General features: G+C 42.0%; 4 protein-coding genes across 4 annotated transcripts in view; 3 read left to right on the forward strand and 1 right to left on the reverse strand.

Annotated features, from left to right (window-relative positions):
• The window catches only part of ccdc85ca (coiled-coil domain containing 85C, a), a 26,659-nt gene extending 14,793 nt beyond the window's left edge, over window positions 1–11,866 (forward strand). The window contains exons 3-6 of the mRNA XM_080041932.1: window positions 2,565–2,644; window positions 5,807–5,899; window positions 6,667–6,765; window positions 8,455–11,866. Coding sequence (XP_079898058.1) covers window positions 2,565–2,644; window positions 5,807–5,899; window positions 6,667–6,765; window positions 8,455–8,544 — 362 coding nt within the window. The 3' untranslated portion in view covers window positions 8,545–11,866. The remainder of the gene's footprint in view (window positions 1–2,564; window positions 2,645–5,806; window positions 5,900–6,666; window positions 6,766–8,454) is intronic.
• A 1,144-nt stretch (window positions 11,867–13,010) lies between these two features.
• On the reverse strand, window positions 13,011–22,914 carry LOC307262017 (cyclin-K-like; the record flags this gene model as incomplete). Its single annotated transcript, XM_080042747.1, has 11 exons — window positions 13,011–14,660; window positions 14,979–15,044; window positions 15,154–15,184; window positions 17,638–17,807; window positions 18,661–18,830; window positions 19,301–19,358; window positions 19,869–19,974; window positions 21,043–21,174; window positions 21,567–21,648; window positions 22,036–22,424; window positions 22,894–22,914. 11 exons carry the CDS (start codon window positions 22,912–22,914, stop codon window positions 14,122–14,124), a joined length of 1,764 nt encoding a protein of 587 aa, XP_079898873.1. The 3' UTR covers window positions 13,011–14,121.
• setd3 (SET domain containing 3, actin histidine methyltransferase) lies at window positions 22,764–48,345 on the forward strand. The gene is made up of 13 exons (XM_080042390.1): window positions 22,764–22,834; window positions 26,347–26,473; window positions 27,198–27,290; window positions 27,435–27,583; window positions 28,107–28,179; window positions 30,055–30,311; window positions 35,849–35,907; window positions 38,113–38,227; window positions 38,596–38,670; window positions 40,773–40,939; window positions 42,622–42,707; window positions 44,782–44,942; window positions 45,815–48,345. The coding sequence occupies exons 2-13, from the start codon at window positions 26,368–26,370 to the stop codon at window positions 46,292–46,294; spliced, it is 1,821 nt and encodes a 606-aa protein (XP_079898516.1). The 5' UTR covers window positions 22,764–22,834; window positions 26,347–26,367; the 3' UTR covers window positions 46,295–48,345.
• A 21,405-nt stretch (window positions 48,346–69,750) lies between these two features.
• bcl11ba (BCL11 transcription factor B a) overlaps window positions 69,751–72,089 on the forward strand; it is a 40,317-nt gene continuing 37,978 nt past the window's right edge. Inside the window, exon 1 of the mRNA XM_080041949.1 lies at window positions 69,751–70,664. Coding sequence (XP_079898075.1) covers window positions 70,610–70,664 — 55 coding nt within the window. The 5' untranslated portion in view covers window positions 69,751–70,609. The remainder of the gene's footprint in view (window positions 70,665–72,089) is intronic.

The raw sequence follows: 72,089 nt of genomic DNA on the forward strand, positions 1-72,089 counted from the left end.
TAGACCCTTCACCTCCAAAACAGAGTGAATGCTGGTGTTCTAATCCCCATACTTCTCTACTATTTAGTATACCAGAAAAAGATTTAGGATGTCCCAATACATGCTCGTCAATCGTAGTATGCTGAAAATACATAAACGCCCCACTAACTCCAATAGCGTTTTGCAGTATTTGTCTTTATTCTTGACATTTCTTGACATAATGAAAAAGATAATCTGTGCAGGGTCGGAGGTTCGATCCCCCGCCTACCCGCCACATGTCGAAGTGTCCCTGGGCAAGACACTGAACCCCACATTGCTCCCGATGGTTCAGAGGGCGCCTTGCATGGCAGCTACTGTCATCGGTGTATGAGTGTGTGTATGAATGTGGTAAGAAATGTAAAGCGCCGCTTTTGGGGCTGAGGAAAATCGTCTAAAAAGCACTATATAAATCAAGTCCATTTACAATTTAGTTTGAAGTTGTCCTCAAGCAAAACACTGAATGCTCCATAGCTCCAGGAACAGCTGCTGAGAGGTCAACAGTGGGAGGCTGTGGTTGTTTTGGACAGCTGTTACTAAGGATAGGTAGAAGGTTGTTCATAGTAATAATCAAATGTGCGTGGTGCTATGCTATTGAGATTCTTCAAAATGTGTGTGAAGGGAATGGAAGGACGGAGTGGTGTGTGCTGGATGTGTGCTGCTGACATCCTTGTAATTCAAGGATGTCCTCTGTCTTTCACTTTGTTTGGTCAGCATCGTCTCTTCTTGTTCCCTATGAGTGTGTGTTATTGTGAGTGAGTGTGTGTGTGTGTGCGTGTGTGCGTGTGTGTGTGTGTGTGTGTGTGAGAGAGAGAGAGAGAGAGAGAGAGAGAGAGAGAGAGAGAGAGAGAGAGAGAGAGAGAGAGAGAGAGAGAGAGAGATATTTGCCCTGAGGTCAGCAGCACTGTGTGTACCAGTGACTTTGGCTGCATCACCCTGGTCAGTACGTTATGGCTTGCTGAACTTTACAATAGTGTAGTGTGTGTGTGTGTTCAAGGTCTATTGTTCATAGGGGTAAAACACACACCATGACATACTGTGTGGCCAGTCCACTGCAGAGTGTATTGAGGTCAGAGGAGCATGTCAGAATCTTATATAGAATTTTATATCCTATCTATGGTCAGAATTAGAAAATGCTTCGTTTTAGATCATGGCTGTGTTTGAAAAAGCTCTACTAACGTCCTACTACTCATACATACTTGCAGTTGTGTATGCAAGTTTGTGTAGGCGAGAAATGCCCGGATAAGTACTTCCGTGGAAGGTTACTTTTCCTACTCGACCGCCCCACAATGCAATGCATCCTTTCAATTGACATGGATTTTTTTATTTTTATTCTTAATTGCTTCTATACTTCAGTGTAAACGGTCCGACGAACCTCGCACAATCCATCGTTAAGTAGACAGCATGTAGTATATACATGTTGAGTATGTATGAATGTGTGAATCTAACTGCCAGTTAAATTGAAAGTTATCTGGGGATGTGCTTGTTACAGGTGGAGTGGAGGTAGCCTATGGGCTGCGTTCCAAATCGCATACTATTTCTTTTTTCTATTCTACATACAATACAATACATCTGACCATAAAAATGATCTAGTTAGCATGCAGTTGGCTTACAATTGGAAGATACTTTTACTTATTTATTTCATCATAACATTGCGCCTTGATCTCGCCTCTTGCTTTTATATCCCTCGCATCCCCATATTCTTTTTCATACGGAGTCTCCGTTGATGTGACGTCACTTCCGGTGCGCACTGGATTGTGGATCAGAATCGCCCCAAATAGCATGCTGATTTCAACACTAAAAATCTCGGCGGGATGTAGTAGTCATCCGGGTATTTCTAAACATACTGAATACGACCACAATAACTTTTTACTACCTTACTAGATAGCACAAAGTATGGATATTGGAACGCAGGGATAGTGCTAAGTTAGGTTGGTTACGGAGGGGCCGTGGCTTATCCCCTTATGACGTCATACAGGGAGAGAAATTTGACTGGGGTTTTTGAACACAGGTTTTTCAGCAAGGTGGAGGTGGAGAAAAAGAGATACGGTTGTTTTTTCTCGTACTTTGGGAGTCTCTAGTCACACTGGGGAGCCATATTAAAGGAATACTTTACCCATACAGAACCGGCGTTCTATCATTATAAAATCACTATTATATTATAATGGATGAGGTTTTTCTTCACTCAGCCTTCCCTCAGTCTTCCCTTGGGCCCAGCTGTCCTGTTAATCCTAACCCTACATTTTACCATGTGTGACGTCACACATGGGAAAATGTAGGGTTAGACAGTGAGACCATAAAACACTCTTTCTGCCTTTTCTCGGGCTAGGATGAATCGATTTCTAAAATGTTTGCACATTTATACACCACATAGGATCTCAGAGTTCAATACACCTTCATATTTCCACCTGTGAAGTAGGTCTTAATGTTGAAAAAAAAACATGAAAATGTGCATTTTGCAATAATAGGTGACCTTTCAAACATGTCATTATGTCAGTGGGAGATGTGGGTTCACGTCTGACTCTTTCTCTTGTATTGTCTCCCTCCAGATGCTCCAGCCGGCTACATCAGACAGCTGGAGACCAAGGTCAGGATGCTGGAGGAGGAAAACAAGCAGCTGCTGTCAGAGGTAACTACCAGCCAGTGTATATCCCTTTACACTATACAGACCACATCAGTGTGTTTCACTAACTCTGGATGCAGACAAGGCAACTGTGGGTAACACTGGAAGATGCTGCTGCAGTGCTGTACTGTATTTAACTCTATATGGGATCTTGAGTAAATTTGTGATCCGTTTTATAGTTTTTGGACATCAATATTGTCGAGGTGCGTATTAATTAAAAGAGGGCAGTGAAAGTCAGATTGTTGCCATGTACAGCTTGCTTCAGTATCCGTATAAACAAAATGGCTTTATTCAACTAATGACCAGTATTACAACCTCATATAACCCCTTTTATCCAATCAATACATAACCTTTTGTTTGACAGTGTGTCGCAATTATTTACTTCTACACCTCACAAGTAAATAAATATCTTTTATTTTTCATTGTGTGTTCACTGACGCGATACTGCTCAGGATTAGTTCCATTTATTGGCTTTTTTTCCCACAAGAGTTTGGCAAGAAGAACCATACCACTCTCATCTCTGTCCCTTAAATACAGCTCTTGAAAAAATGAAGAGACCAGTCTGGATTTTTCTTCAATCTTCATCTCTACAGAACTTATTGAAAATGCTCTTAATGACAAAAAATGTATTGGAATTTGGTAGAAATGTTGTCAGTAGTTTATATTATGAAACCAAAATGTTCATTCTACTCAAACAAATGCCTATAAACAGTAAAACGAGAGACACTGAGCATTTTGAGTGGTCTCTTAATTTTTTCCAGAGCTGTATGTAGCTCCAGCCAGATAGTCAGATAGCTTAGCTCAGCATTAAAACTGGGAGCAGCTAGCCCGGGTCCAAAGGTAACAAAAACCACCTATATACACGTCTAATTTCCTGGCAACCTTCCTCGTAAAACTACAACCTGTTGTGTTTCGCACTTCATTCTCCCTGCGTTCCAATACCCATACTTCCGTACTATTTAGTATGCCAGAAAAAGATTTAGGATGTCCCAATTCATGCACGTCAATTGTCGTATGCTGAAGATATATAAATGCCCCACTAACTCCGATAGCATTTTGGAGTATTCGTCTTTATTCTTGACATTTCTCGACATAATGAAAAAAAAACTTCATTATCTGATTTTCTTTTCTCTCCCGTGGCCCTAAAACTGTTCTGTACTTTAGTATGTAGTGTAGTTAAAAGAAAGAGTATGTGATTTGGAACGCAGGGTCTGTTTCCCTTTTCCCTTTATTTAGTCTTGATGCTATGCTAAGCTAACCGGTTACAGAACAAAACATTATAAAGTTATTGATTTTTCTCATATATTTTCTCATGATAATCTCATGATAATTCCCAGAATGTTGTACTGTTCCTTTAAACAATGCTGACTTTTTTCCTTTCCTAACCCATCTCAAACCACGGGTTGCTGGGTCAACTTCTGATGAAAGAAACAGCAGTGAGTTAATAATAGTATAGGGTGACACAATCCTTCCCTGTGCTTTACTGACAGTGGCTCACATCAACGGAACATCTAGTCCCATAATTGAATCTTGCGTAAATGCTTGTGGGAATGGGTAATGCATGAGACATTGGCGGGGTGTGTGTGTGTGTGTGTGTGTGTGTGTGTGTGTGTGTGTAACTAGCAGCGTTTATCGTTTTAGTAATGTGATTTCCAGTCATGTCAATTCCACTCTCTGTCCAGTTTATGTACAGTATGAAGTTAGCTTGCATCTTCAAATCTCCAGGAACGTTGAAAATGCTTCTGAAACAGTCTCATCTTTCCTCTGATGATCATATGACCTGTAACAGCAAACTAGACCATCAGTGAAAACAAAGCTACTTTAGTTACTAATGCCTTTGTACGGGTAAGATTTTCCTGAGAACTTACACAAATAATTAGGACAGACAGACCGGAAAAAAGCTTTGTTTATGAACCGTACTAAATCGAAGATGACTTTGCTTAACCATCGACATATTACTACTATTAATCTGACACTTAAAAATACATTACCTCATCGCAACACATCTACGGCCGCTTTTCAAAGACACATTCACTCGCTTCCAAAATAAAAATACACGCACAGCCGGCATGCGCTAGCAAAGACCTTTAGGACAGCATGCAGGGGCTGGTTTCGTAAAAAATAACTATTGCTTTGTCCAAAGGGGGGGCGCTAGAAACAACAGAAACTGAAAGCTCCTCGTAGCTCCTCCAAGTGTAGCCTGGCACCGCCTGCCTACTTACTTTCGCTCAATTTTCATTTTCCTTCAGTAGTCATTCTGGGCCTGCGGTATATTAGTGGGTTTTCTCCGGCCAGATTATTGGCGGTCCAATCAGTGAACAGAGGGAGTGACTGAGAACAATGACGTGCGCCAGTTTCAGTTGAAGTCAGAAGCCGGAGCACCAAACGTTATGTGATTGGTTGGCAGATCCAGAGTGGCACTGGGCAGATCCAATTGTTTTGAAATTCAACAGACAGCCGCCTTCAAGTGAGTTAACGTTTGTCAATTGAGCGATTCCAGACCTTCTGTACAAATGAAAAGAAGTACGATGGTCTGATAGGACCAGGCTACTCCAAGTGTGTGGGACTGAACCAAACATTGATTACCTCATTGAAACGATGGTACACAGCAGACAACATTGGCAGAGTAAGTGCTTTCACTGGCTCACTATCATTGCTGACAGCTGCACCTGCCACCGGAACACTCTAAGGAAAAATGTGATCCAGGGATATCCTATCTCACCTATTGATAAGTCTATCTGACTGGCTGATTGATCCTCTCCTGCTTTACTGCAAACACAGCAGGTCTACAGCACCTCCTGTCACCATGGGAACACACACCTGAGTGCCACCTCTCATTGGCTCTGGTCTTATTCCGCTTCCTGTCTAATACAGTTGCCTCCTATCTTTTTCCTTTGAAGCTGGAGTAAACCATTCTGGGGAACACTTTTTGTCAAAATCAGTGAATATCTCCTCACGATCAGCTACCTGTCCGTGCTGTTTGTGTGTGTGTGTGTGTGTGTGTGTGTGTGTGTGTGTGTGTGTGATTTTTTTAAACAAGCGCTCTCCATAATGGCTGACTTCAATTTGAACTGCTGTGTGTTGCTATGGTACTGTATATTGCTTTACTGTACGCTGACTGGGTGATAACATGGATTGTGATCAGAGGGTGTCTGCCTGTCTCCCCAGGGTGCAGCCCGGACCCCCAGCACTGACCCCTCCCCCACTGGACACTACCTCCCTCTGGGGCAGAAACCAGAAGCTGTGGTCCACGCAATGAAGGTATAGGCCACACACACACACACACACACACACACACACACACACACACACACACACACACACACACACACACACACACACACACACACACACACACATACATCACTGTCAAGTATTTTATTTACCAGGTCACTCAAACAAAAAAAGAAGAAGGTCCATATAATAAAGCTATTCAAGAAGCATAACGTCTGTATTGTTTTGTACTGGCTAAGTGCTGGCATTTATCTTATTTATATTATGTTGTTACTTTCAATTTAGTGTGTATTGTATATCGTTGTTGTTATTGTTCAACAAAAATCACTTTGTGATTTCATATCTGTGAACGGTGCTATATAAGTAAACTTTTACTTACTTAGTTACTAAGTGCTAGATGCTGCGTCCACGGACTGTACATTTAAGTTGCCCATTTAGTATACATTTGATAAATTCACATCAATGTCTTGAATGCTCAGACTATATAAGAGTACTAGTGCCATGAGGTGGAAGTTGTACAGTTTGGATGTGTTTGTATTTCATTTGTATTTACATGCAGCGTGTGATTCTCCTAGGCTCTGTTATAGTTAATTACCATTATTTACTATCTATGTTAATTACAGCAGATGCCCCCTAGTGGCTAAGTAGTGTAAGCCAAAGGTTTACCTAGAAATAATCTAGTTACATGATTTATGCAATCCATTGAAATATATGTTGCTTGTGTGCGTGTGTGTGTGTGTGTGTGTGTGCATGTGTGTGTGTGTGTGTGTGTGTGTGTGTGTGTGTGTGTGTAGGTGCTTGAGGTGCACGAGAAGCTGGACAGGCAGAGCTCACAGGAATATGATGAAGATCTCAGTGACAAAGAGAAGGCCATCGTCAGAGAGATGTGCAATGTAAGTCTATTTTTTAAAACCATTCTTTTTATATAGCTTCATCCAAAACACAAACCCACCGGCACGCAATCCTACAGGTCGGCCTATACACTTTATGACCACACACTTGTCCAGCAAATGGACTCATGGGTAAAATTGTATTAAAACACAAATGATGCATCTCTGTCTGTCTATCGTAATAAAGTAAGGCGGGTAATACCTCATTGTTGACGAGACGTCCTCTAAGCTAGACTATGATACCTTACTTTGTATTTCCACTTTATTCTCGACATTCTCAACTCCTTTATTCTATAAGTGCATATGAGGGATAATGAATCTGTGGGTGTATGTGTGTGTGTGTGTATGTATGTGTGTGTGTGACTGTGTGTGTGTGTGTGTGTGTTTGTGTGTGTGATCACTGCACTTGTGATGGTCCAGTGCATTCAACCCTATAGCACGGAGAAACAAAAGACACCATTCATAACACAGACACCCTAACCCATCTCTCTCTCTCTCTCTCTCTCACGCGCACGCACGCACACACGCACGCACACACACACACACACACACACACACACACACAGCATTTATTATTATTACTATGATAAATTAAAGTGTTTTTTAATGTTTGGCAAGAGACAGTGCACCAAAACAAAACAGCTTCAATTTCAAAGATCAGAATCAGAAACACTATTTATCGCCGAGGGGAAAATTTGGTGTTTGTTACAGTAGCTCCAATTTAGAATAAAAGTATATATAGAAAAGAATAAGTATATTAGTGTAAAATAATATGTGCTTAATGCCACTACAAATAGCCACCCTTCTTCTATTGCTACTCTTCTTCCCCGTAAAAGGTTTTTGGGGAGTTGCTCTGAATCCAGACTCTAAAGGACATAGTGTTCTACAGATTGTAAAGGCCCTTGAAGCAATTGTGTGATTCATGAGTACTGTATCGTGCTAAGTTAGGTTTTGGAAATGAGGGGGTGTGGCTTCCCCACTTATGATGTCATAAGGGGAGAGAAATCTGACAGGGGTTTTTGCACACAACGTTAAAAACTGTTTATTTTGCATTTGCATAATAGACAGACTCTAAAGGACATAGTGTTCTACAGATTGTAAAGCCCCTTGAAGCAATTGTGTGATTCATGAGTACTGCATGTCTCCAGTAGAAAGTTGAGGACATTTTATTTATATATTATACCTTGTGAAAAGTTACGGTTGTTGTCATCCTGTTTCTTTCTACCCTTCTTTTGATTCACTATACTCTGTCACAATTGTTATTTTATAAAAAAAATTCACTTGTTCTTTGTATTTTGTGTTCTTTTGTCTTACCTTAGTTAGTCAGTTCTGTTTGTTCTGCGATGCATTTTCTATTTATTTTTTAAGATATTTTTTTTTCATTTTTATGCTTTATTGATAGTGTAGAGACAGAGTTGAAATGGGGCAGAGAGGGGAGTGACATGCAGAGAAAGACCGCGGGCTGGAATCGAACCCGGGTCTGCTGCTGGCCGAGGCCCATGGGGGGGACGCCCTACCAACTGAGCTAAGGGCGCCCCCAGCTGCGATGCATTTTTAACCAATGTATGATCATGTGTTATATTAATTTGCAATGTCCCCTTCTTTAATAAACTGAATTGAATTGACAAGGTGTTAGGTCTTAGCTGACCAGACAAGTGCCTGACCCTGTTGTTGTTGTTGTGTCCCCGTCAGGTGGTGTGGAGAAAGCTGGGCGATGCTGCCGGCTCCAAGCCTTCCATCCGACAGCAGCTCTCAGGAACCCATTTCAAAGGCCCTGTATAGTTACTAGACAGCAAGTCAGACACTATAGTGGTCCCAGCAATTAACCTGCACCACTAGTTTGGAACGAAAAACTTTTTCCATTTCACATGTAGCCTCCTCCGGGCCTGAACTAAGCTGCCTCATAATGGACCGACAGCTTAATACTGAAAGGCCGACCACTGGACAACTTTGGTGCAGATGGACAAAACAGCCGATTCCATAAACCATTTAAAACCCGGATTTCTTTTTGTTTGTTTTCTCTGAAGTGGAATATGTGCGAAACCCAATGCGAAGCCTGGTTGCCCGCACTCAAACGCCAGCTGCTGCAGTCACCATGTGTGTAAATGACATCGGTTTTTAGCAAAACACAACCAGAGAAAAGAGCTCACTTAATAATAGGCCTTATAATATCGATCCGGAATAGTCTTTGAATGACCATTGATATAAGGTGAAACTTCATATTGAAAACATACATGTGCCCTGTGCGTTAGTGTTTCCTTTTCATTTCAGTGGCGAGTTAGCAGAAGTTAGACGTGAAAACTTGAATTCAGTTTCCTAGAGATTGGAGGATGTGACAATAATTGATCATGTTGTTTACAGTGTGAACGCACAATAAGAATTTAGAAGTCTGTTTAGGACTGTTGAGTTGACAGAAGGGTTTTGTCGATTAGCCTGGTGGAAGGATGACTGTCAAGTGCATGTTAGCTTATTAAGTTTACCCGTCTTCTTTTCATACCCATATAATAAACAGCAGACTGACAGGTGTATGCATGTAACACTGCTGGCTGTCGTTTCATGCCTCCTGTACTGTATATAAATGTAGTCAAAGTTAAAATTGGACCACTGAAAACAGACAGCTAATGGAAATTCCTGTTTTGAGGAAGGCCACATCCAGATAGTTGTACAGTATAAAGTACATGTGTTTTGGGGGTAACTGGCTAGCAGGATCTTAACAACACTGTTAGCCTTAACACGCTAACACCATGACTTCTCTGTTCCAACTAGTATCAGACATAAGGTTTAGGGGTATAGTGTCTATCAACAGTTCTATCAAAAATGTAAATCTCTATAAGAACAACAATATCGGTTTTAAAGGTCACATATTCTGCAAAAAAATAAAAAACTTTATATTTCTCACAGTGCCATTGCTGAATCTCCTCTTTTCAGCCTCTGTCTGAAACACTCTATCTTTAAGCCCCGCCTTCTAAAAAGCCCAGTCTGCTCTGATTGGCCCTGAATCTAACTGCCAGTTTGAATCTAGCTGACGGTTAGTTCCAGCTGTATCTGGGGGTGTGGCTTATCACAGGTGGAGGTAGTGCTAAGTTAGGTTGGTAAATGAGGGGGTGTGGCTTCCCCACTTGTGATGTCATAAGGGGAGAGAAATCTGACAGGGTTTTTTGCACACAACGTTAAAAACTGTTTACTTTGCATTTGCATAATAGGTGACATTTAAATGGTGTGTCCAAAACTAGCCAAAAAACTATGTCCGGCATTTTTTTCAGGGTTATTCCGCAAACCTGGCAACCCAACAATGAGGCCAAGTCAGATGATTCTGCAATGTTGAATACACACTCCCTGGTTGCGTTCCGAATCGCATACTTTCTACTATATAGTATGTAGAAAAAAGATTTAGGATGTCCCGATTCGTGTGGCCAGATTTAGGATGGTTAGAATACCCGGATGGTCTACTTCATGCGGCCAAGATTGTTAGTGTTGAAAAGTGCATCCTATTTGGGCGATTCTGACCCACAAGCCAGTGCGCACGTGAAGTGACGTAACATCGACGAAGCCTATAGGTCCATGTTATGAAAACAAACGGGGATGCGACGGATATAAAAGCAAGAGGCAAGATCAAGGCGCAATGTTATGATGAAATAAGAGAGAAAAGTATGTCCCAATAGTATGTCTACTGCATCCTAACTAGATTCTTTTTATCGTCGGATGTAGTATGTAGAATAGAAAAAAGAAAGAGTATGCGATTCGGAACGCAACCCCTGTGTTCCAATACCCATACTTCCTTACTATTTAGTATGCCAGAAAAAGATTAAGGATGTCCCACTACATGCACTATGTAGTATGCTGAAAATACATATATGCCCCAATAACTCCAATAGCATTTTGGAGTATTCGTCTTTATTCTCGACATTTCTCAATATAATGAAAAAAAATCTTCCTTATCTGATTTTTTTTCTCTCCTGTGGCCCTAAAACTTTTCTGTACTTAAGTATGCAGTGTAGTAAAAAGAAAGAGTATGTGATTTGGAACGCAGGGAAGAAAGCTTAGACCTTGTTGGTAGGTGACTCAGGCCCTATTGATGAAACATGGACGTTTCCATACTGTCATGGTGCTAAGATAGGCGAATACACCCCAACATGTGTTTGGTACTGAAAACCAATCGGACTGTGAGTTAGATTAATATTTTATTCCCACCAAAAAAGATCACATGATAATAATAAGTAGCCCAAGAAGATCAATGTGTCAAGCCTAGTGAATAAGCATTGATACGACAATGTTCTAAAACATGTAATGATATTGTTCATTTCTATATTTTCCTATTTCAAGGAGACTTTGATGATGTCAGGCGATTCATCCCTACCGTTATGGTAGCTTTACTGTGGCCATTCTGAGTGTGCATTACAAAAGAGAAGCAGAATACTATACTATCTATGGCAGAATACAATTCATTCTCTTTTTCATACATTTTTGGTCCTCCAGCCCTGCAGCAGTGCTGAGTTCTACCTACTTGGGTCAGAATTAGGTCTCTTCACAGCTAGAATACACTATTAGCTTTATTAGAGAAAAAAAATCACAATAATGTTCCCATATGCTGTACAGCCATGTATTAAACTTTATGTAGAAGTCATAAATGAAGGGGAATTTACCCATAGGAAAGGTGAAAGCATTGACAGAGACGTAACGTGTGCACCATGTGTGCTGACTTTCTCTTATTAAAGCAGTTATGCCGTCTTTATGTCCTGTTTTATTACATACTAGTGCATTTATTGATTGTGGCAGCGTTTAAAAGTGGGAATGTCGTGGGTTATATGTCGTCGCCTAATTTAGCACCCGCTTGTTTTATTGAAAAATGTGTTTAAAAAAAATCTGAATATTTTTTTATGCCTACATTCATGCCCTGCTTATTGTGTCATGAGGTATTGTCTCAGACCTTTAGTGATGGAATGTTCCTCTGCCAACAGTGGATCTTTACAGAAAGACCAGTGCTGTTTGTAAATACATATTTCCCATATAGGTTACCAGGGAGTAGCTTGTCTTTATATTTTTGCATAAACTGAAAATGTATTTTAGCACTGCAGTATGTGATAGTGACCTGAACACAATTAAAAATGCCTCTTTTTAGGTGATTTTGAAATAAATGAATAAAAATACATATAGGACACTTTTCTTGGTAACCCTGTGCTGTTGTCAGTGACTTTGTGGCGTTTCAATGCAGAGCATGTGTGGAGATAGAGTCAAAGCTTGAATGATCCATCCGTAGCACTGAGTTCCAAATCACATACTTTTTCTTTTTACCATACTACATACTAAAGCATGCTGGTTTCCATACTGCTAAATGCAATTGGATGTAGTAAGGCATCTGGGGTTAGTGTGGTTCATTTCAGAACCTAACAGAGGGCATTATGTGTACACTATGAATGACTCATGATTACTATACTAGAATATCATTTATTTCATACCCTGTCCGCTTAAACCACAAGCAAAAAGCTGCAGGATAGATCAATGAACTTTTGGAAAATGACCATGCCATGTGGACAAAATCGAACTAAAGACTATACTGCCTCCTGGTGGCACAGAGGTAAAACTACAGCAAATATGAAATGACTTAACAGTCAAGAGTATCCATACTTAGGTAATAATTCCAAGGAACTTGACAAAACAAAATAAAATATCTCACAATGGCTAAAAGGCAAACCTCATAAATAAAAACCGTTTTGTCTCATAATTTCAGCATAGCTAAATAAATGTGTTGTCAATGGTAGAGGACCAGTGTCTCCATGACCAGTGTAGGAATAACGAAATTGAAAAATATAAATTATAATTAAGTAAAAGTACATGTATATCCACATATTTAACATGTGATAAATACACCTACCTATATGATTACCTATTGGGAGGCTGATCATCATTAACTTTGTTGTTGTGATGACCAATAAATGACCAGCAATAGTCAGCCCTCCAACTGAACTCAGTCATTTGTAACACTTGAACACTGTACATTGGAATAATGTGGAAACCATTGAGCAGTGAGCAGCCAAATCATAATATATGAAACTTATGAGCACATTTTTAATTTAAACAAGTAGATTCTATCCCACTCAAAGTGGTGGTCCAACAAGAGCGAATCCTCGACAATTCCAGGATCACTTAATACCGTAAGACAATAAAAAAATCGTATCAATAATAACTTGTTTATATAATGAACAGAGTTAAATACCATCTCTTCTTTTCGTAGTGGTTTATTACGTTCATAAAGTAAAAAATAAAATAAAAAATACAGTGAACATCCAAAGCATTTAAAAAAAAGGTGTGCTTGTGTATTCACCATACTTTACATACAAGCCTATGTAAAGCTCTTTACAAATACAAACTAATTAAAAAAACGCTATGACAGACCAGCTCAATCAAAGAGGAAAAAATGAGGAAACCCATTTGTGTCCGATTGAACAGAACCACTTTTTGATTGTTCTTAAATGCAATCATTTTCCAGAGAAAAACACCTGTTTTAAAAGCTGCCTTTTCATAATGCTAGTGTTCTCTTTAAAACAGGCTCACTGCCACTCAATATGTGCTATTAAACATGACCGGGGCTGTGGCTAATTACTGAAAATAGGACATGACAGTAATCCGAGCAGATGATAAAAACGGACACAAAGTGTTGTGCGTTAAAAGAAGAGACCTAAGGATGACATTCATTTTACAATCCTCCCGTGTCTCTGTCGGAGTATTTTTCAGTGGAACAAGCAGAGAAATTGGCACAAAATAAGCTGCGTTTTTCCTTTACAGCTCTGCACCATCATGTCACGATTTCACTATTTAAAAGTTCCCTCACACTAGGCCATCTGTACTGTGCCCTAGTACGTTTGCTCCCTAAAGTCTAGTATATTTGACTGGTGCGAGTGCTCTCTTCTTCGGCTCCTCATAGGGAAGCTAATGAGCCGACACGAGCATAGACGGCGTTCCTGACGTCAATTTAACCGCGAACCAATACGTCCATTTGCGCAGACAGACATTCAAAAACACACAAAAAAATGCTGCTGAACGGTACACGTTGATCCGATGTGGAAGTGGAATGTTGCTGCTAATATGGCCGGATTAAAATAGTCAAAAAAACAATGGGATACATTACGCTCCAAAATCCCTAACCAACGCGCATATATAGACGTGGTGTTGTATGGCAAAAGGCAATCGTGCCATGGCCCGGATCTTTAGGAGCAGTGTGAGTACAGGCCAGAAGAGGAGTGGGGAAGGGGGGCTATCGTGCTTGTCCACGGTACGGGGCAGCTCGGCCTAGTGTGAGTTCGGCCTTAAATACACCTGAACATTTTGAAACCTTTTTCCCCCCCCCCATCTCTTTGCTGCTCATCTCATCCACGTGCCCCGACTCAGCCCGCCGACAGGAGGCATCCCGGGCGGCATCTGAGGAGGGGGGTGAAGCTGGTTGTGTTGGCCGCTGGTCGGCAGCGGTGGATAACCGGCGTTTAGACCAGGAGCCATCCCCATGACTGAGGTGGGAGGAGGGGCTAACATGTAGCTGTAGGCGGAGAGCGGCGGAGGGGTGTGATAGGCTGCGGTAGCCGGGGGGTAGTGGTGGTGGTTGAGATGGTGGGGGTAAGGGGGCTGCTGCTGGTGGTGGTGGTAACCCAGCGGAGGAGGGTGGGCCAAGGCCTGGGGGGGGACGGCCGGGTACAAGGAGCCCTCCGTGGTGGTCATTAGGGACTGCAGCGTCTGGTAGCCCTCGCTGGACAGCAGGGAGCTGGTGGTGGGGATGGGCAGGGGCAGCTCCTTGGGAGGGGGAGGGGGAGGAGGAGGGCAGTGGGGCAGAGGGGGAGGAGGGGGTTTAGAGGACAGGAGGTCAGGGGCAGGGAGGTAGGAGGAGGATGGAGGGGGTTTGGTATGCTCTGTGGTGAGAGAGAGAGAGAGAGGAAGTGAAGAGAAGTAGAATTAGTGCTGTTCCTGGTACAGTCATATGTCGTATCCCTTTAATACGTTAGAAGAGGAATACTATATATTTAATATATGGTTTTGTATATGAGAAGTACTGAGAAGGCCGGAATAAATTGACCACCTCTGAACACATGACATTGGTGAAAAGCTAACATTAGAATATAGAATGAATACATATTACTATTGAAGTCAAGCTCTCAGTCATTTCATCTCATTTTTCTTGTGTTCTTATGACAGTGTGAGGACAGCTGATTGAGTGCAGAGACACCCACCTGGGTTAATGGAGGCTGGAGGAGGAGGAGGGGGCGGAGGGGGAGGAGGCTCTAGATTTGGGACTTCTGGAAAACAAACAAAGAAACAACACAACGAAGAAATGAATATAGAAAAACAAAATGAAGGTGACACAATTTAGATTGACAGTGTGTTTGGGAACAGAGTGTTACTTACTAGCAGGCTTGCTCTCATCTTTGGGAGAGGGCTAAAAAGAAGAAGAGACAACAAGTATCAGTCAGCGACAGAGTAATACAACTAGAAATAGCGCCTGGTGAAAGTGCAGTGGTGGAGGACAATGATTTAAATAAAGGTAAAGCTCCTACCAAGCCAGGGTTCAACATAACTTTTTTTTCCTACTGGCCCGCCGGGCCAGTGGATCTGAGTTTTACTGGCCCCTTGTATATTTTCACTGGCCCTGCACACACTTTTTTTTTCTTCATAATTTAGTGTCAATAATTATAATACCTGTATTAGAAAAATAAAGAAAGATAACCAGATCTAAAGGGAATATCTATACTGTAACAGTATAGATATTCCCTTTAGATTTGGTTATTTTTATTTTAGTTAATTATATGAAATGTTGATATTGCTCATACACATAATATAAAACCAGGCAAACATATTGAATTAGAAGCCTACAACTGAAAGTATGTTGAAAGAGTCGGCCAGTATTTTAAAGTCCAGTAGTTTGATTTTATGATTTTTGATTGTTTTTATTCTTGAATTTGGGCAGTTTAATGAATAGTTCACCTGCAGAAGTCATGTTCAAACATAAAAAAAAAATAAGAGATGAAGGTCTGATCATTCTTTGTGGTGTGGTAGGCTGTTTTTTACTTTCTCTATATGCATTAGGGATGTGAATGTGTCGACCGAATGACCGGTTTTCCACTTGCGCTCAAGTTGACTTTAAAAATAGAATAGAAATACGAAAATCAGGGGGTTATGCCGTTTTTTTAATGGGATATTTCACCGTGTATGTGAGTTCACGTCTGGTCGTGAGCGCGCTGCAGGAGTGTCACTTCTCCATGAAGTGTCAGCTTCACATAAGAGTCCGGTGTGGGACCATTTTTTCAAACTATTGATAAAAAACAATGCAGTGCAAAATATGCAGCATAAGTTAAACGCTCGTCTGAGACTATGACGTTAAATCACCTTAGAAACACACAATGCGTTCGTCCGATCACAGCAGCGTTTCACCGTGTGATCTCGCCAGCGAGTGAGCCGCCGCGCAGATGAACTGTGGTTTGTGGCTAAAATAATAACCGGGGATATTCTCCCCGTTAGCGATTTCAATGGGAAAGACTTCCGCGATTTGATTGAATGTCTCGAGCCTGAAAACACAGTGCCAAACTGCGCGACTATAGGAACTGTACAGTGAGCGGAGTCCCTCCGTTCGTTTCTGTCTACAACCGACACAATCACCGGAGACGCATTCACAGCGTTTAAATAACGCCTCTCATTTGTATTACCATTGGGGCTTGTATGCAAATACTGTAACATTACGGTGGCAGATAAAGGAAAAGCGCAGTTATCACTTTCTGCACCTCAACCTCTGCTGTGGGAAGAAAGAAAGGGGGCAAAGCAAGTCGATTGATTTGTCGACTCGCAGGCGGACGGTAGGCAGCTCTGCCAACGGAGCGAGAGTGCACCCGCTTCTTGCTCCACCTGTCAAAACGCCCACGCATCGGTTGTCCATTAAAAAATATATTTAATATTAGGTTTATTATATTGAGTCTTAAATAAACACTGCTTTCATTACGACTCTCAACGCGCATTTCAATGAACCATGATAGTCTACAAAAAAGGTAGTCTACAAAAAGATACTGAACTGTGATTGGCCAGTCACTGGCCCGGGCGGGACAGTGACTGGCCAATCAACTTGCCCTGCATATGATTTTACTGGCCCCGGGCCATCGGGCTATACGTTATGTCGAACCCTGCAAGCTACAATATGGTACAGGGTCACTGTGACCTGACAGAATGTAGGGAGTACTAACCTTTGACTTACAAATTGTATTCAGTTCACCCTCAAGTACAAGTGTAAGTTTGTGCTCAATTTGAGAAAAAAAATCCCTCAATGCTTTCTTTAAATATTGTGCTCCAGAGATTTGGAGTCTGTGACCTTTGACCTCCAACACGTAATCAGTTTATCCTTGAATCAAGAGTGGACATTTGTGCAAAGTTTGAAGAAACTCACTCAAAGTGTTATTGAGATATTCCCTGCGTTCCGAATCGCATACTCTTTCTTTTTTCTATTCTACACATCCGACGATAAAAAGAATCTAGTTAGGATGCAGTAGGCATACTATTGGGACATATTTTTACTCTTTTATTTCATCATAACATTGCGCCTTGATCTTGCCTCTTGCTTTTATATCCGGCGCATCCCCGTTTTGTTTTCATATGGAGGCTTCGTCGATGTGACGTCACTTCACGTGCGCACTGGATTGTGGGTCAGAATCGCCCAAATAGGATGCACTTTTCAACACTAACAATCTTGGCCAGATGAAGTAGGACATCCGGGTACTTCTAACCATCCTAAATAGAAAGTATGCGATTCGGAACACAGGGATTGTGTTTACAAGAATGGCAAAACACAATGCCTCTGCATAAAACACACGCTAATCTGGTTTGCTGGACCATTGTTCCCCCCCTCACCTGTGCTGGTCTGGGGGGTCTGGGGCTGCTGGTCGGGGAAGCCTTCTTGGCCTGTGGTGGTGGTGGGGCGGAGGGGGACAGGATGGACAGGGCTGGAGGGTTTTCCCCCGATCCATCAGGGATCTGCTGCTTGGCCTGAGAGTACAGGTCCAGGATCTGGTGGCAGATATCTGTATGGTGGAGTAAGAAGAATAGAGGATGATGATGATGATGATGATGATGATGATGATGATGATGATTGAGGATTTTTTTAAAGTGCCCAACCCTCATGGCTTTATAAGACACCAATATTTAGTTACAGCATTTCAAACAATTCATGACAATGTAACCTGCGTTACAAAGAATACAGATTATTTTACCGCTTGGTTTTATATAAAATATAACGCCTTCTTTCTCAGGCTTGATCAAGAAATTTAACTCTGAGCCCAACTCAGGTATTTTTTATATGCATCTATTCTATGCTCATTGCTAACCAAAAGAAATGAGCATAAATTGAAGACATTTTAGTAAAAAAGGACATCCCTTAAATCCTCTTGAAAAGAGAAAGAAAATATAAAATCAAAATGACCCAGGTCACTCAACAAACAGACCCTGTCATCATGCCTGTATCATTAAACGTGCCTGTCTCCAGAGTTAAAAGGTAGCGTTCCCTGGAAGTAACTGCGCACACAGCAATACTTTGTCCTTTGTTTAGATTAAAATGTATTTATCTACTGTATATACATTACTATACTAAATTAAACAACGTAGGGAAGAACGGGGTTGGTAGGCACACTTTTTACTCTAGTGTGAATTGCTCATCACCAAAAAGTATTTCAATAGTCATTCCTGCATTAAATTGAAGGTTAAGGTGTCGGCTTGAAATGTGTAGGCTTGAAATGTGTATCCCTCTCAGTTTCCAACTTATTGTAATAAAGAAGAAATTAATAATCAAAGACACCATAACACATTGTGACAACCAACCCGTGTGACATATAACCCCGTTCTCCCCTACTACAAACGGTGTGGCAGTGTTGCCGTTACCTTCCAGCACCTCCACGGGCACGTCGCTGACAAACTGCTCCCACCATCGGCGTGACGACTGCTTGGAGGTCCACTCCTGGATGTCCAGCTTAGAGAGACGCCCGGCCAGATACATGACAGCCACCGCGATGATCTGAGGCTCCCACTGCAGGGCCACCATGGTGCACAGGCTGTGGGCAGCAGGAGGACAATGGGAGACTGGGATTATACATTAGGATCATATACCACAAAGGGGAAATGACTTACTTTTTAAAAAGGTGGAATCAGTGATACCGGAGATTGACCCTGCATTCCAATACCCATACTTCCCTACTATTTAGCATGCCAGAAAAAGATTTAGGATGTCCCAATACAATTGTAGTATGCTGAAAATACAATAACATGCCCGTTTACAGGGCCTAGGCTGTGTATTAAGACCCGATTTGTTGACAGCGCGCACACACACACTGCGGACAGGTAGCGGATCATGAGGAGATATTCATGGATACAAAAAAGTGATTTTGACAACAAGCTTCAGCTCCAGCTGCGTCCACAAGATGAAAAAGGGGGAAAATCAAATATACTAAATATTGGCATAACATGCTTTTACTGTGAACAACCTCAACCTTCCTAAAATCAGTCAAACAATGGCATGGATTACCTGTCATTCACAAAGGTCCAGGCCATCTGAACCAGCTTCTGCACCTTGTTCTTGTCACCTGGAAAAAGCAGCAGTATGTTCTGCATCAGCGTCACACTCTTCACTCTGAAAAGCTTTCTGAAAACGTTACTGAGGGGCACTAAACATCTTGACAGAGATTAAAAGGAGAAGTAAGTGATATTTTTTTTGTAATATACGTGTTAAATCACTCTATATTCATACAGTGCTCCTCTTAAACAGTATGCGCAGTTCAAAACACAGGTCTCCCAGTCATTCAACTTAGCAGTAATTGCCAGATCAAATCTTGAGTATCCCGCTCGTTTTTATCCAATCAGGAGACAGAGCGCTATAAAGACGCGGGTCTCTGTGCCTGTGAACGATGACTCGCTGCTCTCCATCGCGGCACTATCTGATGAAGACGTAGGGACGTGACCGCTAACTAAGAGAGAGAGAGAGAGAGAGAGAGAGAGAGAGAGAGAGAGAGAGAGAGAGAGAGAGAGAGAGAGAGAGAGAGAGAGAGAGAGAGAGAGAGAGAGAGAGAGAGAGAGAGAGAGAGAGAGAGAGAGACCTTTGAGTTGCTTGGCGTAGCGCAGCAGGAACTGGTAGGGATGCTCCACCTGCAGGTCAAACTTGATGGTCTGCAGCAGAATGCGCTCTAACACCATCACCTCCTCCTGTTGGACGGGAAATATATCAAGCAAAAGGTTACTGACTACTGACCAACCTGGCAACCCCCATGGACCGATACAGTTATAGGGTGTTTTTTTGTCGGCCTGTAGTTAAAGAGAAAGAAAAGCAACCGCACAAGGTTAAGAAGATCCCCATCCACCTCAACACTGTCTAATGTCTGCAGCCGGGTCAGTGCTTCCTCCCACCAGTATCTTAGAAGTCTACCATCTGTTTATTATATTTTGTATGCTTTTTTTAATTGGCTATATGGCTACTTTTGCCTTATGTTAATAATGTGGAGTTAATGTAGCAATGTGCAATTATTTTCAACCATTGGAAGAGTGAGGGGGCGAATGAAATACAAGAACTGCCTATGAATGATCCTAAATACACAATTACAAACTCTTAAAGAGATCCTATTATACTACTTTTCTGGTCTTCATTTCTTGTTAAAAACTGCTATAGAGCAATCTGACACGAATCACATCACAAAATATCTATGTAGATTTTCGGGACACTCTTCCTCTTACCCTAGCCAGCACAGCAGTCTCTCTCTACACACTGCTTTGAGCTTCTCCGCCCCTCCCCCCCCTGCTGCAAACCCCACTCTGTTGTGATTGGTTACGCCAAAATGTCCCGCTTCCTTCCAGCAGCGGGACATTTTCAGGAAGGTGGGGGCATGCAGCCAGAGCTTGCCTGAGCGGCAGCATTACCATGCATGGAAACATGACAGAAACGACCCGAGCGTGACAGAAACTATCCGGAAATTTGAACGAGTTCGGCTCGACCGGCTGCCATAGTGTTTAGTGCTCTGCATAGCCACCCCAGACGGTCAGCAGAGAATATGTCGAAATGCATGTACGTAATTATTTGATACTCTAGTATGGTTAAACATGACTATAAATCATTATAACAACGTTTATAGGTCATAAAAGTCGAAAAGTATCATAGGTCCTCTTTAAGAAATAAATGCTAATGCTAATTTCTGCATTTCCGCTGACATTCAGCTCCTTTCAACAACAGGCCAGTGCTAGCCTTGACCCGGTAGAAAGGGCTTGGTCGCTACTACACACCTTGGGGTCGTCTCCAAACTGTGCAAACTGGACGTCGTTGAGCAGACTGCGGGCCGTCTTGATGATGTCTTTGCACTTCTTGGGCGTCTCCTCCACTTTGCCGGCTAAGAAAAGGCAGCATCCTCCAGTCACCTAAAAAAGGTACACACACGGTAATAAGGAACTATATGTATTCCATTATACCTGAGAAATATGTTGCAAAGGAAGATTTGATGACATGATAACATATAAAACAGAGTATTATAGTCAGATGAGGTGCCAAACATCAGATGCTAGCCCAACATTTACAAAAGCTAAATATTCTTGCAAAACTAAACCAAAGTTTTTTAAAAAATTGTGTATTTTTGGTCAACATCAGTTTCACAACAACAACTACACACTGACAGTATGAATCAAATAGGATTGTTTGGCTTTTGCTTTTTCTGTGTGCATGCATGGCCATTGAAATAATGTTACATATAGTACACACACAGGTTTTGAATATTGCACATACTATTAAATTATTATTATTTTTGAATACTTACATATCTAGGAAACTGCTTGAAGGAGTGGAACATGTAGAAGCGGTGGAAGTAAACGATCCCAGTAGCCAGTGTGTCATAGTGTCTGATGGTGCACAGGTTAAGAAGAAACTGCAGAGAGTGGTTATTTATCAGCCAAAACTCACCAAGACCACATCAACCAGCTATGAATGCCTTATTATTATTATTACAGTCTGCCACAGTACCACAACTCCTTAACATTATATCAGTCTTCCTTGTCTATAGTGAGCATTTAAACCTGAATATGTGTGACTAGTCACGTTTTGCACTTGATTTTCACCCCCCTTTTGTATGCAATGAGGGCTACACTAGATGTGATACAATGTGGCCTCTGCATGCATCATGAAACATAGTGGAGTGATGCTTTGCTAATGGCTTCAGATGTACAGTATGTAACCAACCAATCAGTGTCTGTAATGCAGTTTCACAATCATATTTCCCAAAAGGATACAGGCCGAGCCGCGTGCCCACGTCGAAGATGAAGCGGGCCCCCTCTCTGCGGTACCGGGCCTCGGTGGCGGGGTCCATTCCCTCGGACTGGGACGGCGTGTGGGCCAGGTCCTTCTTGTCCCAGTACCAGCATGGCTTTATGTGGTCCAGGTTAGCGGCCGGAGCGTCCTTCCTGTTCCACAAGAGGAGGGGGCCGAGAAGGTCCAGGGTGGACGGGTTCCGTTTGGTCCCGCTGGTAGCAGGACCTGAGCTCAAATGTCCTTCTACTGATTTGAAGAAAGCTGCATTTACAACCTGGCAAGCAACTGTTCCATTCAGAGGCACGGTCCACTCTGTGCTGATAGAGCAATGGAGGCAACCAAAAACAATGTAATTACCAAAGGTGAAAGTCTGCTAGAGGTATCCCATTGAGGTGTTTTATTTCTATTTACGTAGCTTATTAGTAGCCGTATACTACAGCGAAAAAGCGAGCCACTTGATCCAAACAAAGACCACCGCGCGACGTCGGAGACGCATTCAGGACTGACACCTCTTTCAACCAATCATTGAAAACCAAAGATGACCATATATGGTAGTTTCAAGCTTTCTAAAAGTATGCATCCAATCGCAAGGCGCAGTGGGAGGGGAAATGTGAACGTCAGTTAAATCGATTGTGTTGCGCGAGCGTCCTACGCGATGACCAATAAGGAGGCCAGAATCCACTGTCGTATCTCATGACTCCGCCAATCCCACGCGCGACTGCTGTCAAGGTTGGTTTGTGTGCAGAGTACAGAGGAACTGCTGCTGTCACTTAAAAAAAGGTATGACTGAAACGGAGAAAAAAAAGAGGCTTATGCTATGTTTTTAACTAAGTTCTCACAGCCGTTTTGAGCGCGTGCATGGCGGAGTGTAGGCAGTTGCATTTAGGCCGGGCGAGGCAAGCTAGCCAACCAGTCCTTTCTAAAATAAACTCAGACTGGCTCTTTATCACTTGACAGCTTAGCGGCTAACGTTAGCCTGGGTAACGTTTGGTCAGTGCAGCCAGGGTGGGGGAGTGACTCCAGTCAGAGCTAGCTGTTAGCCGCTGGCCTAGCAGGACAGGGCTAACTCTTTTCTATACAGTCTATGGTGCTAATTAGTAGTGGGCTGTCTGCCTGCAGCCAGTTGGAGGATAACGCCTATGCTAACCTCTCACTTAATCCATGTTTACTACCTGCTCTAGAAAAGCTATAGAACGGGTCACTGTTTAAACTGAGTCATGTCAATGTTCAGTGTGCTGCATGGAGAGAAGAAGAGTCTGGCTTTAGTGGGGCATCGTGACAAACCACGCAGCTAACTGTGTGTCACTAACTAGTGTTGGGGATTGGGGAAGCTAATGTTTCAGTATAGCTTTGCAAACTACCAATGACTTCACACTGGAAGAAGTTGAACTAGAGCAAACCTTCCCCACCCTAGGGAGACCTCAAGTTTGGTTAACGCTACTTAGAAAGCCTGGGGGGGGGGGGGAAGAGAGATTAGTAGCGTTGTAAAGCCTATATTTATATATATTTAACAAAGTGATATGAATTTATAACAACAAACAGGCTTAGCCCTAATACTGAAACTTAAAAGTGCCAATTTTTTCCTCATGGGTCATATATGAACTAAAATAACAGCATTTAAATAGCATTTGTTGTTAAATAGCAAATTGCAACACTACAGGTGGCTGCCTGAAAAATGCATTACCTAGGCATGCCTTCAAAGTGGTCAGGATGAAAGAAAATGGGTACATGGCTGGTCAATGGGAGTAGTTGTAGTTAACAACACAAACACACACACACACACACACACACAATGGCAAAAAAGTAATTCAACTACCGGTACTTAATCAGGCGAATATGAATGAAGTTGACTTACCAGCAAGTTACTGCGCAATGTTGTTTATTATATGTAGTTCTGTTCACCACACCCTTTCACTGTCACTAGCTTACTGTAGGGCTAGGGGAAGGGAAAAGCTTATTCTAGTATTGCATGGTCGTTTCATGTGTAGCCGAGTCAGCTTTAGCCAGTCGTTTTACCGAGAGGTTTGTAGAGGAAGTTTTGTCTGCTTAAAGGTCCCATATTATGCTAAATGCACTTTTTAAATGTGTTCCAACATATCCATGCGTCCACGGTGTGCCTAGAGACTGCCAAAATATTAAAGAAAATAACAATCTCTCCTTTTCTCACTCTCCCCTTTTCTGAAACCCCCACCCCTCCCCCCAAAAACACTCCAGTCAGAATTATCCCCTTTTCTGACCTCACAAACCGTAAAGCCAGAAGCTTCCACTGTGCAGCCCACACCCCTATTTCTTATTGGTCCACGGCCCTGACAGACAGAGGGCGAGGCGTATCTGGCTTCGCTTCCGGACAGGGGGCGGGGGGAGCTCAAAGATTGTATATTTACGAGGGGACCTGCAACTCTTTTTTAAAAAATAGGCCATTGTGAGATTAGCTGAACATCAGCATAGTACAATAAATTATCTGAAAGTTTTTTTCAGCAAACAATTAAAGAAAAACGTATTAGGGACCACTAAGACCATATAATATGGTGTATAATAGAACCGAAAAGTGTATAATATGGGAGCTTTAAGAAACATGCATACTTTTTCTTTTTACTACACTACATACTAAAGTACAGAAGAGTTTAAGGGGCCACAGGAGAGAAAAAAAATCAGATAAGGAAGATTTATTTTTCATTATGTCGAGAAATGTCAGGAATAAAGACAAATACTCCAAAATGCTATTGGAGTTAGTGGGGCAATTGTGTATTTTCAGCATACTACAATTGAAGTGCATGTATTGGGACATCCTTAATCCTTTAATGGCATACTAAATAGTTGGGAAGTATGGGGATTGGAACGCAGGGTGAGTCTCAAAACAGCACTCATTAATACATTGACATCAAAGTTGTCTCTGAAAGGGCTTGCTCCTAGTAATGAAGACGTCTCACCACACTCGCACTGCTGTCCATATTTCAGCTCTTTGTCATTTCTGCCCTTAATCATCTCATTTCAGTAATAAAGCCAGTGCACACTACCTGCACACCACCACATAGCAGTCATAGAAAGTAAGCAGGCAGCCTCTGAACAAGCTGAGGAGCCACATATTTGTTGAAAGCAGAACTTTTAGGAGAGTGTATATTGGCCATTTTCATCCACGCCACTCCACATGAAAGGAGTTCATGCTAGTGTTCCTGTGTCTGCTGAATGCATACAGTATATAAGGAATTGTTTCTGCAAGGGACGCTGGCTTCTGAATGTCACTGACTCCATGCAGCTGTCTTTTGTGTGTGTGTGTGGGTGTGTGTGTGTGTGTGTTTGTGTGAGAGAGAGTGTGTGAGAGGGGGAGGAAGGAAGGACTAGCCACAGTTCGTCACCTGGGAGTGTGAGGTGGATCTTCAAAAAAGCATTTTGGCATAAAATATTTCACTCAAAGAAACTGCCTGAAAGGGTGCAGAAAAGGTGGAGCTACACACTGCCGTCCGTTCATTGGTCGAACCACAAACCCTTCTGATTGGATGAGAATGCATTTGGACTGTTTTAACCCATTGATGACTATGGCAATCTAGGATGCATGTCCTTAATGCCTGAGGGTTTTCTGAAAAAATAGTACGAATTGTCAAGTCTACCAAAACCTTAATATCTAAGCCTGTGTAGCACATAGAAACATGAAATAAAATACATTTAAAAGTTAAGGTTCACAGGTTTTATTTAAACATGCTCCCTTAGCGCTTACAAACCAACAAATATTTCTAAAAATCGTCAAAATTAGATGAATTAGAAAATTATTAAATATTGTTAATAAATAGATGCAATGTGTTGTGTGATTTGTCAGTAGTCTATAGTAGACCTTGATTCTGCGCACCAAACGCCACTAACTGTTCTGTCGCCGACATAGCTGGCGTATTTTTTTTTATTATTTTGTTTTATTTATTTATTTTTAATTTTTTTGATTGACATGATTTTCGGCAAACCACACAACTTTTGGGTGGTCACGTGGTCTTAAAAAAATCAACAAAACCCACCTCATGTGTATTTGAACCAATGACAGTGCATTCTATGCTGGGAATGCCATGAAAATTAGATAAAGTAATAATGCTGCGCGACGCAGTGTGGCATCGCGCAGCAGCCGTCATCAATGGGTTAATACAGGATGCAATACTCTCATCTTTGCCATTCCATCTCGGCTCCCAGCCGTGTTTCCTTGAAATGAATAATATTCTTGACTTTGATCAAATCTTATGAATACCCCAACAGCTCTCACTAGTTGGTATGAAAGCAATGCTAACAGTAGTAGTGTTGTGTGTCCTCAGTCCAGTTGTCCATCCAGCACCATGGGAAAGAAGAGTCGAGTGAAGACTCAGAAGGGTGGGCCAGGAGGGGCCAGCGCTGTGGTGTCACCTAAAGAGATGCTCAACCTCATCTCTGAGCTGCTGCAGAGTAAGTTGTTTTAAAGGTTTTTTTTACTGGGAGTTTTTTCTCAGCCGAGCTAAGGGTCTAAGGGCACGGTGTCATACTGTATGGAATGTAAAGCCCACTAAGGAAAATGTCTATTAGTGATATTGGGCTATACAAATAAAACTAATTTGAAGTTCACCTCCTGCTCCTACACGCAGTACCTGGGGACATATCTGTTCTACTAGTTATCACACACTCAATGGAAATGTCTACAATTATAAAAAATAAATAAAAAAATTCTGTATATATATTTAAAAAAATACATCTGACCACCTGTATTTGAGCTAAGCTAACTTAAAGTGAGTGACCTTTGTCAATTTCTTCTTTTAAAAATGCATGCACGCACAGTTAGGGAGTGGTTTGTCTCGTTTTGAACAAGAGAGCGAGGCAACAAGCAAAAAAAATACAAACAAAATGGAGCTATTCCTATGCAAATCACTGAGAACATTACTGTATGTAGAAATTTACTGTATTATAGTGTTTATCATTTTTTGTATTTCCCAGATTGTAAACTGTACTGTCTCAGTCGTACCATCTATTGTGTAGCGTTGCAGAGTCTCTCTTTTTAAAGGCTCAACTAGAGACAGGGCATTGCTAATTAGCTTTGGCTATAAATGACGTGGTGTGTAGCATTGGTTTATGCTACACACAGTCGTCCCTAATATAAATACACAGATACATTAATGATGACCATGTGTTTTCCCAGAATGCAGCAGTGCGGCGCCCTCTGCTGGTAAAGAGTGGGAGGAGTACACCCAGATCAGAGGCCTGGTGGAGAAGATCCGCAAGAAACAGAAGGGTTAGCAGCCATGAGCACACTCACTACATGTGTACTAATAATATATAGATAGTTTTAATATTACAACAAAGTACTTACAAACTGGTAGGCTGTATTAGATGTCATGTTTAATACATTAATACGTGTGTGTGTTTGTCCGTTCAGGTATGTCCATAGTGTTTGAAGGCAGCAGAGAGGACTACTTCTCTTCGCTGATGTCGTGGGCTCAGGAGAATGGCGCGTCCTGTGATGGTTTCACCGTCAGTGACTTTGGATCAGAGGGCTACGGCCTGAGGGCCACCAGAGACATCAAGGTCAGCACACCACCATCTCATCTTTTCAAAGTTTATCCAGCTACTTAAAGGAATACTTCAATCGCTAATATAATATAATGAATGAGGCTTTACTTCCCTCAGCCTTCCCTCAGTCTTCCCTTGGCCCAGCTGTCCTGTTAATCCTTACCTTACATTTTCCCATGTGTGATGTCACGCATGGGAAAATGTAGGGTTAGACAGTGATACCATAAAACACCCTTTCTGCCTTTTCTCAGGCTAGGGTGAACCAATAAAAAATTTTCTGCACATTTATTTATACTACACATAGGATCTCAAAGTTCAATACACCTTCATATTCCCCCCGGTGAAGTAGGTCTTTAATCACTTCATTGACTTCCAGTGCAATGCATACTCCACCTTAAAAGGTTACTTATCTATTAAATCAATGAATAGTTTGGTTCTTCAGCGCACATGAAAGGAGCTCTTCCTCTTGTGGAAGCAGAGGCTGAGCAAGTTAGCTTCATTGCTGAATAACCCTGGCTTTGTTTGTGTGTGTGTGTAGGCAGAAGAGCTATTTCTGTGGATTCCTAGGAAGATGCTAATGACAGTGGAGTCGGCACAGAACTCTGTATTGGGTAAGCACTGCAGATGATCAGTATGTATTGTAACGTCAAACTATTGAGGAAACTTCACACTTTATCATAGTGCAACATAACTTGTGTTTAAAATGTTATACTTATTCTATTTACTATACTACATATGGCAGCTTTGAATAAGAATGTGTTTTGCATGACTTGCCTCAGTAGCCTACCTACAGTAGCGCTATGCTACATCATCATCAGGGGTTAGGGTTTTGGGATGGAACCTTGTGAGTGCAGGCATCAACGCTAAACTAACATGGACTGTTGCTGAGTGTGTGTCCAGCCACTTCCAATCTCTGTCCATTCAAATTACATTGCCACAATATGGTAAAGACACATCATCTGGGATTTATTTTTCACAAGAGTTTATTAAATGTTTTAAAAATTTTCCTTGAGTGTATATTTCAATTTTTTTTCCTGCGACTAATGCTACACAACTTTTCACGCGATTTGACAGTCGCAGACAATCTTTCAATGTCGGACTAAAATCACGGGAGTCTTGCTGGAGTTGTTGTGCGTGCCCGTAATCTCAGTCGTTTGGTGTATGGTGGTCTTCTGACCCGATTTCAGCCAGTCTTCTTCCCGTCTTGACGTTCCGATTATCGTTAGTCTTAAGGGGTTGGCTCAAGCGAAATGACGTAAACACTGTCACACTCTCTCCAGCACCAGACACGACGCAGGAGGAGCGGCATTAGTCGCGACCTGTGTCCAGCTTCGAGGCACTTTTTCCGGACACTTTCACGTAGAAGCCTCAGCTGGAGAACCAGGTTGTCACGCGCAACTTTAACACTTTACCGTCAAATACAGGGTTAGGAGTGAGAGTTATTTGGGGACGATATCAGCATATACATTTGGTCAAATAACTACAGGATGTCCCCTGCTCGGAATATTGAATTAACTTTTTTTAATTAAATATAATCACAATCGCGTTTACAGTTAACGTGATCATGCATGACATATAGCCTACGTGATAAGGGCGTATAGTTGTTTATACACCCAGTCCTTTCTACCTGCTAAAAAAACGTTTTATTTCACTGAAATCACTTTTAATCCCCCGTAGCAGGATTGGAAATGATATTAATTTCAAAGGGAATCTAGTTGTAGTCTGGCAATATGAGACCCCCTGTCTTTTCAAAATCTCACTGTGTGACTGAAAACTAATGACTAGTTGTCTTCAGGTGTGAGTTGATTGTCTTTAGATGTGGCAGGGTGTCAGTCTTCAGTCTTTTCAAAGTATTTTAAAAGTCCTTTAGTGTAAGCCCAGCATTAGTGACACATGCAATCTTGTCAGACTAATGAGCTTTCTGGTTGACTAAGGTTGGGTCCACTAAGGAGGCAGCCCTACTTGCCTTACAGATGAAGTAGAAATAGTTATAACCGGATGTTAATACGCTGTACCGAGGTGGAATTTGGGTAAGGTTAAAAGTAGGGGTGTGAAAGTTTACAAAAATGTCTAAACGGTTACACAACTGTCGTTTTTTTGTTTAACCGTTTAATATGGGGGAACAAAGTCATTGTCGTTCATCCCTCTTACCGTTGCTGTGACTGCGCATGTGTGTCAGTGGCCTGTCCGCAGTGCTGGCTGATTCACTCACTCACTCACTCACTCACTCACTCACTCACTCACTCACTCACTCACTCACTCACTCACTCACTCACTCATATTCTACAAATAGTTTGTGGGATTCAATGCGTGTTTCCAGAACATATTGAAGTCATTTTCGACTCTGAAAAAAAAAAGGTTTTCGTTTCCTAAACGGTTATGGTTTACTAACCGTGTACACGTGCACACCCCTAGTTTAAAGGGATGGAAAATGGGATACCATCAAACCCTACCTTTTTAAACTGACTGTCACCTGTGTATCTCAGGCCCTCTGTACAGCCAGGACCGTATCCTCCAGGCCATGGGCAACGTGGCTCTGGCCTTCCACCTGCTGTGTGAGCGGGCCGACCCTGCCTCAACATGGCTGCCCTACATCCACAGTCTGCCCCAGGAGTACGACACGCCCCTCTACTACCAGCAGGACGAGGTGCAGCTGCTGCTGGGCACACAGGCCATCCAGGACGTCCTCAGTCAGTACAAGAACACTGCCCGCCAGTACGCCTACTTCTACAAGCTGCTCCAGGTAGGCACTAGGGGGTGTCAACGTTAACACAGATGTCTAAACGCTGACACAGGGTAAATTAAGTTGTGTACACGGTAAACCATGACGTCATTGTCGTCGGGTGTAACCCCCCTGCTCGCCCGGCTGAATAGCCCGTCTTGTGGCCCACACACACACACACACACACACACACACACACACACACACACACACACACACACACACACACACACACACACACACACACACACACACACACACACACACACACACACACACACACACACACACACACACACACACACACACACACACACACACACACACACACACACACACACACACACACACACACACACACACACACACACACACACACACACACACACAGAGATTCTGCAGACTAATTTTTCTCACGCAGCAGCCATTTTGACTTATTAATAACAATAATGATGGCTCAGCAAGATTACATAATACCAAAGCTTTGTTTTTGAAAAGCGTTGAGTACACTTTTTTTTCATGTAAAAACACCAACTAGTAGAAACGTGTAGGTGGGGGTCTGGGATTCCAGCCAGGACCATTGTGCAACGAAAAAGGTTAATTCTGGGTTTCATTAGATTTGATGCGACCTCGCATTAGCCATAAGCTTATCTTGAGGGTAACTGTTATGTCCCTGTTGTGGACCTTGAAGTATTATGACTTTTGAACCATTAAAATTAGGTGGTCTAACCTCTGGGTTGTAAAAGGAAATTTAGCTCTGAAAAAGTACTATATGCACTGTGCCGTGATACAGGAAATGAAGGATGCAACACATTGCAGATGAATGGAATGGTTGACTGGTGAATGGTTATTGAATCAAACTGTGAGACCGGTGAAGATTGACGCCTATTGAGCCGCAGTGGTAAAGAAGAGTTCAGTCCTGTTGCCTGCAGTGCTGCTTATTGACCAGGAGGGGGAGACATGGGGACAGAATATACAATCAAAGGAACCACTACACGCTTTATGCTGTGGAAACTGACGCTGCGTTCCAAATCGCATACTCTTTCTTTATTTCTAATCTACATACTACATCTGATCATAAGAATAATCTAGTTAGGATGCAGTAGGCATACACTTGGGACATATCTTTCTTTCTTTCTTTCTTTCTTTCTTTCTTTCTTTCTTTCTTTCTTTCTTTCTTTCTTTCTTTCTTTCTTTCATCATATTAACATTGCGCCTTGATCTTGCCTCTTGCTTTTATATGCGTCGCATCCCTGTTTGTTTTCATACGGAGGCTCCGTCGATGTGACATCACTTCCGGTGAGCACTGGATTGTGGGTCAGAATCACCCAAATAGGATGCTGATTTCAACACTATAAATCTCCGCCGGATGCGGTAGACATCCAGGTATTTCTAACCATCCTAAATCTGGCCACAAGATTCGGGACATCCTAAATCTTTCTTTCTACCAGACTAAATAGGAGATAGTATGGGGATTGGAACTCCGGTTGACATTAAGATCAGAAGTGGAAGTGAAGGCAGATGGTCTGATGGTATAGCAGGCTGAGCTTAAAGGTGAAGTAAGCAATTTATTTATGTTAATATAAGTGTTAAATCAGCTCTGTATTCATACAGTGATCACTTATATAGTGTGCGCGTTTCATAAAGCCGATCTCTCAGTCACTCGCTCTGCATGTAATCAGCAAAAAACTCTTCTGGGATCCCACTACTGATAACCAATCAGAAGAGAGAACGCTACAAACCGGCACCTGTCTCACTGCCGGTGCACGTGCAGAGCCACAGATAGGTGAATGTGTATGCGCCTACAATGGCGGAGTAGGTCAAAATCCTTCCCAATGTCTGTTTTGATGGTTTTTATCATGTTTCATCACACTTACAGATCTGAGATGATGCTAGATTACTTGCTGCTTGAAGACCGCAGTGGATTAATGTGGGGACGAGGGAGGGGACTGCTAACTGCAGCCACTGACAGGAAGTTAGCTAAACTGACCATTCCGCTTAATGCACCTTTAAGGATTATGGTCACTGATTGTCCTTCATTTTGATTTTGACTGGCATATAAACTTCTTCTAATCATAATGCGATGTATCACTTCACTATGCCGTTTTTACATATCAAGATCAGCGTTATGCAAATTACATTTAAGAACGTGTCAAACAAGATTCAAGTTTGTGAACTTTTTTTTTTATATTATCACACAAAGCCTTTTTTTCAGTCCAGTGTAATACTCCCACAACCGGGAAGAAGATATAGCAAAAGGGTGATAATGGGTTATATGATGAAATATTGGTTAACAGGGCCAGACAGCAGATTGTGGGATATAGTAATCTGAAATATATGCAAATGTCCCATTGTTAATGTGAAGACTGATGAAATGTCAGCTCAGCTTTGATCACAGTCTTGCCCCTTCTGAAGTCACACACAGATTATGGCGTATACATCTCGATGGATGAGTTCAATGTTAAGATAACAGGCCTTATATCTGTGTTTTGAATGGTATATGTCCATTAAGTTTTGTGTCATTAGATCATCGCTTTACGATATTTCAAAGCTTTTATTGGTTAGATGAACAGCATTCTTTTAAAGCAAGTGGTAACTACAGCTTTTTGCTTTTGGTTCCTCCTATTTGAAAATGATTTTACAATGCAATTTCATTGGACTCCACTAGGTGGGAGTGTTGTAATGTTAATGCCCTATTGTATATGGACAGACCGCAGAAGAATCCCACCCTGCGTTCCAATCCCCATACTTCCCTACTATTTATTAGTATGCCAGAAATAGATTTAGGATGTCCCAATTCATGCAAGTCAATTGTAGTATGCTCAAAATACATAAATGCCCAACTAACTTCAAAAGCATTTTGGAGTATTCGTCTTTATTTTTGACATTTCTCGACATAATAAAAAAAAAATCTTCCTTATCTAATTTTTTTTTCTCTCCTGTGGCCCTAAAACTCTTCTGTACTTTAGTATGTAGTGTAGTTAAAAGAAAAAGTATGTGATTTGGAACGCAGGGCCAGTTTCCTTGGTATGTTGTTGATACTTGGCACCAAGTATGACAAGTCGAATACAAAATATCTATTACAGATTTCATTTCATTTCATCTGGACACATGTTGGTGATAGGGGAGAAAAGAATATAAGTTGTGCTTTTAGTCATTTAAATGCAAGAAAGAGAAACGTTGTAACATGTCAGGGTTTACAGAATCACAGTAAAGGCAGCATTGTACTGGGGTGAATGGTGAGGTTTGGATGCTAGAGTGAGGTGATTTTCTCATGATATGCATACACACACACACACACACACACACACACACACACACACACACACACACACACAGCTTGAGATGGAGACTGAGCAAGGAATGCTCATGGAGTTGTGTGTGCGTGTCCTGTCCCCTCATCTTTGATCCATCTCCTGTCCACACACACACACACACACACACGCGCAGCCCCCCTCCCCATGTAGCCCCCTCGCTCTGTCCCTACCTCCTCAGATGACCGGGCTGGAAAATTAGCTTGTCACATTGGCTTTGAATTGAATTGACCTGAATGTACCTTCCTCAAAAACCGCTCTCACTCTCTCTTTCTCTCTCTCTCTCTCTCTCTATTGTGCTCTCTCTCTCTATCGCTCTCTTTCTCCCTCTCTCTCTCTTCTCTGTTACTCACTCAATCAATCAATTACTTTCAACAGGTGTTAACATTGCCATTGTGTTAAAAACTAAATATTTCCATAAACTATATAAACATTGCTCTTATAAAAGATATATTTAAATATATTTGTTCTTTATGTATGTACAGTAATGCTGCTTTTCTGGACACCCACAGTCACCCAATTAACAGGAGGGATACCCATAGCATTATTTAATTTGTGGTCAATTCCTTAATTCCGATAACTTTACCTGTACTGACTTTAACTTTGCCCATACTAGCACACACACACACACACACACACACACACACACACACACACACACACACACACACACACACACACACACACACACACACACACACACACACACACACACACACACACACACACACACACACACTCACACTCCAAAGTGGGACATGATGGATGACCCTTGTCTTGGGATGCTAATGCATATAGAGCTCAGTGTGCAGGACTGTGTGTTTGATTTCTACACCCATGTGTCCATCTCCTGCTGGCCCCTCAGTGAAACTGTAACTGAATATGTCTGGATGTCGGGCATTTCTCTTCTCTCTTAGATTTCTTTATTTAGAAGGGACAGCGCACATTGATAAAAATGATCACCAAAGTTCAACATAAATGTGCCAGATTTAGCCATGCAGGCTAATTTTCACCTGTAGTCCCTGCAGGTTGATGAAACATAAAAAAAAAAAAAAAAAAAAATACAAAAATACAATACATTTTTCCAGCCCATATTGCCGAGGCCAGAACTGAAAAAGAAATTCAGTTCAGTTTTGTGATGAATTATTAAGCAGCTATGGTGTCTTTTTGGACGTCTTCTACATAGAAAGCTGTGTTAAGTTAGTTAGGTTAATTCTATTTTAGTCAATTGTACACAGGGCACATTGAAATTAATTTTTTGCATATCCCCTCTCAAGTTTTCCACTTCGGAGGGGGTCAGAGCACAGGGTCAGCCACAGTTCTAGCGCCCCTGGAGCAGTTTGGGGTTATGTGCCTTGGTCAAGGACACAATGGTAGAGATAGTGGGCACCGTGGATGTAATAGCAGCCACCTCTACTTTTACCACGAACACCCTCCTGTCCGGTGTCGGGGATCCAACCAGCAACATCATGGTTACTGGGTGGACCCCCTTAACTCTCTAGGCCATTCTACCACCCCCTGTGGATGAGGTTAATGGGTATCATAGGGCGTATTCGCATCTGATGGTTTGCTCCAGAATGACACATTGGTTCATTTCTGACCAGGTTCGATTCTCTTTCACACCTATCGTTTCCTCTGGTCTGAATCAGTTGCTGAAGTGAACCAAAATGTCAGCAGCATATGCCACGTGGGCATACAGCAAACTGTTGCTTATATTTCCACTTCCAGCAGTAACTTAGCAACATTAGCATTTCAGACTTGTGCAGAGTGTAGGTCCAATACTATATGGAATAGAGTTTGTCTCTGTATTTTCCTAAGATCAGGATGCTTTGCATGGCCAGGTAGAAGGCGTCTCTAGCTTTGAATGCAGAAACCGGTTGCATTGACATTCTCTCTCTCTCTCTCTCACACACACACACACACACACACACACACACACACACACACACACACACACACACACACCAATTGATGAGGCAGATTTATGATGGCTGCTGGCCACAACAAATTAAGTTGACAGTGATGTATGTGCGAGGGCGAGTGTCACACTGCACTAACGGACCACACACACACACATGTGCGGCCCAGCGGTGGTCCCCTTTCTACACAGTCCTTGTTAGGCGTCCCCTGTCACCCAGCCCCCCCCCCTCCAATACCTCTTTAATGAAATTCCTCATTCTGAATTGTGTTTTTTTCTCTCTCTCTCTCTTTCCTCTCGTCCTCCTTTCTTCACTCCGTCCCCAGACTCATCCGGCCGCCAGCAAACTGCCCCTGAAGGACAGCTTCACATTTGATGACTACAGGTCAGTGTGTGTGTGTGTGTGTGTGTGTGTTGAAATGGGCCCTTTATTTTAGATTGTTCACATACATTGTTCCTCTACATGTTTATGGGAGCTGTCCCTTTAAGGCCAGGCACTGCAGGTGTATGGGGGAACATTTTTTTTAACTTATAGATATCATCATGAAACTTTGCCAGTTGATTACAGCCTTTTTTTTATGTACATGTCCAAATAATGCATCTTCAGCTTGATTTTTTTTCTCACAAATCAGATTAATTAACAATTTGTGAAAAATCCTTTCTGTACTAAGCTTCAGAATAGTGCTAAATATGATTCTGTAAGGTTGATGTAGATGCTTTAGAAGTTAAGATTTCTAGTTCAGGGTATTGAAAGAATATATGAGATATTGAGATCATTTCTGATAAAGATGGTTGTGTAGGAGTAATATACAGACAAACATTAGTCAAATAAACACCTTTTATTTGACCTGTGCTTGAAAAAACATTGAAGTGAATCGCTTTTTCAACTGTTCAACTGCTTGTGTTCTTTTGGTGCTGCGTGGTATCAGCTCAACTTGGCCAGAGACTAGCGGCTTCATTCTGTTGTGTATATTCTCCCAAACTCTCCGGGACTTTTCGAGTGTATTTTGTCTCGCCTCGTGCAGCCTTCTCTGGCTCTCTTTCATTTGATTTGCATCACAGTTCCGAAAAAAACGTAATGAAATGTCCATGTATTCGCTAAGCTCACCCAGTTGTGTTGGTTGTTGGGGATGTGACTTTAAACATACTGTACACGACAGGAGAGGAGACATGTTGGGCAGCTAGCCTATAGTAGCCAGCTGGGACAGAAATGATAGCGAGCAATTACATTACAAGCCTCGGACTGCACTGATTACCTCAATAAAATATTCAGGCTGAGACACAGCTTGCATTTGCAAACACGTATCCTGAAGCAAGCTCAAAACAGTCAACTCTATGATGGCCGTGTTTACATGCATAGGGATGTACGTGACGCATCCCGAAATCGGGACACCAATCCTCCCTTTTTAACGGCCCGTCGCAATATTCTTCTACTTCTTTTAGCAAACAGATACAAGGGGGCTATTCCTTAAACATTTTCCATCCGTATTTTTGCCGGTTGGTTCAGTTAATAGTACAACAACTCGTAATTTCTGCTTTGCTACTTGGTTCCGGAGTATAGCTCCGGCTTTCTGCCCCTTTGTATGACGACCCCGCCCACGTTCAGGAGGTACTATTTGCGGTGGATAACGACCCGTGCTGCTACCAAACCAAGCTGAGCTGAGTCGAGTTGAGTTGAGTAGAGCTACATGTGCGGTGGAAAAGCGCCATTTGATCCCTCTGCCTTCTTTCCAACAATGACTGTGTTTGTGTTCTGATGTAATTACAATGTGACAGATAACTGATTGAGATCCACATGGCACAACACCCAAGTAGTCCTGACCCTCACTTCTTCATTAAGCTAAATGATTGCATTCTGAAAGGAGAAGAGAAAGTGGGCCGGTGATGAATTATTCCTTTATATATATATATATATTCATATTGCTCCGTCTCTGCGCTCTACTCTCCCTGTCATCCTCTCTCCATTCTCCTCTGATGCAAGCCTGCTCCCTCTTTGGCAATAGCACTGTTGATGGAGCAAAGAGGTGGTATGACTGAGTGCGGTTACATGGGACAACTAGATTGGATTAAGACATATACTGAATGTGCCACTCGAACGGACTGCGTCACTTGTCTGAGTATACATGGCCTTTCAAATATTCCATAAATGGCCGGATCATGGCTGACTCCGCTACGCTAGGTGGCGCAGTGGCCATTTCAACAAGTGGTTATAGAGCCATGTCCGGTTCCTTTCCGGCAACAACCATAGAGGCAACACCACTTCTATTTATTACGTCGTCTCCTTCCACTTTTTTGTGAAATCCCCGACAGGGAAATCTCGAGCAAGCGCAGAACGCAACTGTGCGATATGCGATCCTGTTTACATGCAGGTAGAATGCCGACTATGAACGAGTTATCTAGGTGTTCTTATCCGACTTGTCCGTTAATGTTCCGATTTGTGTGCGAAGTAGATCGGATAAAAGTGTTTACATACATTTTACAAGTCCTGTTGAAGTCTTATTCGTTTATTTACCCGATTATGAGTCTGCATGTAAACACACTGTGTGTGCGGTAAATGAACTGTAACCAAGCCCTGATTGTCATGTGACAGGTGGGCGGTTTCCTCGGTGATGACCCGCCAGAACCAGATCCCCACTGAGGACGGCAGCCGGGTCACACTGGCCCTCATCCCCCTCTGGGACATGTGTAACCACACCAACGGACTGGTAAAGCCTTTATGACGCACAGACGCACATACATACACATGCAAAACACACTCGTACACAAACACACACACACCTACAGGCACACACAAATACATACCCTAACATGCCTACACACACTTTCACACAAACCTACAATCTGACAAACACACACACACACACACACACACACACACACACACACACACACACACACACACACACACACACTCTTACAAACATTGTATATGTATGTACAATGTTGACTCCTTCCATCATATACAGTATTAATATGTCAGTGGGAAAACAATTCACCAGTAAAAGCATGCACCAGCCATTGTGGATTGATGAGCATCAAAGGGTTGAATTAGTAAAAATGTGTTGGTCTTTAGATCACCACTGGCTACAACCTGGAGGACGACCGCTGTGAGTGTGTGGCCCTGCAGGACTACAAGGAGAACGAACAGGTGAACACTCCCTCATAGACAGACAGAGCATTTAAGTAAGGTTATAGTGGGGATGTGAGAGAAACGGTCCATCCATGCTTCCCTTCCCAGCCAGTGGAGTCTGTGACTGAAGCTTCTGCCATCTTTGTCCCAACAATGACCCCTCTTTCAAAGTCTCTAGATCTTTTCAGCTGGCAATATTGATACCAAATCACAATCAACTGGACATCCTCTTTATTTTTATCCCTGCGCCCCAGCATTAGCCCAAGGCCAGGGATTGTATTCAAAGTTTCCACAAATGTCGACTCTGACACAAGGTTTTACTGAATTGATTTTGGAGGTCAAAGGTTACTGCGATCGCAGTGACGTTGTACCGTATTGTAGCTTCTTTGGGGCTTTACCTTCTTTAAAGCATTGCCTACCACCCAGTGGCGGCTCCTGACAATAATCTCAGATATCATCTGCCATGATGGGAAATATGACCCAAAATTAACCTAAATCAGATAGCATATGACAATGTCATATTGCATTTAACTGTTTGTTTTTCCTGTTCATCTGGCATAACCACTCTGGCAACATTAGACAAGCATTGCACTGTAGAGTATTTTTGGAAATTAAGTTAGTTAATTTCTTGAATAAAATTATTTTAGCTCTAAAATGATTTAATTATCCGGCTGTGGCCATCACAGATAACTTGTCATCTACCAGTGTGCTCCTCAGATAGGCTTCCTTTAAAAGTTAGGAGACAAAAATGGATGCTGGCATAGCATGTGCAACATTAACAGTGCTAATCATCACATTGGTTTGGGTTACTACTGTCTACAGCACTTGGTAGGCGGGTTTATGTCGGACGGTGAAAGCAGCTGTCAGCTAAACGACGATCAACAGCTGATCGCCGTTCAATAGCCGATCAGCTGTTGAACGGCGCTGGCTCGTATATGCAGATTGATGTTTAATGTTTGTTTTACCTTTTCTGAGAGATGATGCATAGGGGTGACACCCAAAGTTATCCATGCGGTCTCTGTGCTGCCATCAGGATGGATAAAAAGCCAGTATACAGTCCATATCATCATACAGCGGCAGCAGGACAGAGCGTTAGCGCATTAGCATCCTGCTAGCCTCGTTAGCCGTTCAAACGAGCCCCGTGAAAATCCGCGTTTATACGATCCCCCAATCCATCTTGGTAGATACTTGCTTGATGGTTACATTTTGTCTGGGAAAGACCTAGTCCGAGTCCGATCAAGTAAGTAGCTTGCCAGCCTAGCCTGAGTTGATATAAAGTTGTGTTGGTCTTGAATATGACCGCTCTGGGCTGCATACTGGACATGTGACTGTATCAGTCACTGTAATTGGTTTATTGTTTACTGTACGTATGACGACAACACGTTAGGGCGAGCACCCCCGGAACCCATAGAGATTGCATTGCTTGCAGTTTGAAAAAAAAAAGTTTTACATTGATGTCTATGAGAGCGCTGGGGGCGATTTTCAACCAGCCCGACATCGCCCCAGAGTGACGGTACAGAGCACAGACGCTGATTGTACAATGATATTCAGACTTAGATGCAGGTAAAAACTGTATTGAAATCATAAATTATGATTATTAATACAAAAAAAAAAAAAAACATCATTATTATTCATTATTATATTTTCGTTTTTTGCTGATATGGCTCAAGGAGGGCGGCGCCCTATCGCCCTCTATGGGTGAGCCGCCACTGCTACCACCACTGTATTTTCAGTGTTCGGCAATGGTATGCCTCACAGAGCCATATAACCACCAGGGGCTATTTCTAGTTAAATTCTATTCCAATTTTCATTTTGAATATGTGTTAATGCATTTTCTGTAGTGTAACACAGAGTGTGCTACATCTGCACTCCATTGTCAAATCCTGAATTAGCAAAACATAATTCAGAAAAAAAATAACAATGTACTGTACCACATGCCAAGCTATCACAGTGACAGTGGCTGTAAATAGGAGCCAAACCTATGGGACAAAGGGTCTAAAAAAAGCTGTGCTTCTTTTGGATCTTCCTCAGAAGAAGCTGCTAACTTAACGCATGCAATCAAATAAAACTGTCCTAATAAACTGTTCCCCAATGCTGACCACTTCCTCCATTCCCTGCAGATCTACATCTTCTACGGCACGAGATCCAACGGCGAGTTTGTCATCCACAACGGCTTCTTCTTCCAGGACAACGCCCACGACAGAGTCAAGATCAAGCTGGGCGTCAGCAAGAGTGAACGCCTCTACGCCATGAAGGCCGAAGTGCTGTCCAGGGCCGGTATCCCCGCGTAGGTCCACCAGTCTATCCCGCTCACTGTTGTTGGGGGCATGGGAAAGTTTTTAAAATGTGTGGGAGCCCTGTAAAGCTTTAATATGGGTCAAGGAGCGCTTCAGGCTCACTGCTAACTCCGTGCACCTTTTCACATAGCCGCGGTACACTCTTAAGTCTTCCAACATTAGATGTTTCAGCAATTAGCCCCCCCCCCCTTTTCGTAGCCTAATTGAAACACAATATAAATGTTGCAGCAGCTTTCTCTCTTCTCTTTCCCTTCCCCACCAAGTATTCAATTTACCATCCGCCTTCACACACTTTCATCACCAAGAAGCTTAATCATTTTATCATTAGCCCCCCCCCCCCCCCCCCTTAATTTTATGCAGCATTCTCCGGCTCGGGCATTTTTAATCAGACGCCCTTTTTAATCTCTTATTGATGACAGTTCTAAATCTCAACAGTAGGAAAATTAAATGAAACAATCCCCGTTGTTGCGGCAGCGCTCTATTAAACTGACAGATACGCTCCCTAGATCATTTTTCAAAGGGAAAACTGACTTTCGGATTTAGTGCGGAGGCCTCGCTATTATCTAACTCCCATTTTAAAACGTGGAAATCAACTCCCCTTTCATTTGACGTACAACTTTGTAATTAGCACCAACAATAACAGCAGTTTCTACCAAAAAAAAAAAAAAAGTGAACGTCCCTTTAGTGTGTTTACAGTGTTGCTGGAGCAGTGGACAGAATCAGAAAAACTTAATTTGTCCCAAGAAGGGCAATTTATTTCACAGTTCCACAGTCTCACAGTAAAAAGCAGTGAATTCCTCACTGAGGACATTCACTGTCCTCACTGGACTGACTGATAATGCATTTAGGCTGACTGATAATGCATTTAGCTTTCTGGACTGCATGTTTGTTCTACAACGAACGTGTGCTCTTCAAGCTGGATTCCATTGATCTTAGAACAGATCTTTACAATTTTATTTAAACTATACTGAGAGAATGTGACAGAGGGGGTTAATTGAATAGGAGCAGTGCAAGGCAGCCGTAATGCGTTTGTATGGTGTGTGTGTAATAACGTCAACCCCAGCGCTGCCCATTGCCACTATCTATCACTTGGCTGAAAAAAAAATGGGAGAAAATATTGTCTTGTCCCAAAATGACCTCCAATGTGTAATGTTATGATGGGGGGAATGGACTCCGCTCAGTTTCTGGATCAACACTTCTTGTTTCATATATTCTCTGTCCTGAGAAATATTTCACACAGCAACATTCATATTGTGTTTTTAGAAAGACACTAGAAGGACAAGAGTAAGATTCGATAGGATCCAATGTCGTACATTAATACTTGCTATTGTGAAGAAAAAAATTTATTTAAAAGATCTCTGTAGCCCAAAGTGAGAATAATCTCACAAGAAACAACAACACTATTAGTAATACATTGGTTTGGAAAAAAATATATAAAAATAAACAAAATAGCATAAGGAATATCTTCAAGTCTCCACGTCTTTTTCTCATGAGATATTTTTTTGGCATTTTTATGCTTTATTGATAGTGTAGAGACAGAGTTGAAATGGGTCAGAGAGTGACATGCAGAGAACGACCGCGGGCTGGAATCGAACCCGGGTCCACTGCTGGCCGAGGCCCATGGGGGGGACGGCCTACCGTATTGCTAACACGTTGCTCTGTATGTTTTCAGGTCCTGTATCTTTGCTCTGCACTGTAATGAACCGCCCATTTCAGCCCAGCTCCTAGCCTTCCTCAGAGTCTTCTGCATGACGGAGGGTAAGACATTGACAGGATCACACACGCACACACACGCACACACACACACTGTGAAATACCACCAGCAGCAGAGCATTCCCCGTGGATCCTCAAAGCCACCAACCTAGTTATTATGGCTGCCCCCGACTTCAAATTTTCCAGAGTCGAATAGAAAATGCCTGTTCATTCAAAGATGTTGACTGAGTGATACTATTTGTCTCTCAGAAAAGTGCAATGGAGTTAAGTTATTTGGCCTTCTGTCTACACGAAAACAGTGGACACAGTTTTAGATTAGCGAAAACAGAGCTTTTGATAAACCAGGGTTAGGGTTAGACAGGTTTGGTTAAGGGTTAGACAGGGGGGTAAATTGTTACCAAGGTGACCTGTTTGGTGTTTGATGTGACTTATTATCGCCACTTACTGGCCTGACATGACAACGTCAGTATTTTGCTTGTATCCTGTGTCATGGCAACGCACGATGATTGACAAAATACGATAAAAAGCAGACAGCTCCACTTGTATAAAAAAAAACCTACACGGGCTGTGGGTGTTCGGACTGAAGATTTCAATCATGGACATTCAGGGAGCAGCCTTAGATATTAGCACAGTCTAAAACCAAAGACGCTGACATTTCCAATGCTCCTTTAAGACCGTGAAGAGACGTCGAGGAGGGTTGAAGTACTGTACTACAGGAGAAGGAGAGGGGAAGAGCAAAGGCCTGTCCATCCCAAAGCCTGGTAATTGATCAAGGCAGGCCAACAGATGTGTGTGGAAGGAGCAATTCACCGGGGGGTTTTGCAATATTCATCGGCATGCAGAACGGCTCCGGTGTCATAAATCCCCCAACCACAAAGGCCACATCCTCCTCTGTCACAGGACTCATCCTCAGGACCCCCTCTCCTGATATATTATGCACATTTTCTGCTGCATGTTAATTTTTAAAACGGCCCCAATGGATTTGTGTGTGTGTGTGTGGTGTGTATCATCTCTTGCACGTGTGTGTCGATTTTTTTTAACAGATGTGACATGATGGAATAGTGTGGGCACACAACCGTGGCACTGCAGATGACTTTTTTGCACCTTCCCATGTAACCAAGCCATGTTGAAGTCCCCAGATCGAACACCCAAGGAAGAAAAAAGATGTTGACTTTTTTTAAAACATTATCACAGAAACTGAAATGTTGAGTGTTAATTAATAATGTTCAGAATATAACCAGACAGCGTTGGAATGTCAACTGTCTGGCCAAGTCGCATTAAGATTGGTCGACAGAATCATAATTTCCATGCGAGAGATTACCCATAAAAAGTGTGAAGGGTAAACTATAGTTTAGATTGTGGTTAGTTGTCAGATGGTTGTTGGCCTTGATGCTAGCAAGAAATTCTAGTTGGGGTTGGTCGGCAGATTTTTTTGGGGGGTTGGATGTCACATGTTATCCAAAGGCTGCAGCCAGAAAAGAAACCCAATAACGAAATAAATTGTCAAGCTGTATCCTCACTGACACCCCAGAGAAAGAAAGAATAGAGCAGGAAAAGGCAGCTAGCATGCAAAAGAAAAAAGGGCAACAAAATCAAAACAACCCAGTGCATCCCAAACTAGACCAGCTGCCAAGGCTACAGTAAGTGATGTAGGCCATTTGTCAACTTGACAATGCAATTAAACTTTCAAATTTAGTTATGCTTTCTTGCCTTCTTTTAGGATTATTCCCATTAAGATAACATTGTGACAACCAACCCCATCAAGGGGTCGGTTGTCACAATGTGTAAGGGTGTCTTTGATGATTAATTTCTTCTTTATTACAATAAGATAGAAAAAGTGAGGGGTACACATTTCAAGCCAACACCTTAAGCTTCAATTTAATGTAGGAATGACTATTTAAAGATTTTTAGGTGATTAGCAATTGTCACTAGAGTAAAAAGTGTGCCTACTAGCCCCGGTCTCCCCTACTGTCGGCAGTGAAAACGCAAGCCAGATCAGGGTTACCGTTCCGTACCAAACCGACCTGCACTACTCGTTGCAAATGAGGTATAATTGTACCTGACGCAATTGGGGCTTTGGATTCTTTTGGAAAGATGCTAATGCTTAGTGTGATTTCAGAGGAACTGAAGGACTACCTCCTTGGAGAAGGTGCCATCAATAAGATCTTCACCCTGGGAAACAGTGAGTTCCCCGTTAGCTGGGAGAACGAGATCAAGCTGTGGACCTTCCTGGAGACCCGAGCCGCTCTGCTGCTCAAGACCTACAAGACCACGTCCGAGGTCAGTCACCAGGGATTTGAGTTGTGTTAAAGGTTGTGTCTGGTACCAGAGGGTGTCAAGGGTTCATTTTGATTCAGACAATCTAGTTTATACAAAGGGTCCTTTTTATTTATTTTTTTTAAAGATATTTTTGGGCATTTTTATGCTTTATTGCTTTATTGAGAGTGCAGAGAGACAGAGGTGAAATGGGGCAGAGAGGGGAGTGACATGCAGAGAACGACCGCGGGCGGGAATCGAACCTGGGTGTGCTGCTGGGCCCGGCCCGGGTGGGGGGGGGACGCCCTACCAACCTAAGGGTCCTTTAAACAAGTCTAAAACCAAAGCTGTTTATTATGACAAATCCTTGATTTGATTTGGTTGTTGTTTTTTAGACTTGTTCTAGAACCTCAGCATATTGATTTTGAGCCATAACTCATTTATTTTTTGAATTCTTATTTTAAAAGAAGTTCTTCATGGTGTCATGAGTGAAACAATCTTCATTATTCTTTATTTACAGTGTACCACAATAGGGCTTAATTGCCAAATTAAAGTATATTTACAATGTAAAGGTAACAATAACTTAATTAACCTGTCAATTGGTAACAAAAAATTAAACAAAAGAAAATAAGTCATAGCAGATAATTTCCATCTAGAATCGTTGATTCCACCTTAATTTCCGAAGAATGAGATCATGATCATGATTTAATTGATTTCCGACTTACCGACATGGTGACACCCCTAGTGCTTATACCTCTCTATGGCTACAATGGAAGGCAGTATTGTTGTAAGGTATATTCTGGAAAGTAAAATAAATAAAAATGTTGAACAATTTGACAAACACTTATTTCAATCTGTCCCTCCCCTCTGAATCTCCTGGTTCTGGACTCTGGTAGGAGGACCGCTCCATGCTGGAGAAATCGGACCTGTCCCTCCATTCCCGCGTGGCCATCCAGCTCCGCCTGGCCGAGAAGCAGATCCTGGAGAAGGCTTCGGCCAACGGACGGGACAAACGGCTGCACTTCCAGCAGAAGTTGGAGGAGGACGCTCCGTTGCCCCGCTGCGAGGAGAGTGACATCGCTTTGCTGGAAAACGCCGACGCCAAACTTCCCATGATCCTGCGCAAGCTGGAGGAGGTGGAGGAGGACCAGGAGATCCAGATGGATGAGCAGAGTCCCCTCCTGAACGGGGAGAAGGCTTTGTATGGGACGGATACGGAGGCTAACGGAGAGCCGGCGCAGGAGGAGGATGTCGTCAGCGTAGATGTCAATCCAGCTTTGGACTCCAATGGAAGTCCCACCCAGGAGGGCCAAACGGAAGTGGCCGACCTAAGTGCCAGTCGAACTGAAGATAATCCCAAAGAGAACAGTGAATAAGTACATCCACTTACTTGCCACAGCCCGTGTTATTTATTTATTTTTTGCGTCTCTTAAATGACTCATAAATATAGAAGTGGACAAAAAAAATTTAATTCAAAGTCACAGAATTTTTTTCCGACTGTTCGTTCATCCAGCAAAGCTTTTCTTAGTTGTCCGCTGCAGAACTTAAAAAAAAGCTTAAAAAAAAATTGTCGCCAATGTGTCCCTCAGCCTTCTGTGCACAACAGGATGTGATTTAAAATAAGCTTTTGTTTTTTATTTGACGTTTGAAACATAGGCTTATATTGACACATCTGGAGGCCTACAGCATAGAAAGAATGCAAAGGGAGGAGGTAAACACCACATACTAGTAACAGCTATTTGTTATGTGAAGAGAAAAAAATCAGTTCAGTCAATGTGATTTCCACCAAGCCAAAATCTCTCTAACTCTGCGAATTGGTTGGTTTATTACTACAGTTTGTCTCTATATATGTCTAGTATGGTATGAGTTGACAATCATATTCTCTAGTGCAGTTTGTGGTGTGCTACTGAGTCAACACCACCACTGCCCCACTATTCCCTTTTTTTTCTGATTCAATCATTTCAACCAAATTAACTCAAATAAACTTAAATGTTCTCATTAGCCCACGAAAAAACACTTGTTTTCAAGTAATGGGAACTGTTATCATTACATACCCGCAGCCCTTGTAAGTAAACACATAATTTCTTTTTTTATTTTGTGTTTTTGAAAAGTAATCTTTATGAATGTACTCCGTTTACGTGGCAGCGCTAATCTACAGATGTCACCCAAGAGGGAGCGATTGAGTGACCCAGTGATCACTGTTGCCCCCTGAGAAAGCCATATTACAGCACTGATGATGAAGATGACAGTTAAAACCAGTTCTCCTGACGCAAGCTTTTTGTTTAACTTCTCTTGAAGTAAGGCAATTTCAGCATGATGCTTAGCATACTTTTTTTTCTTCTTTCCTTTTTTAAGTACCGTTATTCGGTTCTTAGTTTGTTTTCACTGTAGGGGAGACTGATACAAAGAGCCCACACTGTCTGAAGCCCTGATAGCCAAAGCAGGAACATTTTGCTTGGACTCATGCAATACATAATTTCTATAGTTTGATTAAAGAATTTCAAGTAAAGGTTAACCCACTGAGCCTTTGACCATATTTCATGCTCTTCATAGGAACATTATACAGCCCTACCTACACTGTAAAAAATAAAATAAAGACTCTTCACTAGATTTTTGAGTTTTGGGGCTAAAACCAGTTTGAAGGAAAAACTGCCTACATATCAGCCAACTAATTATCCTTGTTGTGATAACTTATCATTCATGTGTTGAAAATGTATATTTCATATGTATAAAAACTTCAAATGTGAAGTTGTACTTACTAAGGATTTCAAACAATTGAAAAAAAAAATAAGTTGCCATAACTTACTTTGTTCCTAGTATGTAGAACTCAAAACTTGAAGTTACATTTACATATGAATGATATGAGTTATCTCCACAAAATGTAATCAGTTGGCTCAACTATCTCGCCCCACCTGTCATCGTGTGATCAAAGTGCCATATTTACTGTAGGTCAAATGATGAGGTCAGAAAGAGCTCTTGGAAAACTTGAGTGTACTCGATATGGTTGAAAACCCCACATATCACTAGTAATTGTTCCTTTAGCTAAGCTCATTTTGACTGTTCAAGGTTAAGAATGAACCTAAACGCTCTCGATTGATGCACTCTGGTATCTGCAAAGTTCTATGCTGGTTCTAAAATCAAAGTTTCCGCATTGGATTACATAGTGTTATAACAGAGTGACCCATGCACTGCTGCTGTTCCTTAATATAGTTAATTGTTGGTGTGTTGTTTGGAGAAGTTGGAGCAATGCATAAAACACAGATTTGAAATGTCATTAAACCTACAGTAAACTTCTGTCTCCCTTGTTACATTTGAGCTCACCCATACTGTACAGTTAGATGTTTTTGCAAATGAATAATAGAAAATCATGAGAAGACAATTTTGTCAATGACCATCCTTTTTACAAATGTTTTTGTAGCCTTGAGCCTCTCACAGTCCACTCACTTCCACACTGGGGGGGGGGGGGGGGGGGGGGGTGGGGGACGGACGGACGGACAAAGGGGACAGTTGTATTCCTTTAATCAGAAAAAAAGCTGTGATGACACTGGCTCTGCACATATATCATATACCCATTTAAATATATAATTATATTTTAATTAAGAAACTCAAATTTGCAGTTTAATAGTAATTTGATAAGGATAAAAAAAAAATCATTTAAAGCCATACTTTGTTCAAATATTAATATGTGCAATAGTGCAGTGATAATCTCAAGGAATATTTCAACATTTTGAGAAACCTGTATTTTCAAGACGGCCTCTTCTATGTGCATTAAGTACACAGCTGGAGTCAGGAGGCAATTAGCCTAGCTTAGCATAATGACCAGAATCGTAGACCTACTAGCATTTCTAGAGCTAATTATGAAACGTATCTTCTCACTAGACGAATACAAATGTAAAAAAGTTATCATTTTGGTTCTAGGGGTTTTTCGCCTAGCCTAAATGTATGCTAAGCTAGGCGTATCACCTGGTTTAGCTCTCTTAACACATAGGCAAATAGAGTTGTATCATTCTTCTCATCTAATATTGAAGTAAATCAATCATTTCATTACATGTTGGGAGTTCAGCTGAAAATTGTTGGGGAAACCGTCAACAAACTGAAATAAAGCGTCACAACTGTCCCTGGGCTCCCCTACTTGAGATTAGTGTTTTGCCTAAAATACGTGAGAAGAAACCACAGATTATTTTCTTTAACATTTTTGAACTAAGCCTATTTTAGCTGTGGTTGTGTCAGCAAAGCTTGTCTTCAGCATGGTTGATATCAAATCCACCAGCTTAAATTGTCCTCACTCCAGTTAACTACAGATTTAAGAGTTAGCCATCCTTGCCCGTGTGGTTAGCTAACAGGCCTGATGCTGGTGTCAAGGGAAAGCTGGTTCATTCTCACGGCCACAACCCTCCCCTAACCAAAGTGGTATGCATTAATATAACCAAAACTAGGTTGAGTATTAATGACCACTTTGTACTCTTGTTTTCTATCACGTTTGATGTGTCACTTGTCTTTTCCGGTGGCTTGAGCACTTTTTTTCCTTCACAAATCTGTATTTTTTTAATGCAATCATGTACTTTTTACCAACCTTATTGGTAACATTCAATCTGTTTGCTGCTTTTTTCTAAAGACTTCTGTACCATAGTGTGTGTGTGTGTGTGTGTGTGTGTGTGTGTGTGTGTGTGTGTGTTTGTTTTGTGTGAGAAAGTGTGAGTGTGTGTCGGGGAGAGAGAGAGAGAGCATGAAAGCTTTTACCATAAACGCAACCAGTCCTTGGCGGATACATTGCTATCCAGCTGAGTAGGGCCCCCTCACATTTTCACTGTATATCTGTAGTTCTGGCTTTTCTGTAGAAGTAAGAAGACATGGAGTGTACACAATACAAGCTAGTTAAAGGAACATTGTCCTGAAGCTGTCAGAGATTAAACTTCATCTCATTTCTCACCTCCTGTGTGTAGTGTTGTTTTTCCAACTTTCCAACTTTGAATCTAAACTTCTCCCTTCTCTCCTTTATTTTTACACTCCCTTGTCCTTTTGTTGGAGTTATCAGTTTTTTTTTTCATGTCTGTCCCCTTTCTTTGCCCCTGGTCCTATTACCAATTTATATATTTATAAAAAAAAAAACATTATCTTGAATCATTTAATTCTGTGCAATTAAATTTTGAAATGTCCCATTCATAATTCATGGGTGTCTAAGATAAAAAGCCCTTTTAATCCTTGAATATATTATTATAATAGGCATTGGGATGGGCAGCGGCGAGCCAGGCATGTCCAGTGTTGTTAGCGCTCGCTGTGTCAGTGCTGGGAGAGCAGGCCATGGGACCAGCACTCACCAAGTAATCCAGTGCCCCATGAATTATGAACTGTCATCCATATTAATACACAATGGCAGCAGCAGCCGCGGGGCAGGAGTGCACCATTGTCATGCTAGTGTTTACCGGTGTGGCAGGTTAATGTCAGGCCATTAGCATGTCAGTAAGTGAACGTGGAATTGAAGCTGATTGACAGGTAAGTGCATTGCTGTCACACCATCTGCCATATGCCTGTAGACTGCATAAAACCATAACGTATTGTCAAGGCAATGATGTAGTTATACATTGGTTTACACTTTAATGTAGGTATTGAATAGAACCACAAAAAAACTAATATATGAAAAGACTACTATTCTTGTGTGCACAGGTACACACACATTCTTGTTGTTCTATCTTTGTGAGGACCCTCATTGTCGTAATGTCGTATTCCCTAGCCCCCTAACCATCCAAACTAAATGCCTAACCCCAACCCTCACAACAACCCTAACCTAATTCTAACATAAACCTTAAAACCTAGTCTTTACCCTAAAACAGGCCTTTGAAGAAGTGAGGACTGGGCAAAATGTCCTCACTTTCCAAATGTGTCCTCACTTCAATGCTAAAGTCCTCACAAAGATACCTGTACAGGTACACAAACACACCAGCTTTCAGGCCTTTAGATTACACAATATGATGGAGCAGTTCCTATGAAGCAGGATTACATGTCCATCCTCCTCTCCTTGTCTCTGTTTTTCTTCCTCTCCCTTCTTCGTTATCTGACCTAGAAACACACAAAAAAGATGAAGAGAGAGAGAAAGGGATGGAGAGAAATGGAAAGAGAAAGAAGAGTGACCAACAACGTTGCCTTAACTCCATTTGATTTAAATCTAAAAGGCCTTTTTTTCTCTCTCTCTGTTGGTCCCCATCTCTCTGCTCAGGGAGAGGGGAACATCACTCTATATTCTCCAGGTCAGAGAGGGAACAATTAAGTGTGGAGGTTCACTCCCAGGCGCAGACAGGTGATGAATGGCCGGGCCGGCTGTGGCTGACAATATGCAGACAAACCAGATAATTTGCAAATGGGCTGCAGTGGAGAGTGTGTGTGAGTGTGTGTGTGTGTGTGTGTGTGTGTGTGTATAGAGGCGAGCAAAGTCAGGGGCAGCCAAAGTGGTAGAGGAGAGTGAGAATGAGGCAGGCTGTGTGTGTGTGTGGGTTTGTGTGTCTTTGGGTGGGGGGGTTAACCCTTTCCAGGATAATTTCTCACCAAGAAAGAATAGTTGGTGGAAGAGAGAGGCTCATTTGTTAGGAGCCCACTGTGGCTTCCAGACAGCACACACATGCCCTGGGGAATACACTGCGAGCCCTGCTAGCATCATCACATCACTATGTTGACCAACAGCCTCCATACAGTACACAATTCACAGTCAAAGTCACTCCCCATGCATGGCCACACTGTTTCAGCTAAGGTTATACAAATACTGTGTGAATGGGTGAATATGGTAAGACATGTAAAGCGCTTTGGGGCTGAGAAAATCAGCGCTATATTAGTCAAGTCCATTTACCATTTTATTTACAATTTTACTGCACTCTAGATATTCTGATTGGTGAGTTATACAATATATACCAAAATATGTCCTTCTGTGTTGTGTTTCATGTATATAATAAATTGCTGGATAGAGGTTGGATACACTGTCAGAATAGCATGTGATAACACTGTGTATGCCAGGGGTGTCAAACTCATTTTCACAAAGGGCCGAATTACGACATGATAATCACACGAAGGGCCAGACATGTCGCTTACTGACATGCCTTCTTTTTATTCCAAAAATCAAACAACATATCTAGGTATATAACCTGCGTACATACGGGGCATAGGCTAGGTTTCGTTTACATATTTTGGGGGACAAATTATAGGTGGGGGGTATGGGGGTGCTCCCCCAGAAATTTTTGTGCGTCAAACACTTAATTTCCTGTATTCTGGTAGATGTTTCTGTTTTCTGTGCCTTTTCTGCATCGATTTATTGGGGAAATGTCTTTATTTTTCTAAAGGAAAAGACAACATTCAGGTTCCTGGTGAAACAATTATAAAGGACTATAATGCAGTAAGGCTCTCAGGCATCCTGGATTGAGCGACAATATGTTTTCTCTTGGATTTTTCAAAACTTTCTGCACTTTCAAAACATATCACATTTTTTTATTTTATTTTTTTATAGGAATCATGACCCAGCACCAGTGTTAACTATTTATGACACTTTACATTGGTAATGAAATGCAAAGCCACCATTGGAAACGAAAGGGGTGGGCTATCAGCGGCTATCTAACGTTAGCTAGTGAGCTATATTGTAACTTGAGGCAAAAGTTAGAAACCAGATAATGTTAGCATTCATCCTTAGATAGTTGACACAATCAATCATCATATTAGCATGCTATTTAGCCACATAGATTGGCCTATTTACAGCCATTAGAAAACTGACATCTTTTCTTCAATGCAAGTTCATCAATTCATGGCTTAAAATCCTGAGCTGTGGAACTTTCAGCAGACATTCCTAGTGGTAAGCTGTGCGAGTGTCCTAACGGTTGGAAGCGTGTGCGACGTGCGGATATGGCACAGGCTCCGCATGAGAGAGAGGAAAAAAAAAAAAAAAAATCATATTTTTTTCTTTTTTTTTTTTTTGCGGGCCGAATTTAATGGAATTACTGAATTGTTTCGCGGGCCAGATTAAGGCGAGACACCCCAGGTGAATAGGGATTTTTTTTAAACTTATAGATATCATCATGAAACTTTGCCAGTTGATTACTGACACTAACACAATTATTTTTTGTATTACATGTTTTTCTTTAATATTTTATTAAATATGCAAATATGGCAATATTTAACCAATTATGCGTAAATTTGGGTCATTTTTCGAGAAAAAAATCGAGATGTTGGATAAAGCCAGAGTTAAAATCTCTATTTTATTTTAAGCACATATTAGTTTCAAAAGTTTTTACAGAACAGATTTTGGATACATCCTTTTTTCATTTAATAAATCAAAAAATACTATGTACATGTCTTATAAATGCATTTTAGGCATGTTTTTAGGAGGAAAATGTATCATAAATCAGACAATTAACAATATATTAACAAATCCTTCTGTAAAAACCTTTGAAATAGTGCTATGAATGATTATAGAAAGTTTGGTTGATGTCAGTGGTCTAGAAGTTGAGATATCTTTCGCACAGTATTGGAAAAAGCTCATTTTGAGAAAACGACCGTTAAAGATAAAAACGTGAATTCTGCTGATAATCACTGATTATAGCTAGAGTAATTTATTGAATTAGGCCCTACACCCCTCAATGCGATATAGGCCTACCACTGCTTAACATATATAAACCATAGCATAGTAACATTTACATCACATGCTAATTTAAACGTGATTCAATCATTATTAGCCACTGTCTGTCAACCTGCTCCGGAGTCGGCACAGACGCTCTCTCTCCCCACCATGTCCCCTCTGATCCTCTGACAGTCTGTGTCTCTCCGACGTGATCGGCGTGATTTACATGTCTTTAACACTTCTCCCCTTCAAATGGCGATCATGTAATGTCCGTAGCCAATTGATTAAGTATTTTTTTTGTGTTGGTTTGGCATATTTTCGGCGTTTTTCCCATTTTATTTTGTGATTTTCGAGCTACCGCGGCTAGCATCACGTGATGCCTTTTAGCGAATCACATCGTCAGAAATGTGCATTAGCCAATGAGGTCGCGTTCCTAGCATTGAATCCCTCCTCACACTTTCACGATTGGTTACTGATACAAAGGAAATGACCATATTTGGATCAGATAACGTTGTTCTTGAGATTCAGAGCTCTCCAACAGTACCATGGTTATTATGATTCATACAGCGGTCGCGGTGCTGTATGTTACGTTAGAATGCTCACTTTTGACGAATTTAGGAGCAAAATACAGACGCAAGCAGTCAAAGTTTAGTAAAATAAACACCTAAAACGTATATTTTGGACCTTTTATCCATACTAGTATGAAAGAAGACATGTTATGGAAGCTAAATAGACACAAATCTCAAAATTGACCAGTGCTCAAAAAAACGATGTTTTTGCCTGCCGTGTCTCGCCTTAAATATTGAAACGGGCCAGATTTGGCCCGCGGGCCAGAGTTTGACAACCCTGGTGTATGCCATCCTGAAAGCTCTCAGGAACTCAATTCCACATGTGCTGCAAAGCCAAGAGCATGAAAAACGTCCTCGTATGTTTATGTTGTGTTTTTTCACATGATATATATCGTATTAGCCTTTATTTAACCAGGTAAGTCTCAATGAGTTTCAAATGTATTTTTTCGGAGAGAGACCTGGCCAAGAAGGACATTAGGAGACACGTGATACAACATAATTACTTTTGGATAAATTACTCTTTGAATTCTACCTATCATCTGCAGCTTAGCTCTTTAACTGCTCTCCTATACACTTCTGAAATGTCCTTTTACCAACATCCCAATACAGTTCCATGGGGTGAGGGTGTGTGTCTGTGTGTGTGTGTGAGGGGATATACACTTACCGGCCACTTTATTAGTTACAGCGGTTCATTTTCTTGTTAACACATATAACTAATCAGCCAATCACATGTCAGCAACTCAATGCATTTAGGCATGTAGACCTGGACGAGACAACTTATTGAAGTTGAAACCGAGCAACAGAATGGGGAAGAAAGACGTTTTAAGTGACTTTGGCAATGTTGAGGGTGCCAGAAGGGCTGTTCTGAGTGTTTCAGAAACTGCTGATCTGCTGGGATTTTCACTCCAAAACCATCTCTAGGGTTTACAGAGAATGGTCCGAAAAAGAAAAAATATCCAGTGAGCGGCATTTGTGTGGATGTAAAATGCCTTTTTGAAGTCAGAGGTCAGTGGAGGATGGGCATACTGGTTCGAGATGATAGAAAGGCAACAGTAACTCAAGTAACCACTCGTTACAACCAGGGTATGCAGAATACCATCTCTGAACACAAAACACAACCAACCTTGAAGCAGATGGGCTACACAGCAACAGAAGACCCCACCGGGTGCCACTCCTGTCAGCTGAAAACAGGAAAATGAGGCTACAATTCTCACAGGATCACCAATATTGGACCATAGAAGATTGAAAAATCATGCCTGGTCTGATGAGTCTCTATTTCAGTTGCGACATTCAGATGGCAGGTTCAGAATTTGACGTAAACAACATGAAAGTATGGATCCATCCTGCCGTGCACCATCAACCATTCCATGTTCAAAGTCACTTAAACCCCCTTTCTTCCCCATTCTGATGCTCGGTTTGACTTCAGTACATTGTCTTGACCACGTCTAAATGCATTAAATTGCTGCCATGTGATTGGCTGATTAGCTTTTTGTTTTTATAAGACATTGAACAGGTGTACCTAATAAAGTGGCCAGTGAGTGTATATTCATATAGCTGGGTTCCAGCTTGGAATCAAAAAATTCTTATTGTTCGTTTTATGTGTAGTTTGAGCTTTACTGTAGCCTACGTCTCTCAAACAAGGGGATCTTTAAGTTAAATGGCAGCTTGTCACTGATTTTCTGCAACAACAAAACAAAAAGTATGTGGGTTGGACACATAATGAGCAAAAACATGGCAGGCTATATTTGTATTTGTTTCCCCCAACTTGCTGCATTTTCAATTTTAAATGCAGGTTCTCTTCAGGCCTATGAATTGATTGCTTCCTGCTATGAGTTGTATATGTATTTAAGATCACACAAGTAATAAAGATAGCATTTTACACACTCAAACTACGTTACCCAGAAGTCCCCAAAATTAAAAAAAACAGATATGTGTCAAACTAAACTCAGATCTATATAACTCCATCTTATTCAATATTGCTTTTTCCCTCACCTTATTCACCTCTCAGCTCTCCCTGTCTTATTCACACGCGCACACACACACACACACACACACACACACACACACACACACACACACACACACACACACACACACACACACACACACACACACACACACACACACACACACACACACACACACACACATTTCTTAATTGACCCGAGGTGTGGACAGAGGCACCACTTAGTCACCTGACATGTAGATCAATCACTTACTTTAGCTCTAATACCCATAACATGGGGTGTCTGCACTGGAGGACATCTGAGTCCCACGCACACAGGCACACACACACACACACACACACACACACACACACACACACACACACACACACACACACACACACACACACACACACACAGGCAAGCACAAAATCTGCTGTCCTTGTTTTGCATGTGGCAGACGTTGATGGATCTGCTGTTCTCCAGCTGATGGAAGCCAAGAGCACTCCTCCTTGTCATGTGCTCTGTACATATATATAAACTATATGTGTTGTCTGTGTGTGTGTGTGTGTGTGTGTGTGTGTGTGTGTGTGTGTGTGTGTGTTATGGAAAGGCTGTACTGTACTTATACAGTTAGTGTACATGAACTTAGAACCTGGCCAACGAAAGAAAGAAGGCCTTATCCTTTTAAACCCCGCGTATCAAGGTTGATCACTTTGATCTTTTAAACAGCTAGTCTCATTGAGAGACCTTTGTACAGCTCAAGATAAAACACACAATTAAGCAACAATGAACGCAAACATACTTAAAGGCCTACTTCACCGGTGGGAATATGAAGGTGTATTGAATTCTGAGATCCTATGTAGTATAAATGTGCAATTTTTTTTTTAAATTGGTTCATCCTAGCCTGAGAAAAGGCAGAAAGAGTGTTTTATGGTCTCACTGTCTAACCCTACATTTCTCTTACTGTGATGTCACATTTGTATGCAGCAATGTATCTGAACGTATTCTCTTTCCATGTTCAGTTGAATCATTCTCCATTTTTAATCTTCATATGAATTGCATATATGGGCACAATATGTACAGGAATCATTGTTAATTTTTAAATCTACATATTACTATTTATATATTTATTTTGAAACCATTTTTGTCATTTGGCCTTTGTCTTTGCATCATCGTTTTATTTGTCAATTCAGTGTGAACAGGAGTCACATCTAAAGTCAAGATGTCCTGTCACCTGACATTGTGAGGGCCATGGATACATGTGAGCACAGAGCAGAGGCAGTCACCAGGCACTTTGCTTTATTTGATATTGTATTGTCCTCTTCTCTTCATATTGCTTTTGTAAAACAACTGCCCTATACTGACACATACTGTATGCATTGTGTGCATAAACATACTCAATAGACTGCCCTTCTCCATCTCTAAAACACACACACACACACACACACACACACACACACACACACACACACACACACACACACACACACACACACACACACACACACACACTTGTTTCACTAATACAAAAAAAAGAATGCCTCTTATATTTAACATTATATGTGGAATAATGTTCAAATGCGCCTGGTTAAGACACTAAAGTGTAGCAGTGCATGAAGCCATTTGTTGCATAGCTTTAAACATGTTACCTGAAATGAACATACACCATGTGAATGCATGTGTACAGTAAGACTGGACTAAAGGATCTGGATTACAGGATGTAAAGTAAGCAGCAGCAGCAGCAGCAGTGTAGCCGCAGTCAATAACGCTGGGACATGTTGTGCCCATTGCTTCTCTGAGTGTAGCATGTCACCAGAATATGCCAAAACAATTAAGCATGGCTCCTAAAACAGTATCCGCAGAGTTTCATACCAGGCCATAGACATGCACTGGATAACCCCCCCCCCCCCCCCCCCCCCCACACACACACACACACACAATCTCCCTGGACTTTATGGTGTGACGGCCTGTCAGGAGATGGCTCCGAGAGGGCAGAGAGACGCCAAAAATCACCTCAGATCAGACCTGATCCCCTCACACACACACACACACACACTCTCACACACCCACACACACACACACACACACACACACACACACACACACGTGTCCAGGCACAGTGGTGTGTGCTGACCAGCGAGCGGTAAAGAGGCCCCAGTGTCAGTGTCCTACCTCATCTTCATCAGACCTCCTGAGGCCTGACCCAGAATCCTCCAGACCTGCTGCCCGTGTGTGTGTGTGTGTGTGTGTGTGTGTGTGTGTGTGTGTGTGTGTGTGTGTGTGTGTGTGTGTGTGTGTGTGTGTGTGTGTGTGTGTGTGTGTGTGTGAGTGAGGGTGAGTGAGGGTGTGTGCTGCTTCTGACCACATTTATGATTAGGGTGGCCCTGCCTTCTCAGGTGGACAGAGAGAGAGTGTGAGTGTGTGTGTGTGTGTGTGTGTGTGTGTGTGTGTGTGTGTGTGACATGATGGCTTTTGGCACAGCGGGGCTCTGCTGCCCGGTAACCTGACTGTCAGACCAAATATCTGAAGGAGTGAAGGAAGGGACGGAGGAGAGAGTAGGTGGAGATGGAGAATAATGAGTTCACTCTAAAAGTCACAGAGGGCTAGATGTTCTACAACACCTTACTTTCTGAGCTCCTGGATTACACACACACACACACACACACACACATACACACACACACACACACACACACACACACGCACGCACACACACACACACACACACACACACACATGTTGATGATTACGGCTTACAGCTCAAGAATTTAAAAAATCCAGCATCTCAAAATATTACAATGTTACATGAGGCCAATCAAACAAAGGATTTATAATACAGGAATGTGAAGAACAATGCTTATTGTAGATGTATTTAGAATAAATGAAAGTTTCACTTCTTGTATTATATTACAGAAAAAAATGAACTTTTCATTGATATTCAATATTAATGAAGATACACATATAATGAAATGTATATGTACAAATGGGGTTTCCAACCGTTTCAAATCCTCTTAAGAATGGCTAACTATTGTAAAGTGACACCAGACCTCTTAGTAAGACACACAAAGAACAGACAGAAACTCCAACACTGCTCCACTGTGAAATCAGCACTTCCTCAAAACGTTGTAGAATTCCAGCAGTAGCAGAATGCAATAAGACAATCCCTGCGTTCCAAATCTCATACTCTTTCTTTATTTCTAGTCTACATAATACATCTGATCATAAAAATAATCTAGTTAGAATGCAGTATGCCTACAATTGGTACATACTTTTACTTATTTATTTCATCATGACATTGCGCCTTGATCTTGCCTCTTGCTTTTATATCCGTTGCATCCCTATTTGTTTTCATATGGAGGCTCCATCGATGTGACGTCACTTCCGGTGCACACTGTTTTCAACAGTAAAAAAAAATCTCGGCTGGATGTAGTAGACATCAGGATATTTCTAACCATACTGAATTTTGCCCACAAGAATCGGGGCATCCTAAATCTTTTTTCTACCATACTAAATAGTAGATAGTATGGGGATTGGAACGCAGGGTGAATGTTTCAATATCTTCTATTCTACAGTATGCAGATAGAGTGACCAGGAGAGGGCAGCGGAGGACAGCTAACCAAGCACAGTCAGCTGCTCAATGGACTGAGAGAGACACACAGAGATACAGAGCCTTTATCTGCATAATACAAAATGATTTAGAACCTTTGGGAAGGCAAGATGCTTCTGGTGAATGGGGTAACATTTGAACATTTAGATATATGGTCATAGAACTATGCTAGTTGATTTTTTATATTAAAAACAATACTTTTTCGTGTTACAATTTTTTTCAGAAATGTTTGAATAAACGTGCAAATTTGGCAATATTTAAAGGTCCTACTTCACTGTCTCACTGTCTCACCATACATTTTCCCATGTGTGACATCACGCATGGGAAAATGTAGAGTTAGGATTAACAGGATATAGCTGGGCCAAGGGAAGACTGAGGGAAGTAAAAATTCATTGATTATATTATAATAGCGATTTTAAAATGATAGAACGCCGGTTCCGTATGGGTGAAGTATTGCTTTAACTAATGATGTGAACAGTTGCATCTCTTCAAAAAATAAATATAGATATTGACAGACTAGGTTCAGTCAAACAATATCCTAATGTGCATTTTGGACTATAGTTGTATGAAAGAAGACGCGACCAAAAAACACAAAAGTTGCATGCTCGATGTTTTTCCAAAAAGTTTTTTGTGTTAAGTTTTTGAGGTCTGGTGTGTGAATTTTATCATTTAATTTAAGAATGCTGTCATGACGACAGGCCTCCTTGGTTTGGAGTGATTTCTGTCTCTCTCTCTCTCTCCTTCTCTTTCTCTCATATATCAACGTGATAGATAGGCCGGACTGTCTCTCCACCCCGACACAGGAGTAGGCCTATGTGTTGAATCTAAAGCAGTGCTTGATCCACTGACCCAAATGAACAGGTACAGTATTAAGTTCAGACCTTCTCACACACACACACACACACACACACACACGCACACACACGCACACACACACGCACACACACACACTACAATCATCTTCTGTCTTTAGGCATCCACTCAATGAGAACAAGTATAGCTTTGTTTGTGCGCTGTGAGCCTCTAGATATTCAGTGTATTGTTGTTATGTTGTCCACAAACAGACAATGTGCTGGGTATGTGGGACAGCCAAACGTAACAAAAAAAACAGACAAGTACATGAGAGCTCCTTTAAGACAAAAGGCGTTGCCTTGGCTGGCCCACTGCTGGCCCACTGCTGGCCCACTGCTGGCCCACTGCTGGCCCACTGCTGGCCCACTGCTGGGTTAGGGTGAGTGTCTGAGGATGGAGCTAATTGTGCTGGGGACTACAGAGCTTTGGCCGGGTTCCTCTATCAGATGCCAGCGTGTGTGTGTGTGTGTGTGTGTGTGTGTGTGTGTGTGTGTGTGTGTGTGCGTGCGTGCGTGCGTGTGTTTGTTTGTTTGTTTCTATGTGTGTCTGTGTGTGTTTTTCAAGTTTGTATGTTTGTTTGAGTGTATGTCTGTTTGTGTGTGTGTGTGTGTGCGTTTGTGCATGAGTGTGTGTGTGTGTTTGCGTTTGTGCATGAGTGTGTGTGTGTGTGTGTTTGCGTTTGTGTGTTCCCTCACTGATTAGTTTGCTCTCTCTCTCTCTCTCTCTCTCTCTCTCTCTCTCTCTCTCTCTCCCTGGCTCCTCCGGGGATTCTGGGGGATGTAGGCCTTCCGTGCAGATGCCAAGCAAACGTGATTAAGTCACATCGGGTGGCCATTTTTATTCTGTTAAAACAATGGTGTTGGTCCGGGTGGCTACTGGTTGGTGACCAGCTGTCTCTGGTCTCAGGGGTCACACACTGGCCCGGGGCAGACAACCTCTTTTAAGATCTGATTCAGCCTGCAGCATGGTGACTCTAAAGCCCCTGTCTCACTGGGCTGCGACTGTTTGTGACAAGTTGGAGACACAAAATTGCGAGAAAATATGCGAATTAGCGAAAATTTTCACTTGCAGTCTCCCTGAGTTGGTAGGCTACTTACGACACGTTTGCGAATGTCCTGGCCAAAACTTGTTGGGAGCTCGCATTTATGTCTCACGAACGTCTGGCGAGTGTCGCACGAACGGAATGTCAGTCTCATTTGTGTCTCAAATCAGTCGCAATTTAGTTTCATATGTCGCCAAACCCTCGCAAAGTTGTCTCACACTTCTCGCACTTTCTGACTTGCGGAGACTACATTGAGAAGGGTTTGCGACGCGTGCGATACACCTGCGACCACTCTGAGACTATTTTGAGAGTACACAATTTTTTTTAACTTGTTCAAAATTCAAGCGACAGGACTGCGAGGCTCTGAGACCCCCGCAAACGTTTCAAGACAGTTTAGAGAACAGTCGCAGCCCAGTGAGACAGGGGCTTTAGGGCTTTCACACCGACACGGTTCTGGTTCTGGTTCAGTTCTGCAGTGTGATAAACCTTGGTGCTTTCTGGTGACCCAGCCTAGTGTTCATTCAGAACCAATTTATTTTAGGTGTGAACATGCCAGCCGGTTCTAAAGTAGACTTTGGAACCTTGCCAGTGTGAAAGCCCTAACTGACTATATCTGTAGTGCTGTTTGCCCTTTTTATGTTTTATGGAATTGTGGAAAATGAAAATGATAATTAAAATATCTGTTTCATGTGATTAAATCATTCATATCACCATCACATGGGGACCTGGCTCATTAGGCCTATAGATAGAGAGGGGGAGGGGGAAGAAAAATTGTAGTTTAGGCTACTTTACTTTGCTTTTAATATATTTTCCACCCCAATTTTTCTAAAAACAACATATTTTACTGGCCCCTTTTCTTCTCTAAATTGAAGTCTCTAGGCACATTTAATTTCTCTTTATTATAATAGCATTGTGTGAATCTGGCCCTAGGTTACAGTCAGTATATAGAAGAACCAACATGTAGGAACCTGAGAGCTGCTCGGCTCTGTATAGTCGCTAATTGAAGGCAAACCTAATTAGGACGCTACACTCGGAGTTGAGAAACACATCCTTTTTTTTCTCTCTCTCTCTCTCTTCTTGTCTCTGCCTCATTATATGAGACTCTGAATAATGGCCAACACATATACATTAACCAATGCTATAATCGGGGCTGCAATTAATTATTCTGAAAATAAATCTCTCTTTGAAAACGAGAGCAGGAAGGATAAAAAAGAACGGGAGAGTAAAAGGTCTTGAAGTGAGAGTTCACACGTGTTTGTGTACGTCTGTGTGTGTGTGTGTGTGTGTGTGCGTGCGTGTGTGTAGGAGTGTGTGCGTGTGTGTGTGTGTTGTAATGAGAGCTCGGTGTGCCTTCCGCTAACTTGCTCTAAATAAATCTATGATTAGCATTTCCCCCCCTTTAAAAGGAATAATTTCAACTTTGATATCCGTAATTGTACTTAAGGGCTTGTGTGCCCTCCGAACGCACACGCTCTTCAACACATGTGGAGACTATCATAGCTGCCTTTTATTCACTTAACACCGCATTCAGAAAGGCTGTAATAATGAGCCTGGCGCAATGCTATTTTTAATAAAGCATTATGACACCCAATGAGGGGCTTATTCAAAGTTATGCAAGGTGTTGAAATCAATCTAATGTAGAGAACACACAGCACACACACACACACACACACACACACACACACACACACACACACACGCGCACACACACACACACACACACACACACACACACACACACACTGGAACTCTGTGTGTGCGCTTGTTTTTGTTCCAATGCAGAGGCAGAATGTAACTCAATACATTTACTTAATTATGTTAAGTTAAGGTTGAGGCACTTGTCCTTTGCTTGAATATTTTCTTTTCAGGCTACTTAATACTTCTAACTCCACAACAATTCGGTGGGACATATTATACGTTTGAGCCCACTAGATGTATCTGATCAGTTAAGTTACTAGTCAATTAATGTTTTTATTTGTATTTTTTTTCCCACACAAAACATATGAAGAGTTCATATAAATATTACATCATAACGGTATGTAGGCCCGAAACATTAGTCCTTCATCAATAAGTTGATTGATGAAGATGAATTGTCTGATGACTATTTTGATATTACACAGTAAATTCCCCAGTGTTAAATATGCAGTGTTAAACTCCATTAACTCTATCTGAGTTAATATAACAACAGCTGGAGTAGAATGCCTCCTAGTGTTGGTGTCAATTTCGGTAGTTAAAAACGGGGTGTAGAAAGTACTCTATAAGGCTTTAAATAACACTATACAGTGTATTTTTAACTCTATTTTGAGTTAAGTTAACTCTAAAATGTTAACACTTTGAAAAGAGTTAATTTAACTCCAATTCTGAGTGGGACCAAATACACTCGGAAATAGTGTTAAATTTAACTCTTTTAGTGTTATTTTAACACTTCAAAATTTACTGTGTAGGAAGTCTATTGCAAAATTCCAGCTTTCTCATATTTGAGAATCTGTTGCTTTTACTTATAATTTATCACCAAGCAAACAATCAATCTATGAATACAATGAATACATTACATTTAAATCCACAATGAAAATCCCATAGAGAATGAGCTCCACCTCATCCAGCTACACACTTGCTTTACATGATACATGATTAATGCATGAATAATAATCATTCCATAACAGTACGCTAACGTCACTCTCACTGTTAATACTTTCATGACATTTTCCTGATTGACATAGTTTAAAGGAATACTTCACCCATACAGAACCAGTGTTCTATCATTATAAAATCACTATTATAATATAATGAATGAGTTTTATTTTCCCTCGGTCTTCCCTCTGTCTTCCCTTGGCCCAGCTGTCCTGTTTAATCCTAACCCTTACTGTGATGTCACAAGAAGGAAACTGTAGGGTTAGACAGTGAGACCATAAAATACTCTTTCTGCCTTTTCTCAGGCTAAGATGATCCAATTTCTTTGCACATTTATACTAAATAGGATCTCCGAGTTCAATACACATTCATATTCCAACCGGTGAAGTAGGCCTTTAACTAACTAACTTCAATGCAGGATTTTTACACAAGTCATTTTAAAAGTTTAGTATTTGTACATCTTTGAGCATAATACATTCTATACGAGCTACACACACACTTGATACTTAAATACTCTTTTTAATCAGATACCTTTCTACATTTATTTAAGTGGTATTGTAATAGGTGACTTGTAGGTAGTCTTTTTTTATTAAGGTATGTCACTCTTACTCATGTATGGTTTTCAGGTACTCTTTACACCTCTGGGCACACAGACACGCACACACACACACACACACGCACACACACACACACGCACACACACACACACACACACTGGAACACACTCCGAGGCTCTTGTTGTTTTTACATATGGCAGTGGTCGACCAATAGAGGGTGGTGTTGCATTGTGGGTCTGAGCACAGAGGGTCATCCCTCACAGCGCTGCGCTCTCAGCACACATCACCACCTGCCTCTCCTAATCTGCTTTCCCCTGACTGATGCCTCGCACACACAACACACAATCAGCCCGTTAATGGATGAGCCTGCCTTTAAAGAGGAACTTGGAGTGTATTAAAATGTATTGGGAAACGGGTAAAGCTTGTAAAAAAATTAGCATATTTCTTTATGTGTTATCCATCTCAACAGCTATGGAACGTTCAAATCTAAAGACATTTTTTTTTTTAAGATATTTTTTTTGGCATTTCTATGCTTTATTGACAGTGTAGAGACAGAGTTGAAATGGGGCAGAGAGGGGAGTGACATGCAGAGAACGACCGTGGGCTGGAATCGAACCCGGGTCCGCTGCTGGCCGAGGCCCATGGGGGGGGACGCCCTACCAACTGAGCTAAGGGCGCCCCTCTAAAGACATTTTTGCATGTCTTAAATATGCCTCGAAATCTATAGTCAAAAAATACTGTGTCTTTCGATCACACGGCGGGATCTGTATAAGCTTAGCTCCTTTACGTGCAGTTTTTAAAGTCAAGAATTACCTTTGAAAATACAGGAAGATTCTTAAGAGTAAAGCTACATTTCAATGACAGAGATGCTAGGCTACAAAACTGACCTTGTGGAGTTGTTTCCCAGGTCGAGAATCTTGCCCTTTCTTTCTAGTTGCTGATTGGACAGAAACAGGCCTCATCTCACCTAACCAAAACTATTGCTTAGTATACAAGAGATTTTCACACTATATAACCATCAATACAGGCAGCTCCATTGTAACATTGTAAAGGAGGCATTCAGCAGAAGGCATCTATCCACTTTGGAAATGCTTTAAAAATCCATCTCATTAAGCATTCCTGTCGTCGCATCTCTTTACAGTGAACTCAACGCACAGATTAGTTTTTTCCTGCTTTTATCTCCCAGCATGCATCTGAAGGCATAAACATCAATATTAACAGTTTAGCGGCGAACAGTTGTTTGTGTGAAAGTGATCTTAAAAAACTCCAAAGGACACCTCCACGTTCCTCTAATTAAAAACTTAACCGCCGAGCCGAGGCGATTGGAGGGGACGGGGGGGGGCTTATTTAGCATTAACATAAAAACAAACAGCCGCATATATATATGCAAATGAGGCAAGGGCAAGAGCAGGATGCCGGGAGCCGCGTGCCTATAACTCACGCTGATGGCCTTTAAGTGAGAAATCGCCTTTAAAAAAGAACGTCCAATCAGAAGAGGTGTGCAACGATGCACCTGTCGGCCATTCTAACTAATGATCCAATCAGGTCGCAAGGACAAGGAGCAGATCCGGGTTGGTGGTGTTGGCATGGAGTGTCACTTTGCAAAGAGTGCACAAGCTCTCCTTCTGTGTATCTCTGCTATACAGGCATCTTTGACGGCCATTATCTCAACATTACTCCTTTTATTTAAATGTTAAGAGTACTCTGAACCAAAGATCTCAACTTCTTAAGCACGTACATCAACTAAACTTTCCATAATCATTCCAGGCACTATTATGAAGGTTATTCCGGAAGGATTTTGTTCATATGTTGTTAATAGTCTGATTTATGAGACATTTTTTGTCTTGAAAGCATGCTGAAAATGCATTGTTTTAAGACCTGTACATAGTATTTTTACCATTTATAAAATAAAATAATGAAAATAAAGCCAACATCTTTTCTGGACAAATTCTGGACACTTATGTTGTAAGAAATAAAATCAAGATTTAAAATCTGGCTTAATCCAACATCTAGATTGGTGGTTTATAAAGAGATGAAAATGTACTCATCATTTTTCAAATATTGCCAAAATTTGCCTATTTTTTCATCAACATTCCTGAAAAGAATTGGAATTTAAAAAGTAAATGTACTCATCACAGTAATTTCATGATGACATCTATAAGTTAAAAAAATATCACCCTGATTCACCTGGAGTGAGACATTAAAGCTGCCATGCGAAATGGTGTACAACTTGTTGTAACATTAATAAACAGGGCTCAAAACTGTATACAGCGAACACCAAACCTGTATTATGTGTTTCAAGGCCTCCTTGATGTTTGTGAGTGTGTGGACTGTGGAATATGGAGACAGCTTCTTCTCCCCGGTCCGTCTCAAAGCAGCTTTTTAATCCCATATCCCCGTGAACAAGAAAACACTGGCAACTGAGACGCGCCTTAAAAGAATACACTGACAATGATTTACATTTCAACGTATATACCGCTCTGTGTTGGGCATGCTATTGTGACAAAGTGCCGCGTATCCCTCTCCCCAAATGAAAAGTGGGTGTTCTGTTGTGCGCCCGCCACAAAAGACATTTGGACCAAACCTGCCATATTCTGCCTTTTCTCTTGTAAATGAGCACGGGGAAAAAAAATAAATCTATTTACGTCCTCCCACTGTATATAAACTAGGTGGAAAAAAATAAGGAGAGAGAAGAGCTTGTTTTGGTGGGGCTTATGTTGGGAGACACAGCGCAACAAGGAGCCAAAAGGATTGAGCCCCGCGTGAAGATATATACAGGAGAAAGGGAAGAGAAAGAGGAGAGAGAAGAAGCGGTAGAAGCACTCCAGGCAATGCAGGGAATGGGGGGGGGGGAGGGGGGAGAAAAAGGCGTTCTCAGAGGGTTGATCTGGTGCACTGACAAACACCTGGCACCAGGAACCAAACTACAGGCTTGTCTAGATGCTTCGTATAAGAGGGAAAGAAGGGATAAAACAGCACCCCGAGGCCTGCTACCCCCACCCTCTTTCCCCCCACCCCCACCCCCCCCCTGGCTTGATTTGGCGAGCCCAGCCAAGAGGCAGCGCGTTGAGGATAGACACGCTGCGGTGAGGCGACCGACTTGAGACGCACAGACATGCAGATGAACAAGACACCAACGATTTTGAAGAGGAAAAAAAGGAGGAGTGTGATTTCTGGAATGTGATACAGCAGCTAATCCTGAAGGCTCAGCTACAGAGGCATGCTGTATGGGGATATGAAGGGGGCTGGCAGTATGCACATGGACACTGGTTCAAACCTCTGCTTTAAAGAAAAACACCACTGATGTTCCTCTAATCTAAATGTGAGCCAGCCACGTGGGGTTTCTCCCATACCTGTGGTTGCCCCAGGCCCCCAAAAAGACTAAATCTGCCCCTGCTCACACACACACTTTCTGTTTGTACACACACACACAGACACACACACACACACGCACACACAGACACACACACACACACGCACACACACACACACACACACACACACACACACACACACACACACACACACACACACACTCACACACATGTTACTCCAAGTCACCACATTTTTACTTGTGCTTTTGTCGTCTCCTTCTCCCTCTCCCACAGGGACGCGCCAGGATAAAAATCAGACGCTCCCTGCTTTATACCTGCCTCTCTCTTTCTCTCTCTCTCTCTCTCTCACACACACACACCCACACCCACACCCACACCCACAGCACGCACAGACTCACCAAAGCAGTTATCCATCATCAGCCTGCATCCACACACACACACACACACACACACACACACACACACACACACACACACACACACACACACACACACACACACACACACACACACACACACACACACTATGGTTGTATCACCTACATTTGATGGCATCGATGGAGAAGTTCAGCACAGTTTTCTCTCATGTTGTGTGTTCATCTTAATTGCATATTCCCCAGAAAATAATGCTCAACAATTAATAATTAAATACAATGAATTAATATAGGATGTCTAATATTCCTAGCTGGGACTAAACCCCTTCTCCCTCTTAAATCTCCTCACATTTTCCCCTTCCACATCAGCTAAAGGCAGGTCACCATGGGGTCAAAAAGGTGCCATGCTTTCCATGCAAACCTAATTTGATTCATTGTTTTCCATTCACATCACATTGCTAAATAACACTATAAAACAAAAAACTAAAATCCAATAGAATGCACGGGTATTCATAAACTGCGAGCAGGTTAATATTAACTGATTTAACTATGATTTAAATGTGTATGTGATGCTTAACAAATGCCTAATAGGCCACGACGACGCATCACTGAAAAACGGTCGGATAAAAAAATGCAGCCGCACCGCGAATCAGTTGTCCCATTCAAATCAATCAATTCATTTTGGATTATTTAAATTTCTGCTCATTTAAAGGAGACGAAATAGTCTAGAATACTAAGATGATGTATTTTACGAGGAGGCCTCTAAAGGTGCCAGCACGCGCACATGTCAAAAAACAAATAATTAAAAGGGGTTAAAATATTAAGAAATGTTAACATTTGTATTACAACACTATTTGATTACTGGATAACTTTACGCACGGGAGAGTGTGTGACGAACGGCAAATGAATAATACAACTCCGAACCTGCAAAGCATTTTAAATGGGAAATGTGAAAGTGCTCGTGCGCAAAAGTGTCCAGAATCCACAAGGTCACATTTAACATTATACATAAATACATTCCCATGCAATAGCGCAGGGAGCGCTTTGGGGAGATGACTGGAGCGACTCTGACCACTGCGCGAGGTGTGTGTGTGTGTGTGTGTGTGTGTGTGTGTGTGTGTGTGTGTGTGTGTGTGTGTGTGTGTGTGTGTGTGAAAGCCACCACTAGTCGCCCCCAGTGCTCTTCAGTCTCCACTCTCCCTTCTCACCACCGCAGACTGAACGTCACGTCCGCACTTGAACTTGGAGTTTTTCTCCCATTGTACAAGCCAGAGAGCCGCACAAGACAGCGCTACCGCCGCTCACACACACACACATACACACACACACACACACACGCACACACACACACACACACACACACACACACTGACACACACATGCACACACACACTGACACACACACAGAGCCCGGGGATGCGGCGGGACTAGGGCTACACTCCGCAGCTATAGAGCAACAAAGAAGAAGAGGGTGGCAGTCTGTCCTCAAAAACCAGCTACTTACTAGTGGGCTTTGACTCACACAGTGGCAGTGCAGCAGACAGAAGTGCCCACCAACACGACCACTTGTCTTCTCTGGTCTTGGCGACAAACCTCGAGAAAAAAGTGGCCCGAGATTATTATATAGAAGAGAATTGGAATTCCCTACTTTTTACGCACTTTCTCGAATCCAGTGCGTCCTGTCCACCTTGCCCTCTCCGGACAAGGGGACGTTTCCACGGTGGCTGGAGAGTGGTTGCGCGTATTGGCCCTTGACCATCAGGAGAAAGTGACCGCAGACCTCACGCGTCTCGCCGCCGCAGCAGCGCAGAGCCGGACTACACCCCCTCACCACCGGCGGAGAAGGGAAGCGCGCACCGAACACCCCAGACAAGCCAGCGCCGAGCCGGGCTCCCTCTTCCCCGCTGCAGAGCACCGCCGCTGCCCGCTGGAGGGAGATCCGTCTCACGCGGGTCACTTGGAGGGCCACCACCAGCAGCAAGTGATTTGGGCTCAGCAGCAGCAGCAGCAGCAGCAGCCGGGCAGAGCGCTCAGTTTGGGCTGGTCACAACTGGAAGCGAGCGGCCGCCTTTGGGGCCAGGTTATACGGGAGAAAGAGGAGAAGGAGGAGGTGGAGGTGGAGGAGAGCCGACCCTTCAAGCAGCGCCGCTCTCCGGGCGATGCCAGTGTAAATGCCAGGGCGATGTCCCGACGCAAGCAGGGGAACCCGCAGCACCTGTCCCAGAGAGAAATTACGCGTAAGTACACACTGCAAATTAAAAATCTCTTCAGTTTTCACTTTAGAATTAGCTTCGTTTCGGTTCTATCTTTTTGTTCATTAATTTATTTTTCGTCTTCTGAGAAGTTGAGTTGACTTTCTCTATCGCTGCCTTTTCAGACGGAGCAGAAAGTTTGGTTCTAGTGCCTCGTTCCAAAGGCACGTCTTTCGTCTTTTTTTATACAATCCTAAATTAATGACAAATGAAGGTAAAGGCCCTGATGGATTTACCTGATTATTAGGGTTTATTAATAGGCCGCTATTATTAGAAGCACATTGACACATTGAGCACAGACAGTCTCTCACTTTTTCACGGAGAACTCGGAAATATTGAGACATGACTTATTTTATGATATCGTTTAAATTCAATTACACGACAACCATTATAACCATTAATAGGGGAAAACATAAAAGACGATTCTTTAATTTAATAATGTTCTAGAAATCATAATTTAGCCAACACCACAAAATTAAATCACTTTTGACTTTTTTTTCCTTCTTTGCCCGATTGACATGAGCTATGTTCAATTCACATTTGAAGGGACACACGCTAATAACTACTCACGTATAAATTATTGTTCATAGTAATAGATTCTCTTTTCTTCTATCTATCGTTCTACTTTATTTTATCATTTTACAAGAAAAAATATTTTGTAAATAAAAAAAAAGAATCGTTCGTCGATCTAGGGACTATTTTCCTTTTTCTTTACTTTTGTATCTCTCCATGCACTTTAAAGGAGCCTCCGCGCGGACGCACACTTTTTATTTGTCTATTTTTCTGCAGGTTATTGGCTCTTTTTTTAAATAGACACATGATGACCGCCTCTCTGGATCCGCTTTAATTAGTCCGTCCTGTTCGCGGTGGTGTGTTTTTTCCTTCTTCTTGCCTGGACGCAAAGCTTTCACCTCTCTCTCTCTCCTGGTTGTAATATTTATACTCGATGTGGATTATTTAATAGGCTAGTTACAGTATGCACGTGCCCCCCTCCCGACAGCCAAAACATTAAATTGCTTCCCCCCCCCGCTCTGTTTATGCCTAAACGAGAAGTGATGGCACGTAATGCGAAAAATACCTTCAATTCAAGCAGCTATATTCATTATTCGGCGGATTTATACCACGTTGATTTCATGTTGGAAAGGGAACAAGTGTTAGAAAACAAGTTGGTCACAGTGAAAAGAGAAAAAAAACTTTTCAGGCATATTATCAATGACTTCGTATAGATCTTTTTACAGGGATACCTTATTTTTATATATATTTTTTTTCTGACAGACTGTATAGGACTGTCACATAATCAAGAAGGTCTATCGTCATACGGACAATAAGTACAGCAGCATGTCGTTGGCAATGCAATTCTTAAGTCCCAGGCTCCCCTCAACAGTTCAATACAGCTCACAATCTCAGAGA

This window comes from Ammodytes marinus (genome assembly GCF_949987685.1).
Source record: "Ammodytes marinus genome assembly, chromosome: 15".
Taxonomy (NCBI): domain Eukaryota; kingdom Metazoa; phylum Chordata; class Actinopteri; order Uranoscopiformes; family Ammodytidae; genus Ammodytes; species Ammodytes marinus.

Excerpts from the sequence above, each read along its gene's own strand:
- setd3 (XM_080042390.1), top strand. The coding sequence starts at position 26,368 with ATGGGAAAGAAGAGTCGAGTGAAGACTCAGAAGGGTGGGCCAGGAGGG. Across the intron at positions 26,474-27,197 it reads CATCTCTGAGCTGCTGCAGA|AATGCAGCAGTGCGGCGCCC; the intron begins GTAAGTTGTTTT and ends GTGTTTTCCCAG. Across the intron at positions 40,940-42,621 it reads TCCAGGGCCGGTATCCCCGC|GTCCTGTATCTTTGCTCTGC; the intron begins GTAGGTCCACCA and ends GTATGTTTTCAG.